This window comes from Anabrus simplex, chromosome 8, assembly GCF_040414725.1.
Source record: "Anabrus simplex isolate iqAnaSimp1 chromosome 8, ASM4041472v1, whole genome shotgun sequence".
Taxonomy (NCBI): Eukaryota; Metazoa; Arthropoda; class Insecta; order Orthoptera; family Tettigoniidae; genus Anabrus; species Anabrus simplex.
The window spans coordinates 232,491,160-232,563,248 of record NC_090272.1 but is presented as its reverse complement, the minus strand read 5'-3'; the positions used below and the strand labels follow the sequence as shown (position 1 = coordinate 232,563,248).

General features: G+C 42.5%; 1 protein-coding gene across 1 annotated transcript; it reads left to right on the top strand.

Moving 5' to 3' along the window:
* Positions 1 to 18,500: 18,500 nt before the first annotated feature.
* On the top strand, positions 18,501 to 62,954 carry LOC136879041 (glutathione S-transferase). Its single transcript, XM_067152773.2, has 4 exons — positions 18,501 to 18,694; positions 54,527 to 54,694; positions 62,133 to 62,275; positions 62,675 to 62,954. The coding sequence occupies exons 1-4, from the start codon at positions 18,559 to 18,561 to the stop codon at positions 62,840 to 62,842; spliced, it is 615 nt and encodes a 204-aa protein (XP_067008874.2). The 5' UTR covers positions 18,501 to 18,558; the 3' UTR covers positions 62,843 to 62,954.
* The last annotated feature ends 9,135 nt before the right edge of the window (positions 62,955 to 72,089 follow it).

Below are 72,089 nucleotides of genomic sequence, written 5' to 3'. Positions count from 1 at the left end.
GTTCCTGCAATATATTCGCAAATGTTATCGGATGAATACTTTCCATATCGACACTTCGTAAAATGAAGATATCAGCCAAAGGAAGACAAGGGCCACGAAAGGCGTGAAAATGGAAGACCCCCTAGCCCTCGGGAACCTAATAGCGTCGGGGTCAGAAAAGAACAAAAGTTGACTAAGAGAGATCGGATAGGATAGATGAAAGTGAGCAGCCTGGCACAAGTAATTGGAAGCAATGCCAGGACTCAGCTAAGGGCCACGTGGTCGCAACCCACTATCCAAAGTTCAGAGTCCCTGGGGCCCCTTTTAGTCGCGTCTTACGAGAGGCAGGGGATACCGTGGGTGTTATTCTACCGCCCCCATCCACAGGGCGATGAAATTTTTGTCACATTCCGCATACTCTGGTGAACGAACTTCACGCCTTATTTCCTCTATGGACTAGAATCATTGTATTTGATTATCAAGACTGAAATCAGACCTAATGAAGAATGAATTAGGTCTTTGCCCATTGTCTTTTCCTTCAATCATTTGCTGTGGATACTACCTGCTTAGAATCCATCCTAGCTGAGTTTTCTGCAGTGTTGGATTTCTTGCGCGAAATTTCCTCCCCTCCTTCATGAGATGCAAAATAAACTGAGCTCCGATTAGTAAGTGAGTACCGGTACTCTGAGGAAGGTGGAAATCTGGATCAGCGAGGATGACATTGTGGCGGCATCAGGAAGAATGAACTCGCCCCACATACAGAACACACCCTTGTGGACGATGCAACATTGCATCAGGGTATAGCTTGCTAAACTAGCGTGATTCGGCTGCGTGGAGTGAGCATGAGCATCACCCCTGTTTGTGTCTTGTTGGTGTAATCAGTGTAACCTATCTCACATGCAAAGGTGTACTAAAACTGTGTGTGGTGTAAATAAATCTTATTATCCATGAGGACTGGTTTATTTATGAACGATGTGCAGCTGCCTACAACCAAGACTCCATAAATGGTGACCCCGAGTATGGAGAACACGCTCATACCATAACCTATCTTGGACCACGTGCTTCACCACAGATCACGGTATGTTACCACACTTTATTTCAAAGAGGCATTAGACTGTTTACTTCATTGGAACTACCACCTCTTCCGAGTATGAAACCAATTCGACAAACGACAAAAACAGTCGCCAGAATCCTAACGGCCGTCGGTGATACGCATCGCTTCAGTCCGCACGCGGCAACTTTACGCCACTTCTCTTTGTTACGCCGCATCTGCTACTCTTCAAGAGCGCAACATATCATCTAAAAACTTGTATGTATATAACCTACGTTTTACTTGTTCCGGAATATTGCAAATTATTCACAACATAAATTCGTTGTGAAGTTTTACGGACATCACAAAGAAATGTATAGGCCTACAATGGACAGTACCTAGTTTTCTAACCATAGTTACATTCTTGGTGTTAAATTGATGTACGTAATCCAGCAATCTTCGGTGCAATTTTCTTTCTCTTTTTGCTAATTAAGGCCTAAGATACAGACTACTCCACAACATAGGCCTACCTTATTTGCTGTTCAAACAAGTAAAATTACTTTAAAATAACCTACTTCTCATGGATTACTACTGCTTGAATTGTTGTACTATATATATATAAAAATCGTAATCGTGCCTTTTTAGTGGTTTCTAAGTTGTTACATTACAGGTATAACATACAGTTGCATTATATGGACATTCCTCAAGACTTAAAATGGACATTGGAACCCACGGTTTATGCTTAATATTTTCATTTATAACCAAAATCAGTGTGTAACATCTGCAAGATTATTTTGTTAACTTATAGTTTATATGTTTGTGAATCTCTTATCATATGCTAGGCCTACCTGCATAATATTTCTTTTCCAGCTAACCTATAAGATTGTTTCAAACCATTTGTAAATTTGTGCTTGTGTTGCTCATCCTCACATCTTCATTCACTTACACACACAACTACACATCGTACCTCTGACTACTTCTTTGTCACCTTGTCCGGTATTTTCAGAATTCTTTTTCTCCTTGCCCTTGTGTTGTGTACCCATCTTGATTATGGCGGAGGATCGATTAAAAGCTTTGGAGGAACAAAATAACAACTTGCAGAACCAACTCCAACAACTTATTGCTTTGACGAAGCCTTTGCAAGAGCAGAACGAAGCATTACTAGCCCGGCTCCAGGAGCATGAGTCTACTGGTACCGATGCTACATCTAGCAATGTTGGCCAAGTTGCCAAAATCTCTGCAAAGCTACCACCGTTTTGGTATGACAGACCAACTGTTTGGTTCGCCCAGGTTGAGACTCAATTCAGGCTCGCAGGCATCACGGCCGACCAGACTAAATTTGATAATGTAATTTCACAGCTTGACACCAAGGTCATAGCCGAGGTAGAAGACATTGTCATTAACCCTCCTACCACAGGACGTTACGAAAAACTAAAATCTGAACTAGTCCGTCGTCTTTCCGTATCCGAAGAGCAACGAGTTCGCCAACTTCTTGGCGACGAAGAACTCGGTGATAGGAAACCATCACAATTTTTACGTCACTTAAAGTCATTAGCCGGTAGCTCACTTCATGACGAAAGTATATTAAAACAACTTTTCATGCGTCGACTACCCCAGCACTTGTAGGCTATATTAGCGGCCCAGTTAATGCCTCTAGCTGATGTAGCAGAGCTTGCAGACAAGATCTTGGAACTTTCACCTACTGTCACACCACCATATAGCCACTTGGCCGTACATGCTACAGCTGCGCCGAATACTTTAGCTGCCCAGATGGAGGAATTGACACGTAAAGTCGATGCCCTGGCCCGTAACCAGCCCCGAGGCAGGAGTCACAGTAAAAGGAGATCTAAAAGCCGTGACCGTTCCCTTACTCCACAGAGCCGGCTTTGTTGGTACCACAAAAAGTTCCAAGATAAAGCTGTAAAATGTACTAGTCCCTGTTCCTGGCAGGCGGAAAACGGAACGAACAGCCAGTGAAGACGGCAACTGTCTGTTCTACATCGGGCCGCCGTCTATTTATTTTTGATCAGAATACCAAAGCAAAATTTCTGATTGACACCGGATCTGACCTTTGCTGTTTCCCGCGTAAGCTTCTGGGAAGCACTTGCAAAGCTTCTGGGTATGAGCTGAGCGCTGCAAACGGTAGTACAATCAGGGCATACGGTAGCCTTTCCATGAACCTCAACCTTGGTTTACGTCGTGACTTTCGTTGGCAATTTGTCATTGCTGATGTTAGCACAGCCATCATTGGTTCTGATTTTCTGGCTTACTATAACTTACTCCCTGACTGCCGTAACAGATGCCTCCTCGACGGCACCACCGGCCTACACGTTAAGGCATCTGTAGCCTCTATCGAACAGGCCAGCGTAAAGACTGCTGCAGTATCCACCGACTCACCTTTCAGCATGTTGCTCGCTGAGTTTCAGTCCATTACTCGCCCACCTGGGATCCAACGTGATATTAAACACAATACTGTACATCACATTAGGACAACCGAAGGCCCACCAGTCTCTTGTCGACCTCGTCGTCTAGGACCCCAAAAATTGCAGATAGCGAAGAAAGAATTCTAGGACATGGTAAGGTGTGGTACAGTGAGACCTTCTAATAGTCCCTGGTCCTCACCCTTGCACCTTGCACCTAAGCGGGACAACTCATGGCGTCCATGTGGCGATTACCGGGCATTGAACGCAAGAACAATACCCGACCGCTACCCGGTACGACACATAGGAGATTTTTGCCATAACATTGCTGGGTCAACCATTTTCAGTACATTTGACCTTATCAAGGCCTACCAACAGATTCCAATTCACCCCAGTGACATTTGCAAAACAGCCATAACAACCCCTTTTGGGCTGTTTGAATTTCCCTATATGTCGTTTGGGTTACGAAATGCTGGACAAACTTTCCAGCGTTTTATGGATGAGGTCACTAGAGATTTAAACTTCTGTTTCCCGTATATCGACGATATCCTGGTGTTCTCACGGGATGCTGAAGAGCATATGCACCATCTCCGCATACTTTTCCAGAGATTAGCTGATTACGGTGTAGTCATAAATCCATCCAAGTGCGTATTAGGTGCAAGTGAGGTGACCTTCTTGGGCTATCGGCTCTCAAAGGACGGTACAAAACCTCAACCAGAGAGAATCCAGTCTCTCTTGGAATACCCTCTACCGAAGACTGTCCAGGGCCTCCGCCGGTTCCTGGGCATGGTCAACTTCTACAGACGTTTCCTACCACATGCGGCTGAATTGCAGGCGCCGTTGGTGAACGTCCTAGCCAATTCTAAGCTTAAGGGTTCTAAACCTGTCCCCTGGACTCCAGAATTGCAACGTGCTTTCCACGAATGCAAAGAAAGCCTAGCGCAAACCACTCAACTCGCTCATCCATTGCCAGATGCGCCTCTAGGTCTCTTTACCGATGCATCAAATACTCAAGTTGGAGCGTGTTTGCAACAGAAAGTTGGACGCCATTGGCAGCCCCTAGCGTTTTTCAGTAAGAAGCTTTCAGCGCGTCAAACAACGTGGCCAGCCTATTACAGGGAACTGTTGGCTGTGTACGAGGCTGTCCAGCATTTCCGCTATATACTGGAAGCACAACACTGCACCATATATACGGACCACAAGCCTCTGCTTTATGCATTTTCTCAACGCAGAGAAAAACTACCCCCAGCCCAACTAAATCAGCTGTCCTTCATATCCCAGTTCACAACTGATATTCAGCATATAAAGGGAGCAGATAACGTTGTCGCCGATACAATGTCTCGTGTTGAAGCCATCTCACTAGAAGATGACTACGCTGCGCTAGCTCGATCCCAAGCGGACGATGACGAACTCAAAGCCTTATTGCATGGTGGTACGTCGCTGACATTAGAAAAAGTAACCCTTCCGGGCACCACGACTACCATTGTATGCGATACATCAACAGGAAAACCTCGTCCGTTCCTGACACTTCCTTTTCGACGCAAGTTCTTTGACAAGCTCCATAACTTAAGCCACCCAGGTATTCGAGCCACCTCTCGTCTAGTCTCAGATAGATTTGTTTGGCCATCTATTCAGAAAGACACTCGTGCCTGGACTCGTGCTTGTTTGTCCTGTCAACGCAATAAAGTGACGAGGCATAATATATCTCCTTTGGGGAATTTCGGAGCACCCACAGGCCGTTTCAGCCACATTCACTTGGATATTGTTGGTCCACTGCCTGTCTGCGAAGGCTATAATTATATCCTCACTGCTGTTGACAGATTTACTCGCTGGCCAGAGGCATGGCCGATGCGCAGCATCACTGCCGAAGAAACAGCCGATACGCTAATAAGTGGTTGGATCTCCCGATTCGGTCTCCCAACTCGTATAACTACTGACCAAGGAAGACAATTCGAGTCTACACTCTTTCGCAGACTTATGACACAATTTGGTACAACAAAAATCCGTACAACCAGCTACCACCCATCCGCTAACGGTATGGTGGAGCGTCTTCATAGACAGCTAAAAGCTTCTCTGATGTGTCATAGTGCAACGTGGATAAAAGCCTTACCCCTAGTGTTACTTGGCATGCGTGCGGTTCTAAAGGAAGATCTGAAAGCTTCCCCCGCCGAACTAGTTTTTGGGGAGCCTCTACGCCTCCCTGGGGAAATGGTTACTTCTTCGCCCAGTCCCCCTATTCCACTTGACCCTGCGGATTTTGTAAATCACCTAAGGAAGGTAATGGCCGAACTAAGACCTTTCCTGCCTCCCGCCATAGTCAAGAGAAAATATTCGTCTTCAAAGACTTGGCAACTGCCTCCCATGTTTTCCTGAGAGTTGATCATGTGAAGCCTCCCTTGCAACCCCCATACTCTGGTCCTTACCCTGTAGTCAGCCGTAATGAGAAGACTTTGACGCTAATGATCGGAAACAAGGAAGTAGTAGTGAGTGCAGACCGTGTGAAACCTGCATACATAGAAACAAACCTTGCTGTTCCTACCCGCACCAACACACCTGACACATCTGCTACCCCCATTTCATCCAGTCAACCTAGCACTTCTTTCACACCTGACTTACTTGATGCGTCATCACCACCCAGAAAGTACACAACACGATCAGGACGCAGAGTTCGCTTTGCCCGTCCATTCGATTTGTGAACTTTCCTTCTCCGTGGGGGGGTGATGTGGCGGCATCAGGAAGAATGAACTCGCCCCACATACAGAACACACCCTTGTGCACGATGCAACATTGCATCAGGGTATAGCTTGCTAAACTAGCGTGATTCGGCTGCGTGGAGTGAGCATGAGCATCACCCCTGTTTGTGTCTTGTTGGTGTAATCAGTGTAACCTATCTCACATGCAAAGGTGTACTAAAACTGTGTGTGGTGTAAATAAATCTTATTATCCATGAGGACTGGTTTATTTATGAACGATGTGGAGCTGCCTACAACCAAGACTCCATGACATCCTTTGGGATATTCCATTCCTTGAGGTCGATGTTTGATGCAGGGATATTGCCAGTTATCCTAGATAGTACTATACATTCCATACTGAAATGAAAGTCACTGACTGTCGAGTGCACTTCTACGTTTACCGATGAATCAGCTTCGGATGTCAGTTCACCGAATGCTTTCAGGGATATAACGATCGTTCTTTTCTTCTTAAGTTTAAGTTGTTGTACCGCCTGCTCGGATATGAAGTTGCTTTGGGAGCCGCTATCTAATATACCTCGCATGCGATGGTATCCTCCGTCTGAGTCCTTGATGTTAACCATGACTGTGCTTAGAAGAACTTGAGTGTTTGGAGTACCGTACTTCTGAGATAGTGGTACGACGATTGGAGTGTGTCATTACCCTGTGGGTTTTGGGCCATAGTGTTGTTTATGTTAGTTTTTTCCTCATTCTGATCGTTTTGATGTAACAACGTGTGGTGGTATTTCTTGCATACCTTACATTATAGGGTTGCCAGATTTCCGGATGGCAAATAAGGAACAGTCGCTCGATTCCAGATGGCAAATAAGGAACACTTCAATTTCCTTGCCATATAGCGCTAAATTAAGACACCATAGCGATAATTAAGAGAAAATACCAGGGATATATTAACAAGTAAATACCGTTAATAATATAACAGCGTCAGCTTGAAATATGTAGGGACTTAACTTATTAAAAACTAATAGTGTGTTAGTCTTTACATTGAAATTAACATTTCACAAGTACTTGTCGTTTGAAGAAGCAATTTGTAACAGTTTCTTATTCAACAAAACTTTCTTGAGAAATTCCTTACAATTGTCATCATAGTTGAAGTACACAAGAAGTTCATTTTTATTGTATCTGCCTGAGCATCTGTTTCTGTCATCTCTCCATTTTATTGCCATTACTGAAAATACTCTTTCAGTATATGCATTCGATGGAGATTTACTTTAGACAAACGAAAGTGCCATCAAAATGTTCTTCAGTTTTTCTAGACCAATTAAACCACTGATATATATAATGGAGGAGACTACATGCCCGCTAGTACCGCTAGAACACTGCCAGAAGCGCTGTTCTCAACTGTGATGGCTGATCATTGGTCAGGTCAGAATACATAATATTTTGACCATAACCGCGCACTTTTTTGATACTACACTATTGTCTAAACCATGATATTTAAAAAAACGGAACATTGGGCGTACGGTTTAAATAGTGCACCGTACGCGGAACAAAATGAGAAAAAACCGTATTGTTCCGGGCAAAACCGTACATCTGGCAACCCTACGTTACATACGGTACCCGGTACTGGATCTACATGCTTTCCAAGTGTGTGATGGACTAAGGCAGTTACTGCAGTGCTTGCTATCTTTGATCAATTTGAATATTTCATCAGAACTCAAATCGAGGAAATCAGGGCATTTATACAGTCTGTGCTCTTCTGAGCAGATGTAACATCTCTCTGCTGTCGAAATGTATGATTGTTGTTGTGTTATCAAGCGTGGCGCTTATTTGGGATAATTGTTAAGACTGACTGCAGGTGGTTGGGTATAAGAGCAGAGTTGTAGTGTCTGACAGCGTCTCTCCAAGAAGCTAATGAGCTCCTCGAATTTAACTGCATCGGAATGAGAATGCTCCTTTTCAAATTCTAACCTTAGTTTTTTGTCTAGTCGAGAGAGTAGGAGTTCATTAAGAAGTAAATCTAGGATACTTGTTTGTAGTGATGTGCGCGAGTGATGCCTGGAATCGCGGTACTCGATTCTTTCGAGTCCAGGCTCGGACTCGCTTCGCTTGCGAAGGCTCGATGATAGCATGACGTCACACGTTCGCTCACTCGCCGGCTCGTAGATGGATGAAGCATGCGTACAAGCGGTCGCCGAGGGTTTATGGGATTGCGACAGCGCGGTACGATATGAAAAAACTGAATGAATGCGCAAAAGGAATAATCTAAATTTGATAATTACTTGAGAACGATAATAATGCCACTTAATACGCATAATAAGATATGAAAATATCCGTTTACGGCGTCTCGCACACACTTCACTGAATATGCCATCTATTCTAATATTGATAATATAGCTTATCTGGCCTTCATAGCCCAACTTGGCCGGTTCGATACTGGTTTATTCCGCTAGTATTTGAAGGTGCTCAAATACGTCAACCTAGTGTCGGTAGAATTATTGGGACGTAAAAAATCTCCCGGGGGACTAAATGCGGTACCTCGGCATCCCCGAAAACCATACAAATGTACGTACTTGGACGTAAAAGTTATATTATTATTATTATTATTATTATTATTATTATTATTATTATTATTATTATTATTATTATTATTATTATTATTATTATTATTATTTCAAATCCCTGTCACGGTATGTATGTTGTAATTAGTGTATTTTAAACATGTGTTATTTGTAGACTATAGACGGTATTTCTGCACACACTGTATTGCTTCGCTACTGGTAAATTATATCTCATGTAGCCATTATGCATATACACGGGCGTAGATGTGCTAATATGATCGGTAGTATGACAGATTTATTGTAACCATAGCCTATTGCTAACCGCGCCAAAGCCTACAATCGTCCGGGGGAACAGGTGAATTACAGCAGTTTATATGTACATCATACTTTCGGCAGATATAATGTCGGTTATTAAGATGAGGCGTCCAGAATGTGACGCACGTTCACGCAGCAAATCAGCGGACAGAACGTCATTCTGTTCTAGCTAAACAGCTGACAGTTTGTTAGTAAGTCACAACCTTTAGTGCCTATGATGATGATGATAATAATAATAATCATAACAATCGAATTATTGACGACCGATGACTGAACAACATCAATCATCAGCAGCAAACATTGCACTCCACACCACAAAAATATTCTGTGGGTGACCCTGAATGCCGTGCACTCCAGTACAGTAGATTTTAGTTCTAAGGCATGTCCACAGATAGCGACACCAGTATGCTTGGACTCGAGTCTGGAGTCGAGTAATGCCGATTCTAAGAGCACATTACTCGATTCTACTCGATTCCGTCGCTAGCCCATCACTACTTGTTTGAGCGTTTAGGGCATTAAGAGCATCTATACTGCCCTTGAATACATTGATCAGCTTGCATATTTCACTCTCCGTTGAGCCTGTTTTATGTGAAGTTTCCGTAATTTGCCTAATGTGTTCAGCTGCAATTAATTTGGGTGAATGATAACGATTGACCAGAATGTTGTAGGCTACGGTACTTGAAAGTTGGCGTCAGAAATGCTGATACTTCTTATAGTACGCGCACTTTTTAGTGATAGCTTTTTGTACTCGGTTAAGGAGTAAGAAGGGAGCACTGCCGGTTCCAGTAATACTGCCAACGGAATGAAAATTAAATCTGAATTGAATCGATAATATGATCGATCGATATGAATTTTCTAAACCTTTATTATCTTATGCCAACAACTACTGTGTCACACACAATATATACATTTCCCGATGCGAAACGTGCTCCTAGCATGAATTGTATAGTTTGGCTTTGCTGTGTAAACAACAACAGTACGAGTACGTAAAGTGTACGCCAGATGTCGCACAGTGATGATAAGCGATTCTTAGTTTATGTTTGAAAGGTTGCCAATACCAATCTCGAAGATAACCGAAGTCGACCGATTCAGTACAAGGGTGTAAATCTATTGCTAAAAAGTGAGCAGATAATATGCTGTCCTTGGCTTCGCCTTTCAGAGAGGAGAGCAAATAGTGGAATTTCTCTATGTTTAATAGGTCATTATTGTTGACCACCAGGCCTTCAAACATGTCTTTGAAATGCAGCCAGGTAAGTATAGTCCCACTAAAGGTAGGGAGATTTATTTTCGGTAATTTGATATTTCTAGGCATGTCATGTAGTGACTGAGTGAACACTTAAACATTACCTGACATATTTTGTAGATTGGTGGCCTTCCTTAATTTAGTCTCCAGCAAGTCGATTGTGTCTTCGAATTCTTCTCGGTAGATCGTGTTAGATGCCTCATTTTTGTCAGCATAAGACTGGTGCTATAAAATGAGTTTTGGGCTCCGAGGTGGAGCCACTCAGTTCAAGAGTGTGTGTTATAGTTAGCGACATGGGCGCCCGCAGGATCTTTTCCAGGGGGGGGGGGCACATTAACAATTTTCTTGAATATAAAAACCAATATAACGTCAGCAACATTAAATTGTTTACAGAAATTTCCGGTTATAACAGATTACTAGATGACTGTCAGTAAATTCAGTTTATGAAATAATCTGGTATGATATTAAACAATTGAGCATCGACCTTTTTAGAATTCCAGGGGGGGGGGGGCAAGCGCCTCCATTGCTCCGTACTCCGTTATGAAGTGGTGTGTCACTTGCTATTGTGTGTTGTGACAATAAAGCAGTTTACACAAGGAAGTGAACGTGTTCTTGTTTGATATTTATTTACGTCATATAAAATCTCATTGAGAGCGATAACATGCGGTAGTTGCGACCCGCTGCGTTCCACAGCACCTCACTGACGTACAGAAGCGGCTATCATCCATCTGGACATACCGAGACGAAGGAGACATATTTCTGCAGTGTATTGGGCACAAGCCTGCGAGGCTGAATTAAAATATCAACCGAATGAATGGCGTCACGTCCATAGAAATGTCGACAGGAACACAGTCGGGTGAAGCTTATGCTGACTGTGACGTACGACTACGAGCATGTTGCTACTGAGGGACACACCGTCAACAGTGCCAACTTGCCGAACACTCGTTTCAAACTGCGTGGCCATTTGCTCACTTACGACCTGATTTAAAGAGGAAATCAGGCAACTTTTTCGGCCTTTTCCAAATTCCAAAATATTTTCTTATTAATAAACCTGGAAATTAAAACCGGAAAGGGACCACTTATTAAGAAAGGAGGTCTTGTCTCCAACCCCCATCCAATACTCCACTTCAAAATGTTTAAAAGAAAATTAAACAATGACGGAGAGGGTTTCTTCTCTGATGGGAGGCGAAATGCTGCCTCTCAGCCAGAACGATTTTCCCCCGCCAGTGCAGTAAATTTTTCCGGTCATCGGGTAATTCTCGGAAACAGATGAAGAAACAGGCGTAGTTTTCGCCCTGTGACTCCCATTTACTTACATTATGCAACAAACCTTTAATGGCAATAATTAAGACACGATTATGCACATTAAACAAGCGAAGCGAGTTTTATAATTTTCATACGAGTGTCTTAATTACCATTATAGGCGACGATGCACGACGATAATTATAACAATATATTTTAAATATTCATGAATTTCTGTTGAGATGCCACTTAAAAGTTGAGTTTACTGAACAGAGCGCATGCGCTGGGTTATTGATTTTCCCGTTGCCTATGCTGTAATACAAGGCCTTGAAATGCACTAATGGAAACGGGTGGCATCTTAGTTCAACATTCAGCCACTATGATCGCGTTCTTGCCCCCTCGTGTTCGCATGGCCGTGTATGTCGATAAATAATTTATATCCTAAACAAAAAGAGCTGGAAATTGTTTTGAGTATTTACAGTACCTTATTTATAGAGCTCTGCATCACTGGAATGGATAGGTCTCTAAAGTTTTAAAACTTTCCTACTCAGGGGCAATCAATCAATCAATCAATCAATCAATCAATCAATCAATCAATCAATCAATCAATCAATCAATCAATCAATCAATCAATCAATCAATCAATCAATCAATCAATCAATCAATCAATCAATCAATCAATCAATCAATCAATCAATCAATCCTGATTTGCATTTAGGGCAGTCGCCCAGGTGGCAGATACCCTATCTGTTGTTTTCCTAACCTTTTCTTAAATGATTTCAAAGAAACGGAAATTTATTGAACATCTCCCTTGGCAAGTTATTCCAATCCCTAACTCCCCTTCCAATAAATGAATATTTGCCCCAATTTGTCCTCTTCAGTTCCAACTTTATCTTCACATTGTGATCTTTCCTACTTTTAATGACGCCACTCAAACTTATTCGTCTACTGATGTCATTCCACGCCATCTCTCCGTTGACATCTCGGAACATACCACTTAGTCGAGCAGCTCGTCTTCTTTCTCTCAGTTCTTCCCAGCCCAAACTTTGCAACATTGTTGTAACGCTAGTCTTTTTTCGGAAATCACCCAGAACAAATCGAGCTGCTTTTCTTTGGATTTTTCCAATTCTTGAATCAAGTAATCCTGGTGAGGGTTCCATACACTGGAACCATACTCTAGTTGGGGTCTTACCAGAGACTTATATGCTCTCTCCTTTACAGCCTTACTACAACCCCTAAAAACCCTTATAACCATGTGCAGAGATTTGTACCCTTTATTTACAACGCCAATTATGTGATTACCCCAAGGAATATATCAATCAATACTGATCTGCATATAGGGCAGTCGCCCAGGTGGTAGATTCCCTATCTGTTGTTTTCCTAGCCTTTTCCTAAATGATTTCAAAGAAATTGGAAATTTATTGAACATCTCCCTTGGCAAGTTATTCCAATCCCTATCTCCCCTTCCTATAAATGAATATTTGCCGCAGTTTGTCCTCTTGAATTCCAACTTTATCTTCATATTGTGATCTTTCCTACTTTTATAAACGCCACTCGAGCTTATTCATCTACTAATGTCATTCCATGCCATCTCTCCGCTGACAGCTCGGAACATACCACTTAGTCGAGCAGCTCTTCTTTCTCCCAATTTTTCCCAGCCGAAACTTATATTAACAACTAATTACTTACAATGATCCCCAAATGGAACTTTCACCCCATCAACGCAGTAATTAAAACTGAGAGGACTTTTCCTATTTGTGAAACCCACAACCTGACTTTTGACCCCGTTTATCATCACACCATTGCCTACTGTCCATCTCACAACATTATTGAGGTCATGTTGCAGTTGCTCACAATCTTGTAACTTATTTATTACTTATAAGTTCTGCTTCCAAGTCACGATTTTTTTTTTGCGATACTTCTTCTTCTTCTTCTTCTTCTTCTTCTTCTAACAACTTCCCGCATGCTGAGGCTGCCACAAGGACAAAGTATGTTGACTGCACAGTATTTTGTCTTATATGTTACTGTTGACTTTGCTAGTGTGCCAGGTAGAAAAATCACCACAAGGCTCAGGAATAAATTTGCAGTACAGCTCTTCAGATGTTGTATAGATGATTGCGGAGTATGGTCACTGAACCTCGTATTGCGGCGATAGCGATGTCGTGAAGTCGTGTCCGGCTGAGACCGAGAGAATCCCATAGCTGTACAAGAAATTTAGGGATTGTGCCTCGAGCTCCGATCATGAGTCCATGGACGAAAATATTGTCTAGGTGATATTTATCTTTATAGTAGTTTACAGTTGGCTGATAAATTGACTTCTTTTGGGCGTCCACCTCTTCGGCCTGGCCAACATGCGACTCGAAGCATATTGTGGGATCTAAGATTAGTCCTTGCTTGCTAGCTGGTTGAAAGGCTATCATGTCAATACGCCTGTTACTCCCGTCGGTAGCTAGGCCAGAGACCTCTTCGTGCACCGTGAAACCGTGATCCCTCAGCGAGGTCGCAATCATGTGTCGTATTGTATAATGGCGGGAATTTCTCAATACCTTCCGGTGAGGGCAGGCTCCCAGGACATGGGCAAGAGTTTCGTGCTCTCTGTGGCAGAGGGTGTTGTCCTGGGACCTTCCTGGCACGGAGCGAACGGCGCACACATTCGCTGTCATCTTGATGGCCTCTCTCCATTTCGCACAGGATAAGCCTCGATGACCTCTTATCCATTTGTTCCCTGGCGTGTATTCCTGGAAGAGTCCAACGCCCTTTCCTTTGTGCGGCAACTTCGTCCATGACTGAACTTCTCTGTCTCGTAGTATCTGTCGGACCTTCCTTACATTGGGAAGATGGTTATTTTTGGACATAACTCGATCATTCATTTCTATGCCCAGATCTTGCAAACAAATTGTACGTTCTTGTTCCAAGTTCCTTGTTGCATTATATTTATTTTTTGCTTTATATTTCTTCTGATGGAGCCTCCGTGGCTCAGACAGCAGCGCGTCGGCCTCTCACCGTGGTTCAAATCCCGGTCACTCCTTGTGAGATTTGTGCTGGACAAAGCGGAGGCGGGACAGGTTTTTCTCCGGGTACTCCGGTTTTCCCTGTCATCTTTCATTCCAGCAACACTCTCCATTCCCATTTCATAGCATCTATCACTCATTAATATAAATCACTTTGGGAGTGGCGACCCCATCGTAATAACAGGCTATATCTGATTCATTCATTACATCCCTGACCCGGTCAAAGACTGGAAAACAGGTTGTAGGTTTTCATTTTCATTTCTTCTGATCTCCTTCCTCAATTTCCTAGTGATGTATTTTGGTACTGTTGTTTTTAGGTCGAGAGAAAACTGTGTACCTACTGTTGCGGTGCCTACATTTATCAGGTCAGATTCCCTAGTATTATCAAGCACGGGAGACTCCGATTGTTCCGCACAGTTTCTATTATTTCTTATATACGCATTTCACTTTTCGGTTTTTCAACCTGTCTTTTCTTGGGAGCTTTCCTACATTTTAAGATGACTCGCCTGTGTTTGGGAAACTGTGTAGAAACTGAAGGGAATTTATTAGGCAGGGGTGTCTTTTTAGAAGTACTTATACTAAAGTCTTCTTCTCTGAAGTGTTTACTGCACGCCCTCGATTTTTCTGTAGGAACCCAGACAGATCCCGGTCTGCCTCCTCCGCGAGATATAGCAACAAGGCATCGTTCTTTTAAACCACGATTCACTGGAAACTTGTGAAATGAAATTTCACTACCTTTAATTTATCGTGAGTGACAACAAGGAACACAGCAATAAATCATGATTGGAAACGAGAGTGATTATTATCACAAGAATACACACATTCACAACCAACTCACGTTTAAAGGCGTGAACCTGGTAAACAGGGGGCAAGGAAGCGATCCTAGCGGCCCGGCATTGAACTGCAGAGTGACCACTTCGATAGCGTTATACGAGCTCCTTGCATTATAACGTAGGCAACGGATTTTCCGTGAGCGGGCAGAGATCTTGACAATGCCATATGTTTTGAAGGCTTTAATATAAGGTTATCATAACCCAGCTTTTATTTCAAATACAAATTGTTTACTCTACAGTTGGTGAAGTGAATTTGCGGGAATGTGTCGTGTGGTTGTGGAATATTGAAAGTAGAAAGTGCATTGATGTAAATATGTGTGTCCGACATGCTTGATTTTGGAAACAAGTGCGAAGCTAGTGCGTTGAGCGCAGGTGCGATGCTATCCTTACCTAATTGCTCAAACAGTTGTATCATAATGAAAATCTGAACTCTGATTGGTGAAAAACCTGCATAGCGCAGAGTTCGTAGGAAGATTACCGCAAGCGGCGAAATACTTTTTTAATGTCTGTACATTCTCGACTTTCCAACTAGTCTGCCTCTGTGGTGTAGTGGGTTTGTGTGAATAGCTGCCACCCTCAGAGGCCCGGGTTCTATTCCCGACTCTGCCACGAAATTTGAAAGGTGGTACGAGGGCTGGAACGGGTCCACTCAGATTCGTGAGGTTAACGGAGTAGAGGGGGACGGGTTCGATTCCCACCTCAGCCATTCTAGAAGTGGTTTTCCGTGGTTTACCACTTCTCCTCCAGGCAAATGCCGGGATGGTACCTAAACTTAAGGCCACTGCCATTTCCTTCCCTCTTCCTTGTCTATTCGTTCCGATCTCCCCCTACCCCCACAAGGCCCCTGTTCAGCATGACAAGTGGGGCCGCCTGGTCGAGGTATTGGTCATCCTCCCCAGTTGTATCCCCGACCCAAAGTCTCACGCTCCAGGACACTGCCCCTGAGGCGGTACAGGTGGGATTCCTCGCTGAGTCTGAGGGAAAACCAACCCTGGAGAGTAAACGAATTAAAAAATAAATAAGTAAAGAAAGAAAGAAAGAAAGAAAGAAAGAAAGAAAGAAAGAAAGAAAGAACACTTGCAACTACTGAGACTTTCCTAAGTCGCTGACTAATTTTACAAAGATTATAAAATTGCATTTATATTGAAAAATCTGAATATCTGCATTTCAAATGGAAATTATGAAAATTAACATTCATTAAATAAAATACACAATCGTCGAACCCTGGACTCACACTTACTTCTTACCTGCTTACTTACACATACGTTATTTGAAGGGCGCCAGCTACCACTCAGTGCAGCAATAATAGAATGAGAATCTTGACTATCTCTAGGGTGTGGGGGTAATAAGCTTACTTTTGACAACATACCATATAAGTTCTGGGAAAAGGAGATTGGCGTTCGGTTTCCCCATTAATTTTGAGGTTAAGATATTTTACTGTCATTGAAATAAAACTATGAATTCGTTTGATAGAACAAAATATATTCTTTAAATAATATATAAAAAATAGTGTGTCTTGTTGTGATAAAACAGATGAGAATATGAAATTATGACATTGCAACTGAAAGAAACTAGGCATGAATTTGAATTCGTCTTGACCGGACATTTAACAATTTATACAAAATATATCCCTCACTGATTCACTTGACTGTACCTTCAACACTTTGAGTGTAATTATGACGTATTCCTTTGATATGGTGTTTACTGTAGATGTGTCACGCCTAACTTGGTGATACATCCTTGTGACTGCTTCTTCTCTATATCATCTGACTTCTTTGTAAGTCAATATGGTATTACCTCATGGCAGGTGGTATCCCTCTCTGACTCCATGGTAAGCCCTTGCGCCCGTGTCTTCAACTAAGTAACCGACCAACTTTGGCCTCACTCTCTCAATGACCAATGATTAATAGCTCACTGAGTCTTCTCCATCTCTCGTTCACACTCGTTGATTGACCGACTGAGGCCTCTTCATCTAGTAGACTTCTTCACTGTTCAGCTTCCGTTTAACTAATGACTGTTCACTTATCCATTTTGGCTTCTTCACTGTACTGCTTCCGTTTAAATAATGACTGACGCTACAATATGCATCCACCTTTTATAGACGTTGGTTGACACAGCTACGCAATCTCCAGAAATAACAATGACATACTCCCCCAACGCCGCAAATATTACATACAGTTGTGAAAGCGCCGCCGGCTCGCTGGGTTTCTCAAAGAAATTGAGCTCAGTGCTAACTAAATACGATGACGTACCCATGACGTAGCGATGACTTGGCAGAAATGTGAGCAGTATAGCACAATATAACAACGTCACATCCACATCTGATACATCGAAACTCTCACTGTACAGATACTTAATGTTAATCTACGTCTACGTATATATGCATACACTCAATTACAAATACGCAAGCGACAAGCATTGCATAATGGATTGAATAATAATTATAACAAAATAATAGTAATCTCACAGATAAAATAATAATAATACGGACATAATAATAATAATAATAATAATAATAATAATAATAATAATAATAATAATAATAATAATAATAATATAATACAATAATAATACTAATAATATCACAGATTCAATAATAATAATAATAAAATACAGATATTACCTTGTAACGGGATTTGAACCGTTACACTACATATAACCACGGTAGGCGCTGAAGAATTGAATTAGTGCTGAATAAGGACCTAACTACCCTGAGCAACAATCTCATTAAATTAACAGTCAACAATATTTATAGGTCACCGAAGGACCCCTGCTTTTCACAGGATACATAAATCCGTATTGGTATTCACAAGAGAGTATCAAGTCAGTGTCAACTGTTACAAGAACAGCGAGTGTAAGTTGAATGTGAGTTATTCCTGCAAGGATATGGAAGATAAACGCCTTCAAAACTAGCAGTTGTAGTTGCAGTAAAAAACATACCGTTGTAATATAAAAGTAAATATTATGTCAAATGAATAAGTCAGATCTCAGAATATGGCATATAATATTTAACTTACTATATAAACGATGATGAATTAATTCTAGAATGACGTTACGTGACATTGCGGGAAGTGTCCTTGTATAAAGCTTGAAAAAAAAAAGTTGTAAGCTTGTTGTTACGCAACGTTCAGCCAGAGGGCGTGATGAATAAAATAACATAGCCTAGAGGTCATCTGACGCTGTGTTGTGGCGGCCAGCCGGCGTTCAGTTGTGTGTCTGGTAGCTGGAAGGAGAACAATGGCTCCCAAGTACAAGCTCACATACTTCAATCTCAGAGGGCTCGGCGAACCTATTCGATTCCTGTTTCTTTATGGAGGAATTGAGTTTGAAGACATTCGCATCGAAATTGAAGACTGGCCTAAGGTGAAGGAATGTAAGTACCGAACAGTCTATATACGTACTTACTGTGTCTTATAAATAACGGTACAGTGTCACTTTACTCTTTTGGGGTTTCAGATCAGTCATGTGCGAATATTGCTCGATAGGCTAACAAGCAATGTCTTGCCTCTATCGTAAGTAAGATTTGGACAAGAACCCTTTGTTTAAAGCCACGTTACCGGACGTAGTTACTTGGGAAACACGACACTAAGTTGGGTGTACGAGATGTTTACGAGTACGCAACATGCTGTAGAAAGCACGACGGAAAAATACTGTGTACAGATAAATCAGCATGCGTCTCGGTGTTGTAGATAGGATGATACCTACTTGCAAGACGTTTCATATTTGTGCACGAGTAGGTACTAGGGATTAAAGGAGGGGAAGCCATTGGAAGGATCATATATTTCAGATAAAATCTGCTTATCTTAGAAATCGCTAGCCGATACAGAGATCGAGAGATTCGAAGCTGTCTCCTGCAGCGAAGCATCGCAGCACCACATCGAGCTTCACTTGTTCTGTTAATTCTGGTCTGACCGGGCGAGTTAGTCTTGCGGTTAGGGGCGCGCAGCTGTGAGCTCGCATCCCGAAGATAGTGGGTTCTAACCCCGCTGTCGGCAGACCTGAAGATGGTTTTCCGTGGTTTCCCATTTTCACACCAGGCAAATTAATTACAGTATAACCAACGGTCGCTTCCTTCCCATTTCTAGGCCTTTCCTATCCCATCGTCGCCATAACACCTGTCTGTGTCGGGGCGAAGTAAAGCAACTCGTGTAAAAGGATATTTAAAAAAAGGAAGAACTACGTATTGCGTGGCAATGAAAGCGCCCTTAGCTCGCATACTTAAACGAAAGTGATCAGTCTGGTAACATCAGACTGAGTTTGGTGCCCCGTGGTCGCTAACCAACGCTCCCAAGTTAAGATCACCTCGTTTAATCGCTTCTTACGACAGACGGAATATAATAATAATAATAATAATAATAATAATAATAATAATAATAATAATAATAATAATAATTGTTACCGAGTTTTTGTGGTAGTTAAGCATGAAAGAAGGTGCTGGGTGGTGAATAGGTCTCAAGCTACTAAAGAGAAATTAAATTTTAAAATTTAACAAGGTTATATTTTCTTTTCAAAATTAGGTAACAACAAATAGAACAGGTACTTAGTAGCCGAAATACAACTTGAAATGTACAATTACAGGGATTAAAGAATTTGGGCTTCGAGCCCTGAAAACACAATTCTTGAGCAACTAGCTCAACTTTACGATATACCAATTTCAACAAAAGGGGCAGAAGACCCCACTCAAACCCTGGAGCCCTTGCTCCAAATTACACAGCAAAGCCTCCCCGAGGCATACAACTCTCAGTTTTAGAAAAGAGCCACTCGCTCTTAAAGTTAAGCCTCTCCCGGGCCACACCAAACTCAACTTTCAAGTTGTCCTCAAAGGACATATACACAGGGGTAAAATACCCAACCTACTGAGGTCTATTAGGTGAGAAAAGATTAATACATGACCTCTAAAATACAACTTGAGAGGAGGCGAACTTGCACTCCTAATACACTTTGCTTTTAAAACCTAATCTGGCTCTGGGCCACTAACGCAAGGGATAATCCCATACTACAGAGGTGACTTAGAGAAGAACACTTTACATTACATAAACGAAGAAAAGTTTGAGAAAATAAGTTCACCTCAAAACAAATGTGAGTGGGAGCTCGAGAGGGTTAGCACTCTCTATCCCAATATGTAACTTTACAAGAAAAAGAAGAAAAGAGTAGTTACATTTTAGGAAAAGGTTACATGATGGAAAACGCTTCGAACCCGCCGCGAGAGTTAAACTGCCGACCTAGCAAGAAAAGAAGATATTAATAGGCCATTACCTGGTAGTAGATCGCTGCCGAGGAAAGAGGCGCTTCCCGCCTCCTGCTATGTACTTAATACACTGAAAGATGGAACAGAAGTGGCCCGGAGACCCCAAAATCAGCAGTTTATATCCTCTCGCGGAAGATTCTAGGCGTTAGGGGAAATAAAACACCCTCCCACAAAATCTTTATTGGTTCGGGAAAAGAAACCCCTACATAGAGGAAAAAGAAACACATTATTGGTGGAAAATTAATTAAAGAAATTCGGGATTGGCTAGATCCAAACTAAGGGGAAAAAGAGGGGTATACAGCCAACTTAAACAATAACAGAAAGAAATTTAACAAGAGACAAACTTTTGAAATAAAAATTTCTCCAACAAAATAGTTCTTTGATTTCGCACTAGGTTGCACTATTGTAATTCTTCAGTAGTGTCCTCTAGAAGAGAAAGTTCACACTTCTTACTTCAAGCGAAACAAAAACACATCAAAAGTGACACAGTTCAAAAACTCAAAATTTTCCACGTGGTGACATCTTCTGAGAAAGTAGAGAATTAATAGAATAGATAAAGTTCAACCTTCCTCCAGAAGAGGAGTTTCAACTGGCGCAACTTTTAAATAAACAGAGTAGAGGTGTACCGCCCGGTACAGACCTCCCCCCCCAAAAGTTCCTCCAAGGGGTAACACAGAAGAACATAAGCTTTGTTTCCAAAATAAGGTCCAAGTTTTGATGTTGATATTAAGATTAATTGCGGAAGCATTTACAAGATTTCTTAATTCAGTTTCAAAATATTGTTGTTGCAGGTGAATGAAAGTCTTTCTGTTGTAGTAGTTGAATTTCTGAAGATAAACCTTTAATGCTTAAAAGTGAAGAAAAGTTTTGCAATGTCCACCAAATGTTGTTGTTAAATTCCCAAATGTAATTATTGCTTATGGTGACTGTCCATGTAGTTGATGTAGATTGAGTCGGATGGCCAGACCGGCCGTTGCAGCTTGCGTCCAACGGAGGCCGCTCGGACCCCTCAAGTACCCTGAGATACCGCTCGCCCGCACTATGAGGGGAGCAGAGGTGTTGAAGTACGCCGCGCCCGCGGTGGACAGATACAGGCTGCGGGCATGTAGCAGGTCGTGCGCCGCACATCAGCCTTGGCCGGGAGGTGAGCTCCGGCTCGCCGTGCACATGTCGTCCTCGCTGGAGAGGAGGGGGCCCATCCCCCTCCCCAGTCGCTGCACGGCGCTGCGCGGCTGCGGGGGCGCTGAAACATTAAAGCTAGGCGGCAGAATTGTGTTGGACAATTATTTTCTTTGAGGGTACAGGCTTGTAGAGAGAGTGAGGGGCCAGCGGCGTGCAGATATTCATGGTATTCATTAAGCCACTGTGTAGAGTGGAGCAGGAGACGGGAGCGTGGTAATGGCCGTGGCAAGAACAGGATGGCAGCTTAACGGGTCGGGGCAGGTTTTACATAAGGCTTACATCTAAAACCAAAATATTACAGAAGGGGCAGAATGCCTTAAAAGTGAAACTCAAAAAAAATATAACCCTCATATCCTTTCAAAATAATATGGAGCAAGTTAACACAGAAATTACACCGGTTTCACCTGGGACAGGTGAACTCTAAATATCCTCTCGGTGGCTGGATTACTTAGCAATAAGGTAACCGGCGTAAGAAAATCGAGAATGATACAAGGCCCATGAAATCTGGGGGCAAGCTTGCCCGCGGGAACAAAATTTTTGACCATAACCTGGTCACCTACCTTCAAAGTGGTGGGTCTCCGTCCACGATCATACCTTTCCCTAACCTTTTCATGAGACACTTTAAGATTAGCTTTAGCCTTCTTCCAAAGGTCTTTAATGTTGTCCGGATCTATTGTCTCGGGCAGAATGTCATTCAGAGACCAGAGGTTAGAGAGCGGCGTGTTGGGAACGAACTTAAACATCAAAGAAGCTGGAGTAAATTTGTGAGATTCATGAACCGCCGAATTCAAAGCAAAAGCTAACCAATGCAGGGACGTGTCCCACCTAGAATGATCTTCATGATGATAGGCAATACGTGCGGACCTGAGATTGCGGTTAACCCGTTCAGCCAGAGATGGTTGAGGGTAATAAGCAGATGTAGTTACATGAGAGATGGACAAGTCAAAACAGAATTTACGAAACAGATTTGATGTAAAAGCTTTAGCATTATCAGATACAATGTATTGGCACGGACCAAAAGAAGCAAAAATAGAATTTAGGCAAGTAATGGTGGACTGAGCGGTAGCCAGCTTAGTCGGAAATAACCAGGAAAATCTTGTAAAACCATCTACACACACAAAGATGAACTTGTTGGCATTACCCTTTGACTGGGGGAAGGGTCCCACATAATCGATATACAGGCGTTCCATGGGGCGCGACGCTTGATGAGAAGACAAAAGGCCTACTTTAGTGGACATGGTGGGTTTACTGATCAAACAAGATTTACAAGCTTTTACAAGTTCCCGAATTTCACCGTCCATACCTTTCCATATGAACATTTCACGAATCTTTTCACGAGTTTTAAAGATTCCAAGATGCCCCCCCAATGGGGTCTCATGATAGTATTTGAAGATCATAGGTACAAGAACCGCTGGAACAACAACTTTCATCAACTTATCATGCCTCGAAGGGCAACATAGAACACCATTCCTCAGAACATAAGGGACAACATGTTCCCCAGAAGAAAGGGTTTCCATTATAGGAGCCAGCGTCGGATCTTCACGTTGGTATTTCTCAATATCCCTAAAAAGCATGGGAGCACCTGTTAAGATGGCATTAACACCAGATAGTATGGACTCGGAAGGTGATGAACTATCGACCGGTTCGTGGGTCTCGACGTCGTTATGAAACATACGGCTGAGTCCATCAGCAACAACATTTTCGGTACCTCTGATATGTCGTACATCAAATTGGAAAGCAGAAATACGGATGGCCCAACGGGCTATACGACCAGTACGACGCGGCCTACCTAAGACCCAGCTTAAGGCTTGATTATCTGTCTCCAGGTCGAATTTGACATGTTCCAGATAGAGACGGAACTTTTCTAAGGCGAATAAGACTGCCAAACCTTCAAGCTCATAGATGGAATACTTGGCTTCTTGAACCGATAGAGTCCTAGATGCATAGGCGATGGGACGCCTCCCTAGTTCAGTCTCTTGAAGAAGGACTGCAGCTACAGCTGATGACGACGCGTCCGTTTGGACGATGAATTTCTTCGAGAAATCAGGCATAGCAAGTACAGGGGCATTACAGAGAGCTAATTTAAGATCTTCGAAAGCGGCTTGTTGAGAAGGTCCCCACTCGAATTTGATGCCTTTCCTACGAAGAAGGTTTAAGGGCGCCGCTCTATTAGCGAAGTTAGGAATAAACTTCCTGAAGAAATTCACCATACCAATGAATCTAGCGATACCTTTGATGTCCTTAGGAGGTTTAAAATCACGGATGGCCTGTGTTCTAGAATGATCGACTGCTACACCATCAGGTGACACAATATGCCCTAGGAATGACATAGAGGGCTTAGCAAAGGCAACCTTGGACAACTTAACAGTTAACCCAGCCTTACGAAGGCGATTGAGAACTTCTCGCAAATGATCTAGATGTTCTTCAAAGGTTTCGGAAAATACGACGACATCATCCAAGTAGTGATATAAGTACTCAAATTTGATGTCGGAAAAGACCCTATCTAGTAGCCTAGTGAGCACAGCTGCCCCCGTGGGGAGCCCGAAAGGCACGCGGTTGTATTCATATAAATTCCAGTCCGTGGCAAACGCTGTAAGATGTTTAGACTCTTCGGCTAGGGGAATTTGATTATAGGCCTGATTTAAGTCCAAGATGGTGAAGAACTTGGCCTTACGAAACCATGAAAAACAAGAATGAAGGTCGGGAAGGGGCACAGATTGCAACACCACCTTCCGATTGAGAGCCCTGTAATCAATGACAGGCCTGAAGCCTCCTTGGGGTTTCGGGACTAGAAAAATAGGCGAAGAATACGCTGACTTAGAGGGCCTAATAATACCATCCTTCAACATCTGATCGATGATTTCTTTCAGAGCCTTCATTTTAGGTGGAGATAGCCTATACGGTGGAAAACGGACAGGAATCGAATCCGTGACCTCGATTTTGTATTCAATAAGGTCAGTAACACCAAGAGTATCAGAGAACACCTCGGGAAACGACTGACACAGTTTCCGAATACTATCAGCCTGCTCCTCAGGTAGATGTCTAAGGTCTAACAACATCTCATCCTGGGTAGGCGAAATAGATGAACATGATACAGAATTACACTTTAACAAGGGAATTCTACAATTGGACGCAAATTTGAATGTGCACGACCTACTCTGGAGATCGAGCACAAGACCAGTGTGAGAAATGAAGTCCGCTCCCAATATGATGGGGCAAGACAAACGCTTGGCCACAAACAATTTGATCTTCCATGTAAATTTAAAAACCCGAATTTTGACATGTAAGGAACCTAGAATTTCTAATGGAGATGAATTAGCCGAAACATATTTAACAGGAGATGAGTCATAGTCAGGGAGTTTACAAACCGATTTCAATTTAGAATACCAATCAGCCGAAATAATGGAACAAACACTGCCTGAATCTAAGAGAGCTGTTATAGGCTCGTTATTTAACTCAATCTTAAGAAAAGGAACAGGTGCGGGGGTATCCGCCGCAATCCTAAGACACTCTTTAGGGCATTCAAAAGATGAATTTGAAGGCTGGTCGTTCCCTGCATTTACAACCTGTTTACTAGGGGCTGAGTCTCGGGAATATGGATTAGTCGGCTCAGCCGACGCCACTAGTCACTTTTTATTATTGGCATAGCTGGAATTTGCACCAGAAGTTGAGCAGGAGGGGGTGCTATTTGAGTTTGGGCAATTCTTGGCGATATGTGAGAAGGCCCCACACTTAAAACAGCCTTGTGATGACCCTACTCCATTCCTTGTCCCACTTGACTTGATCAGAGGACACTTATTCCGCAGATGGTCAGGCGACCCACAAGCATAACATTTACGGGGATTGACTGGTCGGCGAGGTGGAGGCCGAGTGTTACTAAAGGAAGGCGGGGGTTCTTTCGCCACACGCAAGGAATCGGCATACCTAACTCCTTCCGCAGAGACGGCTAATGCTTCCAGTTCAGAGAAGGTTTGCGGGCACGCCGCGAAACACAAATATGACCTGTAGGGTGGTGAAATCCCTTCAACAATAGCTTGCACGATCTGATCCTCAGGGAAGTGGAGAGCAAACACCCTAGTATAAAACTTAATATCTTGGATGAAGTCTGCCAGGTTTTCATCCAAGCGCTGTACCCGATAATAGTATTTCTGAATAAGGGAGGACCTGGCCCTAGCCGGGATGAAGTTAGCTAGCAAATGGGCGTGGAAATCCTCAATAGAAGATTGCTCGGCAATGGCTCTAACTGTTTTGTCAGATAGAACACCAATAGCATAAGGATAGATAATTTGCAAAATTTGACATGGGGAAAGAGAAAACACAAGGGCATGATCCTGAAATTCCACTAGAAATCTTAAAAATGAAATTACGTCACTGGTGGTGTTGACGGAAAACTTAGAGATACCTCTAAGCAACATTGCCAACGGATGAGGCAAGCTGCTGAACCCAGGTGACATAGTCGTTAAAGGTTTCAATGGCAAAGAAGTTAATTCAGAGCGGATGTTACTCAATGACGCACGGCGTTCAGATTCGTTGTTCGATGGGGCAGAGCTAGTTTGAGCAGCAACGGTTATCCTATTGACTTCTCCCTGAGGAGGCTCTTCCTCGTTACCTACATTCACCGTGGCGGGTTGATCAGTTTTGGGAGGAACTTCGCCGGTTAGCAATTGAGTGACCTTATTAGACAATTCAGAAATAGTTTCAAGGAGCGTATTAGCTTGCTTCCTCTGAACGTCATTCACCTTTAGAGACAATAGATCATTAACTCTATTTGCAAAGTGATACAGCCTGCCTTGCACACGCTTAATTTGATTAGGAGATGGATCGTTTTCATCAAAAAAGCTGACTACCGATGCTAGCCCAGTAATATTCTCGACAATCGTGGAAAGAGAGTCGTCAATTTCTTTCTCTCCCAAATTGGGGATGGAAATGGGCAAATCAAGGGACTCTCTAAGCTTGTTAGTGTCTATTGCAACCGTGCCTCCAGATTGAACGTTTCTGATAGTTAACTCATATATCAACTCCTCTTTGCGCAAGTAGTTAAGGAGGAGAACATCGCGAGGGCCGGGCATGATGACAGAACAATTTTGAAAAACTCAAAAAATTCCAGCAACTGAGAAAATTGTTAGAGTTCGAATCAAAGCAATGTTTAGCCGTCAAAAGGGGCTAAATTGAGACCCATTCAACCACGCTCTGCTACCACTTGTTACCGAGTTTTTGTGGTAGTTAAGCATGAAAGAAGGTGCTGGGTGGTGAATAGGTCTCAAGCTACTAAAGAGAAATTAAATTTTAAAATTTAACAAGGTTATATTTTCTTTTCAAAATTAGGTAACAACAAATAGAACAGGTACTTAGTAGCCGAAATACAACTTGAAATGTACAATTACAGGGATTAAAGAATTTGGGCTTCGAGCCCTGAAAACACAATTCTTGAGCAACTAGCTCAACTTTACGATATACCAATTTCAACAAAAGGGGCAGAAGACCCCACTCAAACCCTGGAGCCCTTGCTCCAAATTACACAGCAAAGCCTCCCCGAGGCATACAACTCTCAGTTTTAGAAAAGAGCCACTCGCTCTTAAAGTTAAGCCTCTCCCGGGCCACACCAAACTCAACTTTCAAGTTGTCCTCAAAGGACATATACACAGGGGTAAAATACCCAACCTACTGAGGTCTATTAGGTGAGAAAAGATTAATACATGACCTCTAAAATACAACTTGAGAGGAGGCGAACTTGCACTCCTAATACACTTTGCTTTTAAAACCTAATCTGGCTCTGGGCCACTAACGCAAGGGATAATCCCATACTACAGAGGTGACTTAGAGAAGAACACTTTACATTACATAAACGAAGAAAAGTTTGAGAAAATAAGTTCACCTCAAAACAAATGTGAGTGGGAGCTCGAGAGGGTTAGCACTCTCTATCCCAATATGTAACTTTACAAGAAAAAGAAGAAAAGAGTAGTTACATTTTAGGAAAAGGTTACATGATGGAAAACGCTTCGAACCCGCCGCGAGAGTTAAACTGCCGACCTAGCAAGAAAAGAAGATATTAATAGGCCATTACCTGGTAGTAGATCGCTGCCGAGGAAAGAGGCGCTTCCCGCCTCCTGCTATGTACTTAATACACTGAAAGATGGAACAGAAGTGGCCCGGAGACCCCAAAATCAGCAGTTTATATCCTCTCGCGGAAGATTCTAGGCGTTAGGGGAAATAAAACACCCTCCCACAAAATCTTTATTGGTTCGGGAAAAGAAACCCCTACATAGAGGAAAAAGAAACACATTATTGGTGGAAAATTAATTAAAGAAATTCGGGATTGGCTAGATCCAAACTAAGGGGAAAAAGAGGGGTATACAGCCAACTTAAACAATAACAGAAAGAAATTTAACAAGAGACAAACTTTTGAAATAAAAATTTCTCCAACAAAATAGTTCTTTGATTTCGCACTAGGTTGCACTATTGTAATTCTTCAGTAGTGTCCTCTAGAAGAGAAAGTTCACACTTCTTACTTCAAGCGAAACAAAAACACATCAAAAGTGACACAGTTCAAAAACTCAAAATTTTCCACGTGGTGACATCTTCTGAGAAAGTAGAGAATTAATAGAATAGATAAAGTTCAACCTTCCTCCAGAAGAGGAGTTTCAACTGGCGCAACTTTTAAATAAACAGAGTAGAGGTGTACCGCCCGGTACAATAATAATAATAATAATAATAATAATAATAATAATAATAATTTTGTGTGACTATTGCTAGACTGGTGCAGACTCTGTAAGACAGACCTTCAGAAAAGATTGGTGGTGTCTCCCATGTTATTATGGTGGTGGAAAGTGCTGTGTGTTGTGGTATACATGTTATGAGCTGCAGGAATGCTGGGGTCTAAACAAACAACTTCCGAGTGTAGGGAAGTAACTTTTTACGAATAATATGTACTCACCAGAATTTGTACCCGTTCTTCGCACGGGAATTTGCAGAGGATTACATGTTTTGTTCAGGAATGTATGCGAAGTAACGTGGCTCTGCTCACACGTTTAATGCGACATATTAAAATGATATTTCTCTACGAAAATGCACGGCAGTAACGTAAAGTATGATGAAGCTGAACAAATTCGAGAGAGAATGAGGACGTATGGTACAGTCCAAAGTTGAGCGAAATTCTCCGTGGTTCTCAGGTTGCGTGGCGCTCTGACGTTGATGATACCTCTCTTAATATCTGCCCTACCGAAAAGAATAAAATGGCTCTTTAGTTGAAGTGACATGCACGACATGCCCCACGGGCCTTGGACTAAAAATCCTATTTTTCGCAACCATCTGCGATATTATCCCTCGTACGATAAATAAATACATGGTATAAAGGAACGGAAAAATGGAATGGCTTTTAGTGCCGGGAGTGTCCGAGGAGATGTTTGGCTCGCCAGGAGCAGGTCTTTTGATTTGACTCCTGTAGGCGACCTGCGCGTCGTGATGAGGATGAAGACGACACATACACCCAGCCCCCGTGCCAACAAAATTAACCAATGATGGTTAAAATTCCCGACCCTGCCGGGAATCGGACCCGGGACCCCTGTGACCAAAGGCCAGCACGCTAACCATTTAGCCATGGAGCCGGATGAGGAACGGAAATAACATATTCTTAAGCGTTTGTTTTATACAGTCTTTTGATAGACCTAATGTCAACGAAAATATTTGAGTTTAATCTATATATAGGCCTGTATAAAATTAGAGTTTTGTCTGTACATTGCTCAAAATTTAAAAATAGTTGTTTTTCTGTATTTGTCGTGTCCACAGTGGCAAGGATATACAAGTTCTCTTTCTTTCTTTCTTTCTTTCTTTCTTTCTTTCTTTCTTTCTTTATCTGTTTACCCTCCAGGATTGGTTTTTCCTCTGACGCAGAGAGGGTTCCCACCTCTACCATCTCAAGGGCAGTGTTCTGGAGCGTGAGACTTTGGGTCCGGGGATACAACTGGGAAGGAAGACCAGTTATGCACTTTTTACTTTTCCTTAATGTCTGTCTGTCTGTCTGTCTGTCTATCTGTCTGTCTGTCTGTCTGTCTGTCTGTCTGTCTGTCTGTCTGTATGTGCATAACGAGAAAACGGCTGAAGTGAATTTAATGAAAATCCGGATGTAAAGTCGGGATATGGTGCACTACAATCTCGGCTGTAAATCATTTTATTCATGCTGAGTGAAATGGTAGTTTAGGGGAATATCTAAAATGTAATTCTCAAATATTTATGTTATTATTTGCTGGAGGAGTTCCTTGGCCTACCAAGTAACCATAGCGTTGGTGGTGGTTTTACAAAACACACACACACACACATTATTGGATACTGTAGGTGCTTAAGGGCTCATAGATGCAAACTCCTTGCGAACAAGCAAGCCCAGCGAGGAAGGAAGTGATGCGTCTAATCTTACTGAAGTCAGCGTGATGTTGTACACACATCGTTAGAGACATATAGGCAGTAATGTTTTATCATTTTAATACAACATAGCGCAACCCAAGTTCGATTCTCCCAGTAAAGATAGGGATATTTTATCAAAGGGCTGGTTTGAGTAGGCCTACAAATTGAGCAGCAAGCGCGATGCCTGCCACTTTACCGTGTGACCCGGGTTCGATTCACTCGGTAAGGATATATATATATTTTACCTAAGCGCTAGTTCGTGCAGGCCTTCGGGCTGAGCAGTGATCACTTGGTAGGCCAAGGCCGTTCCTCGGCAAAGGGGTGGTTCGTGCAGGCCTCCGGGCTGAGCAGTGGTCACTTGATAGGCCAAGGCCCGTCCCCGGCAAAGGGGTGGCTCGTGCAGGCCTTCGGGCTGAGCAGTGGTTACTTGGTAGGCCAAGGCCCTTCCCCGGCAAAGCGGTGGTTCGTGCAGGCCTTTGGGCTGAGCAGTGGTCACTTGGTAGGCCAAGGCCCTTCCCCGGCAAAGTGGTGGTTCGTGCAGCCTGGTCCGTCAAGTCAAGGATTTTTTCCCTGAACCTAAAAGCTGGTTCAAGGTCTACTCAGCCTACGCGATTAGAATTCGCCCTGTAGGTAGAGAGGCTGTAGAATAACACCGAAGGTATTCCCTGCCTGACGTAAGAGGCCACTAAAAGGGGCCACAGGGCTCTGAACTGGAGAGCGTGAGTTGGCGGCCACAGGGCCCTTAGCTGAGTCCTGCCTTGGTCAACTCTTGTTTCGACTCCGACGATATTCGGTTGCGAAACCTAGGGAGTCCTTCATTTTCACGCCCTTCGTAGCCCTTGTCTTCCTTTAGCCGATACCTTCATTTTTCGAAGTGACTGATCCCTTCTATTTTTTCCTCTGACTAATGTTATATATGTATATAGAGGATGGTTGCCTAGTTGTACTTCCTCTTAAAGCAATAATCACCACCACCATCACCAATGTGCTATGCAATCACCATGTATCAGGAAAATAAATAATTACTGTAAATAATGCTGTAACCAATGCAGCACAAAATGAAAAGCATGTATTAGAGTCTTAATAAAGATCCTTCTATCGGTAGGGGCGTTAGAATAACACCCACGGTATCCCCTGCCTGCCGTAAGAGGCGACTATTTTTTTTTTGCTATGGGCTTTACGTCGCACCGACACAGATAGGTCTTATGGCGACGATGGGATAGGAAAGGCCTAGGAGTTGGAAGGAAGCGGCCGTGGCCTTAATTAAGGTACAGCCCCAGCATTTGCCTGGTGTGAAAATGGGAAACCACGGAAAACCATTTTCAGGGCTGCCGATAGTGGGATTCGAACCTACTATCTCCCGGATGCAAGCTCACAGCCGCGCGCCTCTACGCGCACGGCCAACTCGAAGAGGCGTTTAAGAGGGCCCCAGGGGCTCTTAACTTGGGAGCGTAAGTTGGCAACCCTAGGGCCCTGAGCTGGGCACACATGTGGATTTGGTCCTGTAGAATCAAATCGGCGCTTTCGAGTAAGAGGCATTAACAGACGTGTGTATATAATATAGTAGTTGAATAACAAACATAGTGTGCCCTGTTTGTTGTATGAGCTTTTAGTTCCCATGTCAGAATCAAAGATACTGTTTTACCGCCGGATGGCCTGCCTGCTAAGATGTAATTACTAGAAACTAGGTCTATCAAGTAACAGAGAACAGAAACAACACAAGAATCTGTCTTACGGCCGGATGCCCTTCCTAACGCCAATGCTTAATTTTTTAATTTCATGTGGCTAATTCTAGCCGGGTGCAGCCCTTGTAAGGCAGACCCTCCGATGAGGGTGGGCAGCATCTGCCATGTGTAAGTAACTGCGTGTTATTGTGGTGGAGGATAGTGTTATGTGTGGTGTGTGAGTTGCAGGGATGTTGGGGACAGCACAAACACCCAGCCCCCGGGCCATTGGAATTAACCAATTAAGGTTAAAATCACCGACCCGGCCGGGAATCGAACCTGGGACCCTCTGAACCGAAGGCCAGTACGCTGACCATTCAGCTAACGAGTCGGACACGCCAATGCTAAGATGTAATTACTAGGTCTATCAAGTAACAGGACATTAAGTCACCGGGATTTGAACGGCAGTATCCATCATTTTATTTCAGACTAAATGTGTGTGTCTTACTTGTCTATGCCCGAACAAGGTGATGTGTATTTTGCTGCGTTGTCAAGTTACTTCCGTTCACGTTTTTGCAAGCAGTAGCAGAATCTCACAGTATTGTTCTCATTTGCTCTTATGACTTGGCACAGATTGCATACATACTGAACCATACAGTTCATGGACCAATAGTATGGATTTTAGTATTAGATATTGGGATTACCTGAGGCCACCAAGGAAGTCATTGTCTTATAGTTTATTTCATAAAAGATTCCAGAAGAAGCGTTCTCGTGGGAAGAGAGCTAGAGCATCATTATGAAAATTTCCAGAGACTCATTAAAGGGATTTATGGCCCAAGCGAAGCCTCTTAATGGAGATCGGGGACGCTCCCCGGATCGCGGCAAACAAACCTTCGGAGGGAAGAAGGAATTAATTTAATATCTCTGGTTACGAAAGAGATGCATTGGATCTGATACAAGAATTACAACCTGCATAATTTATGCTAAATTTTGATATGCAACATGGCTGTAATCATAAATGCATTCGTTAAGTAGGGTACTTGACTTGCTTTGTGCGGGAGAACTTCGAGTCGCGGGCGCGCGTATCCTACACGCGATCAAGCGGCGTGGCTACGCCAACCTGATTATAAATGCAGGTCCGCCTGGCACGTCAGCCTCATTCTCTGACCGTAAGGCTGCTTGAACGAAGTCGTCACGCTGCGAGTCGGCACCGAGAACAACGTTTTATCTTCGAGCTGCACATACAACTAGCACTACTGAATCTGGAAGAAATTACCCCTGCATCAAGCCAGTACGAGCTTCTACATAATCATTGCGAGGAAGCCACAACGGGAACTGAAGCCGGCACGACATCGGGAATCGATCCAGGAAAGTTGGGCGTACCTGATCAGCGCGACGTCGAAGGGGACATCTTCCAACCATCTAAGGAGCTGCAAGAAGGATTCACGCCAGATAGAATGTCTCCAGTCGTCCGCCGGTATCTGCTGCAAGCGTGGCAGTTTGTCATGATGTGGTAAATTCAGTGGTCCACAGGAAGGGCCGCTCCGTCATGTCATCAATCATATAAGGTCAGAGCTTTCCAATTCTGTTTCAAGCATGTCATTTAAATTTAGATAGGAACAGGGTGGGCCGTCAGCCAACAGGTTAGTTTATGGTAGGAAAATTCTTGGTAATAAATAGCTATGCCTCAAGCTCGAACCCAGTACATTAGTGTAGGTAGTAGGTTGTACATTCCTTGTCGGTGTGGTTATATTTCATTTCGATAGTATTATATTAGTGTACGTGTAATCTTCATGGAGCAGGTAGAACTCCCTTGGTCATGTTAGGTAAGTCTGACAGACAGGCACTGTTTATAGTGTAGCGTTAAGGCATATGTCTCTGCAGACGTAGGTTGTGTATTTGAGATCAGGATTTACCCCGTAACTCACCTAGCTTATCCGACAGGGTGGGCGTGTCCGTATGTTTGAGAGATTTGGGCATTATGCATGTAGCTGATTGCATGAATTGATATGAGAGAGCCCCAGCACAGATTAAGAGTGTATTAGATGCATATGAGATGCCTTATTATGGCTGTGTGATGATAGCAGACTGGATTGTACCTTTGTATTATTAAGGATGAGCCCATTGGAGGCGGAAATGAGATTTGTTGTATTGCTTGTGGCATTGAGATGAGGGCGTGTAGCCCATGTGTATTTAAGAGAGCGCTTTAGCAGCCAGATTATGTGAGATACATTGAGTAGCGAAGTTTCCTTGCACTCAGCCTACAAGTCAGTCAGCTGAGCTCATAAATTGTGTGGGCAGCCGCCTGTCTAGTGAACCGCTGGTGAGAGTTGTTGTGTCTGACGTCACAGTCTTGAAACTCGGTTATATTGCTGTCTGCAGCTTGTCGAGTGTGTAGAGGGGAAGGACGACCTTGATGTTTTGACGCAGGGAGAGATTTTAGTTCTGTTTGTTCTGCTTTATTTTAACGCTTTGCCCGTTTTATGTTGACCCTTAGACAAGATGGTTGCGTTCCTTTTTAAATTGTTTTTTTTGTATATGATTATTCAACGCCTTGCTCTTCATTGGACCAGGGATCGATACCGGGTCAGGGCACTGTACATTATGTGTTTATATTTGTTTGCACCGGGGTTCGATGTTCCGAGGCATAGTAAAATTTTATGATGTGGAGATTACTATTAGATGTGTATTTCAGCAGATATCCATTTTCTCTTTATTTCATTACTTACGCCATTGTACCATGCTTGTTACAGCAAAGCTGTTTCGTGAAGGCAGTGAACTGGTAATCATCGGCTCAACATTATCGTTACCCCAGTCACATTTGAAAGCTCTTGTATTTGTAAATAGTATTTTTATGTAATAAATCCCTGATTGTAAAACTTTGAATGCAGCGATGTTTTCTGCTAGATATTTTTTTGGTAGGATTTTTCTCTTACCTTGCATCATTTCGTATCCACCTAAGTTATCTTATATGCCCTCATTTCTACCCAGATACCCTGATTCATGTTCTACTGAGCTGCAGATTGTGGATACGCCCCGCAAGGTAAGACGTGTGCCGTACATACATCTTTCCTTGGATGTATTGGTCACCATAATGTTCTTAGTTCGAATTCGGCATTTGCCTGACTGGAATCAAAAGCATTATAGGGCACAATACATACATACAAAAATTACGATTTGATCTTTTTCCTCTTTTTACATGTAAGTATCTTAGGTAATTCATATATCTGTGTGTAGAGTAAATTAAAAATCGTGTGTAAGTGGTATAAAGTGTGTGTAAGAGGTATGTCGCAACATTCTTGTCTGTGTGTTCCGTTTTTCGAAAAAGGAGTGATGTGTGCGTATATTAGTGTTCTGCTCGATAACCCGTGTTGTGCTGTATTCATATTTTGTAAATTTGCAATCACCGAGTGTGTTAGCTGCGCGGTTAAAGCAATATGTGTTTCCACGGTTTCAACGTTTACCGAACGAGATAGCTACGCGGTTTGTGCAATATGTGTTTCCGCGGTTTCTGATTTTCGCACTAGGCAAATGGTGGAAGATGTACGTTAGCTGTATTCGTATTTTATACATTAGCGTTTACCGAGCGAGATAGCTACGCGGTTTGTGCAATGTGTGTTTCCGCAGTTTCTGATTTTCGCACCAGGCAAAGATGGAAGATGTACGTTAGCTGTATTCATATTTTGTAAATTTGCTGTCTCTCGGTGACTGAAGAAAAAATTCTCACTTATATTATCTATAAAGCCTTCAGTTAGTAAGAAACATTCATAACGATCAAATCTAAACATGCATAACTATGATGACGTCATCGCTGCAGGTTATAAACAGAATAATAGCACGTGCTCACTGATATCTTAAGCATAAGATCGCGTCGTTATAGTAATGCATGTTTAAACTTAGTTGATAGAGATATAAAGCTATACCTTGACAGAGTGGGGTGAGGAGGAGGAGGAGGAGGAGAAAGAGGTCACAACAGCCTATGTATAGCCGTTATCTTGCGCAAGCTGTTCAGGATTCTAGTCTTGTTACCATGGCAGTAAGCGATATTTTTTTCTCTGTTCGAATCCATCTTCTTAGAACAAAGGTATCCCCTCCTAAGCAGTAAACATGTTTTAGTCAGTTATTTTGTGTTCTGAACACAACAATCACTGTTCTGAACACCTGTTGTACGTAACGCCATCAACTATAGAGTTCGATTCTAGTCTTGTTAACGTTGCAGCAAACAGTAGCAGCAATAAGGTTAGAATCTGTCAAAATAGCAGCACTAAATATAGCTATGTTTAAAAATCTCGCCAACATAGCAGCAGTAAGTTTTTCTACCGCTAGAGTGTGTACACATCGCCTATCGATTATGCATGCATCGACTATCATACTAATCTTCTTCCGCCAGAGCGTGCAACGATCGCATGTGCACGCGCACCTCCCTCTATCTACTGCTCATCGATCTGCGCACCTCCCAACCCGCTTACCGATGTAATAAAAAGGCAGTGCACAGTTTTTATTTTGACAAGGACGAGATGACTGCCGAAGTGAAAGGACGTACGTGCCTCTCGCTGCGCTCTCTCTCTCCTTGCCAGGCGCTCAGTACTTCTAGTGCTAACCAGGCAGCTGTACTTATTAGTACGACTTCGGAAGAGCATTTGTCTGAGCTGAGCACTTCTCAGTGCTCGCTCGTTCTCTTTCAGAGTTTGTTACAGGGGGACCAGGATGGACAACCAGGAGGACACGATGACAACCCAAGAACGGGCGGTGGCGATCGGGCACTTGCTCCGAGATCTCTTCACCGGCATGACACCGACACCGGAGAGCAACACGGAGTCGCAGACGCTGGAACCTGTGACGGAGACCCCGGCACCCGAGCCGGAGCTGCCGCAGGAGGAGCCGGAGATCGAGGTGGAGACGGAGCCTTACAGGGACGGGTGTGACCCCCCTAACGGCTTCTTCATCTCCGATGGCTACACCGACCCGGCGCACGAAGCGCTGCTCGTGTACTACAGGCCGGGGCGCCCTGTAACTTCTGAACGGGGCCTCGTCCTGGACAGAATGCGGCGCCCTCGCCGAGGAGGCAGGATCATCTCGACAACCATGGCCGTCGAGAGCTTCCTACCAGGAGGCCTCATCATCAGGCATCACTACCAGGAGCGGATGCGCGACGCAGAGAGGGAGCTTTCTTCTCTGTTCCAGGTCATCCGTCTACCAGGGGGGGACGGAGTGCCAGGGATGAACACCGGCGCAGTCAGGGCCGCGACGGAGACCAGGGAGACGCCGAGGAGGCTAAGGAATAGGGCGGTTAACACCGACCTAGTCCTGGCCACCCAGCCGGCGACCAGCGACGCCACCACGGAGGTGGGGCATGACGCCCTCTGGCGCCGCGATTGTGCGACTTCAGTGGAGGAGGACGCCCCCTGGCGTTCTGAGGCTGCTGTCCAGGCCCAGCCTGCCAGCACGTCTATCGAGCTGCAGACCTCGATATGCGCCCCACAGGACAGGGAACGCAGTCAAGCGTTAGCACCGACCGACGCCGCCGCCGCCAGCCAGGAGAAGGAAGAAGACGGCGACGCAGCGGAGCCATCAGCTACCCTGGGGTCACCAGGCCGGGAGGAGCGTCACCAGGACGAGGCCTCTTCCCCTGCCGAGAAGACACGCCCGGGTAGAAGAAGACGGCGACGCCGGACCACGAAGCAGAAGGCGACGCCGGCCCATCAGGAGAGGGCCGCCCAGCCGCAACCCAAGACTGCTCCCAGGACAGCAGTCAACCGAGGAGCCAATCAGGAGAGGACCTCAGCGGGTAGCGGCAGTCAGGTGAGAGTAAAACGTCCCCCTCAGCAGCTCTTGCAGTGTTTCCGCTGTCTGAGGTGGGGCCACCGTCAAGTTAGCTGTGGACTCCAAGTGAAGTGCAACCGCTGTGGTGGTGATCACCACTACACGGCCTGCGCAACACTTAAGGAGGCACCAGTGTGCGCCAATTGCGCGGGGGGCCACCCGGCCTCCCACCACAGTTGCCCAGTCTACAGGGCCATGGCGCGGGCAGAGAGGAGGGAGGCCCGGCGCCATGACCCACCCCATTCCAGGAGGCCCCCGCCTCGGCGGGCTTGGCCTCATTCTCCGGGATCGGAGACTGGGTACGAGGTACCCCAAGGAGGTGGAGCCGTGCGACAGGCCCTAGTGGTACTCGACGCATGGCTCCGCAGCCGGCAAGGATCGCGCTAGTCCCAGCAGTGCCCAGACGGACTGATCCCCAGGCGATGGAATGGCGAGGAATTGGTTTATGTTTTGTGCATGTTACCTGTTCCTAACTAACACAACCTCTGGTCTTTTTCCAGCCCACATCCTTGCATGTGCTATCAAAAGATGTCAGGTTTTACATGTAGGCTCTTTCTTCTTTCTGTCTATGTGGTTTTTCCCTGACCCTTCAATACCATACCTTAACACTATCCAACCAACACAAACTTTGCCGTGGTAGCGAGTCTCACTCGGAAACCGGCAGATACTTCTTGTATCACTTCCCACTCCTCCCTGCTATCTCTTTCTTCTTCTTAGAAATAATAGCATGTCGGAGGCCATGTAGATTGAGTCGTTGGTCACGCGGGGGGAGCGGGCTTCGGGGCCCCCCCGAAAAAAAAAAAGCTACTATTTTCGTTGGTAGATGCAGAGTGGGTTTCGGCCCTTGGGTTTCGTCCCTTAAATGACTTGTTATCGGAAGGATATTTATCCAAGACTGCTGCAGGTAATTTATTCCAATCCCTTATTGTCCTGTTACAAAGGAAAAATTGCCCACGCCCGTATGTTAGTTTCTGGCCCTAATTTTATGCTTATTATCATTATCGATAAGTATGTTTTTTTTTTTGCTAGGGGCTTTACGTCGCACCGACACAGATATGTCTTATGGCGACGATGGGATAGGAAAGGCCTGGGAGTTGGAAGGAAGCGGCCGTGGCCTTAATTAAGGTACAGCCCCAGCATTTGCCTGGTGTGAAAATGGGAAACCACGGAAAACCATTTTCAGGGCTGCCGATAGTGGGATTCGAACCTACTATCTCCCGGATGCAAGCCCACAGCCGCGCGCCTCTACGCGCTCTGCCAACTCACCCGGTCGATAAGTATGAGGGAGGTTCCAACCTATTCCTAATACTACTCCAGGCAGCCCTTCCCGTATAGCTCTTATAAAGACCGCACAGGCGAGCTCTAGTTCTTCTAGATTTAAGACTTTACCAAATGGTATTTCTCCTATTCCCGGTTACGAAACGCATCGCTCTTCTTCGAACTTTTTCTAGGGAATTTGCGAAACCTACCCTGTATGTATCCCAGCACGCAGTTCCATATTCCAGAATCGGTCTTACGAAGCATTTATAAGCATTACTTTTGGCACCAGAATTAGTTTCCTTGAGATTCCACATAATAAAATATAACGATCTCCAGAATTTCTTAACTACATTTTCCACTTGTTCTGACCAGTTTAAGTCTTTTCTAATAGTAAAACCTAAGTACATACAACTATAATCCGCCTCTGTGGTGTAGTGGTTAGCGTGATTAGCTGCCACCTCCGGAGGCCCGGGTTCGATTCCCGGCTCTGCCACGAAATTTGAAAAGTGGTACGAGGGCTGGAACGGGGTCCACTCAGCCTTGGGAGGTCAACTGAGTAGAGGTGGGTTCGATTCCCACCTCAGCCATCCTGGAAGTGGTTTTCCGTGGTTTCCCACTTCTCCTCCAGGTGAATGCCGGGATGGTACCTATCTTCAGGCCACGGCCGCTTCCTTCCCTCTTCATTGCCTGTCCCATCCAATCTTCCCATCCATCCACAAGGCCCCTGTTCAGCATAGCAGGTGAGGCCGCCTGGGTGAGGTACTGGTCATTCTCCCCAGTTGTATCTCCGACCACGAGTCTGAAGCTCCAGGACACTGCCCTCGAGGCGGTAGAGGTGGGATCCCTCGCTGAGTCCGAGGGAAAAGCCGAACCTGGAGGGTAAACAGATGATGATGATGATGACATACAACTAAAAATTTTAACAAGACTTTCCTCTCCAATTTCGTAATCCCTCCTTCTTGTCATTTTCTTTTTAATGAAACACGATTTCTTGCTTTTCCCGCTGTGGATTTTCATTTGACTTCCACGTGCCCATTTTTCAATCATATCTAAATCCTGCTGAAGCAATAGTTCCTCCTCTTCTGCCTTTATCTCCCGGCATATGACGCAATCATGGGCAAAGGGCGCACTTCCGATTTTGTCGAATCAGGCATATCATTCATGAAAAGTATGAAAAGAATTGGCCCAATAACGCTAACCTGAGCCACACCAGACGTAACACTTATTGGAGAGGATAACGTTTCTTCCACACGCACCCTCTGAGTTCTTCCATTGAGGAATTCTCGTATCCATTTCACAACTCTGATGTCAATGCCCGAACGCGCTAACTTGTTAAGGAGGATGTCATGTGACACAAGATCGAATGACTTAGCAAAATCAATTACTATTGTATCAATCCTTGACCCACTGTCGAGCTTATCCTATATATCTTGACATAAGGAACAGAGCTGACTTTCGCAGGAGAAGCCTTCCCTAAAAACCATGCTACCAAGCTCGATAGCTGCAGTCGCTTAAGTGCGGCCAGTATCCAGTATTCGGGAGATAATAGGTTCGAACCCCACCATCGGCAGCCCTGAAAATGGTTTTCCGTGGTTTCCCATTTTCACACCAGGCAAATGCTGGGGCTGTACCTTAATTAAGGCCATGGCCGCTTCCTTCCCACTCCTAGCCCTTTCCTGTCCCATCGTCGCCGTAAGATCTATGTGTGTCGGTGCGACGTAAAACAACTAGCAAAAAAACATGCTGCCCCTTAAATATCATTCCAGAAAGGAAAGTCCCATTTTAACCTCATATGTCCTGATTACCTTAAAATGCTTGTGGAGGAGGGGCGTGCTAGAATCTCACTATTCCGCCCCCAGAAGAAACTTACCTTTATAAAGAAACGCGGATAAATTTTACGCCATTACCCACAACCTTCCGCCTCACACTCGTAAAACATTGGATGAATTTAAGGTTGGACGTAATTGCCAACTTCTTCTCACTAATGGGTCGTAACCAAAGAGTGACACAAAACAAACTCCCTTCGAGAGGCTTTCTGCTAAACACCCCTGACGTGTTAGAACAATGGTTTTTTGTACAAGAATCGTCCTCCTGAGGGAGCAATAGTTTCGTGTTTCGCCGCATAGGGCTGTAGGAAAATAAAAGGAGCAATTCGGAAAACTTCGGTGAGTCTGCCGCCACGTAGTACTGTAAGAAAATAATCGGAGCAATTCGGAAAACTTCGGTGAGTTTGCCGCCACGTAGCATTGTAAGAAAATAATCGGAGCAATTCGGAAAACTTCGGTGAGTTAGCCGCCAAGTAGCACCGTAAGAAAATAAATGTAATTCGGGTGACAGATAAAATGTTGTTTTCGTTCTGGTTTCGGTCTCCATTTATCTGCACTCGTGTTTGAGCGAGGGATTAGCCAGCATACTAACACGTAAATGTGCGTTCCAATTTAACAAGTACATATAATGTGTATAATTTTAAGTGTAATTTTTACACATAGAGTTAGTAAATAACACACTAGAGGTAGCATTGGCGCCACCGTCTACGAGAGAATCACTGTAGCGAGCGGAGCATGTTGAAATCGCAGCTGTTTGGCAAAAGGCTCACTCCGCCGTACTCATCAATGTAAATTGGGACCTTTTAAAACTCTGTGGATGTAGATACGATTTACATTTCTAACATGTAAACATTCTCAGATACTACAGTATACTTGCGATGCTTCTCTCTAGTAAAAACGAGAGCCCTAAAAGCAAAAATACAGGAGAAATGAGTGATAAAAGAGGACGGTGTTCAGGTGCAGTTAAGTAACACAAAATCAATTTGCTGTTCATATTAAGTCTTCTAACAAAATACGTTTAGAAGGAGGGCACGTATATTTTGCTATCTTTTGTGTAAATGGCCAGGAATTTGCTATAATTCTGCCCAATGACCGAAAATGTCCTCTCTCGTACGAAGCGAATGAGAGAGTTTTTAGGCCTAAAAACGTTGGCGAGATTTTGGGGTAAACTAGACCAAATATTGTCATCGCCGGTTTAGACGCTGGCTTTCTGAGCCCAAGTTGGCAGGTTCGAGCCTAACTCAGTACGGTTATACTTGAAGATGCTCAAATATGTCAACCTCTTGTAGATAAATTTACCGGCACATGAAAAATCTCCCGTAGGAAAAAATTCCGACACCTCAGCGTCTCTGAAAACCGCATAAGTAGTTAGTGGGACGTAAATCCATTATTATTATTATTATTATTATTATCGATGTTTTCTAAATGCAATTACAAGTGGAAATATGACACTCGCTTATGGTTTTAGCCTATTATGGAGTTTTTATTTAGCTTGTCGTGAAATGTATGATTTGCTTTAAGATTTTAACTTGTAAAATGGAAAGGGAAAGTGGTAAATTATATGATTGAAGAGAACTGAAAAATTACAATAATTTTTACAATTTGCTTTACATCGCACCGACACAGATGGGTCTTACGGCGACGATGAGATAGGAAAGGACTAGGAGTGGGAAAGAAGCGCACATGGGCTTAAATGAGGTTCATCCCTAGCATTTGCCTGGTGAGAAAATAGGAAACCACGGAAAACCATCTTCAGTGCTGCCGACAGTGGGGTTTTAACCCACTATTTCTCGAAAGCAAACTTACAGCTGCGTGGCTCTAACCGCATTGCCAACTGGCTCGGTCATTAATTTACGTATTTTGCTTGTATAGGCCTGTAGTGCTATCGCCATTTAAGGGAATAATATTCACGAAAGTAAAGGACTCAGATGTTCACACGGTGTTGCACATTTAGGCTCTAAGTTTTAAAGTTTGGTAAGGTATGAACGGGGACTGTTACAGTACACGTACTATACGAAGAGAAAGCAACAAACTGTATACACAGAAAATATATCCATTAGCTTTTAATACTATAAATACACACAGAAACTGAAAAACGGAGCACAGTTCCAGGCTATCATGCACAACTTTTCTTATTTTCTTTTTTGTACCAATTTGCTTTACGTTACACCGACACACATAGGTCTTACGGCGATTATGGAACAGGAAAGGGCTAAGAGTGGGAAGGAAACGACTGTGGTCTTAATTAAGGTGTAAAAATTGCAAACCATCTTCAGTGCTGCCGACAGTGGGGTTCAAGCTGACAGCTACGTGACCTAAAGCCTGCAGCCACTCGCTCGGTATCATGCACATGATTTTTCTGCATATTTGCTTTCAAAAGCATGGCCATTCAGTGAAAGGAAAATGTCATCCCTTATATTTCCTAAAACTTTATTTTCAGTCTTCAAGGAAAGATCCAAAGAAACTCATTCGCGCCGACAGGGGAATCAGTCGCGAAGTCAGCCCAAGTAGGCCAAAGTATTATTGTATACGCACGGAAATGAATTTCAAGGAAACATACCTGTGAAATGATACGCCACTGCCCTTTATGAACCTCTCTATGCAGCCATAAATTGCACAGGAGACTGGCATTTTCCTTCACAGAAGTATATACTTCAATTTATCGGGAAGCTCCAGTAGTGACAGTGCCAAACAATACAGCTTTTGCCAAACAGCGCGCTCGTTCAACTTCGCACGCGACTGCAGCGCCAATGCTACCTCTAGTGTATAATATACTAACTCTATGTTTTTACATCGGGCGATAGATTATCTGTTTGTCCGCGCTCGTGTTTGAACGTTTGTTGCGGTGATTAGCCAGCGCGATAACATGTAAATAAATGGATGGTACTATTTTATAAGCGTATATATTTATGTGGATAATTTCAAGTGTATTTTTACAATGTTCAAGTGTACTTTTACAATGTTCAGATGGAGCAACTCTGGTTTATTGTACAGGCATAGCCAATGTTTAAATAGACACATTAATAGTACATGTACCGGTGGTACCCATCCTCCGGCCAGTTAAACTGCGCGCCTTCTATAAGGCCATCTATGAAATCTATCTTGAACTGATGTTATGCCAGATATTTCGTTTTTAACCGTTCGATATCTCTGTCATCGGTTTTGTTGCTCCCCCTAGTGAGTCGATCTATAATTAATTTATTAAGAAATGTGTATTGTGACAGGTGGCACACTTTAAGCTTTGAAGTTTGTTTTGTTAATGTGTAAAAGTTGTCAACACTCCTGCTGGTTCCTTCTTCGATAGCTATCATCCAATCAAACATTTGTAAATATTTTCGCTAGTCAATTAAAATTGGGGGTGCGTACAGGTATCCAGCCTATCTGTAAAGAGTTCTGGAAACTTCCCCTGGAAATACTATAAAAGGTGGGCGGTTTAAGGCCGTATTGTCATCTTCATCGCTCCAGTTTATTGTGTGCGACGTGTAATAAGGGAGCAGGGCCGCAGTCGGCGTTCGGAAGGCCCAGCAACTCAACGTAATGGCAGAATTTTCATAACGTGATAGCTCCGGTAGACAGCTTGGTGGGAAGGTTTCAAAACTATTTTCTTTTACGTAAATTTCTAAACCTGGTGGTTTAAATGTAGACTTTTCGGCCAGTCTGAGGACTCTGTTCTATTCCCTTCTGAGAAATATGTAATGTAAGGGAACAACGAGTGATTGATTCACATTCAACTTGGTACGGGATGACTAAAGTTTATAATCATCTAAACTTCGTAACACTCTTTTGGAATTTAATATTTGTCATTTAGTCACCTCGGCGTAGAATAGGCTTAGCCTCTGTATCTTTGGACCATAAGCCCATTTAGGGCTTTTAAATATTCTAGAACGGGTGGAATGATTCCGCCTCCTAGCGTTTTGTTCATGGCCAATCATGTTAAACCTTTTCTTTTTACATCAAGGCCATTTAGTTTGTTCGGTAATTGTTTATGGACCGTGTGTAACAAACTGTTGAGCGATAAATAAGCCCACATCAGGGCAACGATGTGTAAATACTTTAATCAAGATCAACCTACTGGTTGTAAGTGCTCTATTAAAAACGGATGCCTCTGTGAGGCTGGACTATGATATTGTCGGAGCCCAGGCTCCCTTGTAGTGTGAAGGATAGGAGCAAATAGTGCTCTTCTAAGTTTTGTACCTGCCAAGAGAAATCCAGTTCTTTTCTGTGGAAATTAGTATTTGTAATTCTCTTAAGTTATACTTGACTTTTTTTTTTGGACTTCAAGTCATTGTTGTTGGAGTGACGATCTCATTATAACCTTATGGTTTATTCAGATCTTCTATTCGTCCGATTTTAATTTAAAAAGAGGTAAAACAATTTCTAATTTTGTTGTATTAAGTTCAGTTCTTGTTAATTCCTTGTCCACCCACTCACCCCAGCAGCTTCTTTCACCTCTGTAACAGTACACATACGTCAAACGGTCCTAATGTTACTAGTGCCAGTAATTTTACATGAAGTGTATGTTCATTTCCGCAATATTCATGGCATTGTTGTGATAAGTGAAAACAAGACATTTCATTCGTTTGAATAGTTTAAGAAATGGGAAATAAATTATGAAGCACAAAATCTTGTAAAATATGTTTTAATATTCGTTTCTGAGGACATTACAAAAAGTCGAACAGTATATTACAATTTTCAGTTCAAAAGATGCCATTTCCACTTCAAAATATTTTTTAGTATTTCGTCCACATGCATTACAGTAGCTGAATGGCATCGAACGCCATGAGCAACCCGGACCAGAAGAATGTAGTACCATACGCGATCATCGGTACGTTCCGTGTTACATTGCGTTTTGCCACAACTTTCTTAAGGTGGAAACAGCACTTTGAACAGACACACTCCTTAACTGTCATCGTTCAGGACAGTTTAAATCGAAAGGATTTGGTCCCCGTCATTTAAAGAGCCAAGGCACCAACAAATCTTTATGGTTTCTGCCCTTCGACAACAAAAGTTTCTTTAGTTGAAGACGGTACGTGTGAGACTGTGTTTTCACCTATTCATGTGGGGCGTCAAAATGATTTAAAGCATTTATTTTTAACTCAAGCTGAAAAGAGTTCTTTGGCAGCTAATTATTACCGTTATTGTGCTTTTACAGTCGCATTGGACCACTGTAGTCAATTTCTGTCCGGTCTTCTATGATGTTTTATGATTTTTTTCTTTCCTGTTCTTCCAGTATTTCTTCATTCTGTCTGATCGTCGTTGTCGCCCTTCTTCTGAAAATACCCTTTCAGTTGTTTCTGTTTTATCACATTTTGGTAGGAATCTAATTTTACTATTCTTCAGTTTATTTACTTTGTTTGATTTATTCTTTAAATCCTCCAGTGTTGTGTCTAATTCTTTTATTTCTTTCATCCAGACAGGTTCTTGTTTTTGTTTCCAAAGCTTTCCAAAATTCTGCGTATTAACCTGTCTTGAGGTCTTCTCAACAGATGACCAAAGAATGATATTCTCTTCTTTCTTACGAAATCCGTTATAGGTTCTATCTCTTGATGTACTGCTGCATTTGGGATGATTCGCCATTCTCCTTCTTTTGGTACTTCGTATTAATGCATGCTCTTTATTTTTTTTTTTTGCTAGTTTCTTTACGTCGCACCGGCGCAGATAGGTCTTATGGCGACGATGGGACAGGAAAGGCCTAGGAGTTGAAAGGAAGCGGCCTTGACCTTAATTAAGGTACAGCCCCAGCATTTTCTTGGTGTGAAAATGGGAAACCACGGAAAACCATCTTGAGGACTGCCGACAGTGGAATTCGAACCCACTATCTCCCGGATGCAAGCTCACAGCCGCGTGCCCCTGATCACACGGCCAACTCGCCCGTTAATGCATGTTATTACTATTCTTCTTTCTATTTCTAAAATTTTGTCTATGTTATTCTTTTGCTTTATTTTATATAATGTTTCAGTTTTGTATTTATTGACAAACATTTTTTGTTGTATGTATTTCTGGTTACTTTTTGGGCTCTGGATAATTCATTCATTCTCTCTGTCCAAGAAATATTTTTTCATTTAAATTGTATGTTATAGTTTCTCCAAGGTATTTAAATTGTTTTACAATTTCTATTTCTTTCCCACATATCAGAACACTGCTTATTGAAAGGGGATCTATTGCCATTATTTTAGAGTTTTCAAATGAAATTGTTAATACTATTTTTCCAGCAATAGTTTGGAGATTTGTGATTTGATTCCGAGTTTCATTAAGGTTATTAGCTAGTAGTGCCAGATCATCTGCAAATCCTAAGCAATTTAGGTAAATTTCATCTTTAGTGTATCCAATTATATTTTTGTTATTCTCTTTATACCCTTCACATATCAAGTATTCCAGCGTACAATTAATATAGTATAATATAGTATTGAAAATTCCTTTTGGCGTTATATTAACTGATATCCGAAGCAGTCTGAAAACTCCAGAAGAGCTGCAAAGAATTCATTTCCTCATAAGAAAGGGCTTGCATAACTTTGCAAATTTGAGCTCATAATCTGTGAAGCATTCTAATGATGCAACGAGTGTTGATGCTGGGTGAATCAGTTAAAACGGGAAGTAGGGACTGTGTGTTATTGTACACTAACTGACAGAGCAAATGCAACACAAAGAAGGAGTGGTTCGAAAGGGATGAAAGTTGGGGAAAAAACAGAGACGGCACGGACGAATAATTGATGTTTATTTCAAACCGATATGCAGGTTACACAATGCGCACGGCATCGACTCAGTAGGATGTAGGACCACCGCGAGCGGCGATGCACGCAGAAACACGTCGAGGTACAGAGTCAATAAGAGTGCGGATGGTGTCCTGAGGAATGGTTCTCTGTCAACCATTTGCCACAGTTGGTCGTCCGTACGAGGCTGGGGCAGAGTTTGCAAACGGCGTCCAATGAGATCCCACACGTGTTCGATTGGTGAGAGATCCGGAGAGTACGCTGGCCACGGAAGCATCTGTACACCTCGTAGAGCCTGTTGGGAGATGCGAGCAGTGTGTGGGCGGGCATTATCCTGCTGAAACAGAGCATTGGGCAGCCCCTGAAGGTACGGGAGTGCCACCGGCCGCAGCACATGCTGCACGTAGCGGTGGGCATTTAACGTGCCTTGAATACGCACTAGAGGTGACGTGGAATCATACGCAATAGCGCCCCAAACCATGATGCCGCGTTGTCTAGCGGTAGGGCGCTCCACAGTTACTGCCGGATTTGACCTTTCTCCACGCCGACGCCACACTCGTCTGCGGTGACTATCACTGACAGAACAGAAGCGTGACTCATCGGAGAACACGACGTTCCGCCATTCCCTCATCCAAGTCGCTCTAGCCCGGCACCATGCCAGGCGTGCACGTCTATGCTGTGGAGTCAATGGTAGTCTTCTGAGCGGACGCCGGGAGTGCAGGCCTCCCTCAACCAATCGACGGGAAATTGTTCTGGTCGATATTGGAACAGCCAGGGTGTCTTGCACATGCTGAAGAATGGCGGTTGACGTGGCGTGCGGGGCTACCACCGCTTGGCGGCGGATGCGCCGATCCTCGCGTGCTGACGTCACTCGGGCTGCGCCTGGACCCCTCGCACGTGCCACATGTCCCTGCGCCAACCATCTTCGTCACAGGCGCTGCACCGTGGACACATCCCTATGGGTATCGGCTGCGATTTGACGAAGCGACCAACCTGCCCTTCTCAGCCCGATCACCATACCCCTCGTAAAGTTATCTGTCTGCTGGAAATGCCTCCGTTGACGGCGGCCTGGCATTCTTAGGTATACACGTGTCCTGTGGCACACGACAACACGTTCTACAATGACTGTCGGCTGAGAAATCACGGTACGAAGTGGGCCATTCGCCAACGCCGTGTCCCATTTATCGTTCGCTACGTGCGCAGCACAGCGGCGCATTTCACATCATGAGCATACCTCAGTGACGTCAGTCTACCCTGCAATTGGCATAAAGTTCTGACCACTCCTTCTTGGTGTTGCATTTGCTCTGTCAGTCAGTGTATAATCCCCAGGGCGAGGTTTTTGAAGAGTACCCTTTCTTGGCCAAGAATGACTTTGTGTTATCAGTAATGAATGATGCACAAGCTTCAATGCTGTAGAAATATGGAGGGGGTGCTGTATGCATTGATGGAACCCATGGACACAATGCGTATGATTTTGAGTTGATAACTCTTATAATTAGTGATGACATGCGTGAGGGTTTCCCGTGTTCATTTTTATTTACAAACAGAACTGATAAAGAAATCTTAAAGATTCTATTTTCAAAAATCAAATACCAGCGTCGCAATTTGCCTCCAAATATTTTTATGACAGATATGACAGATGTTTTTAACGCTTGGATCGAAGTTATGGGGGAACCAAATCAAACGGTATATTGCTTCTGTTTATGATTTTGGTAAATATTTGTTTAGAAAGTTATGCTGCTATAGCCAGGCAGTGGGCATATAGCTATCGGATGCATTGTGGTTTGAACACAAATACGCACATTGAAAACCTGCATAAGTGCATAAATCATACATACTTGCACGGAAAGAAAACGAAGCGCCAGGACAAATCCATTTGTGCAATGATAAGATTCCTCAAAGTTAAAATGTAAAGGTAAAGAAAGTGACAATTAAGCTAAGGGAACTTAGGCAAGACTCAAAATTAGCCTGACTTTAAGAAAAGACTTAGTTATAAAGGAAGGTAACATATGGAAAATTCCATCATTATCCAGTTCTGATGTATACACAGCTGTGACTGCCAGTTAGAATGTAATGACTGTAAGTCATGTATTCACAGCTACTCTTGTACGTGTATCGATTCTGCCATACGACTCAACATGTGCAAACACAATCATCTTGTTGGCCAGATTATTTCAGCCTAAAGAATACCAAGAACAGATTCAAATATGTTCTGAAAAAGAGTTAGAAGTTGCTGAAAAAGACGCATTATTGAAACAAATCTCTACCAATGCCTTTCCAAGTACCTGTAATTCAGAATCGAACAATCAACACAGGCGGTTAGATATCAAGAAACAGAACTTATTATCCCAGTTAAAGGAAATCAATGAATTGGTGCAAAATTTTACAACCCCTGAAAAAGCAGAAGTTATTGCTACCGATGAAGGCGACATTAGCAACAGTTCGAAGTTTCAAAATGCCACATAATCAGACAGACACACATCAGAAAAGAAAAATTGAACCTTAAAGGGGACTCGTCTTGAGATCTAATAAAAAGATACGAACCGAACTTCGTATTCCGCTTATTGGATCTCAGATAAACAGAATAGTCAAGATGGCCAAGTCTAGAATCCTCCTTAGTCAATTCTACTCTTAAAACAGCTCATGAGAACCAAGAAGCCGAACACTCGTTTCAAACATCGCGGCCATTGGCTAACTTACGACCTGTTTTAACTGATTACATCGCCATTTTTGGCCTATTCTAAATTAAATCACTAAATTACTAAAATCTTAATTAAATTCCTCCTGAAAAGGCCCAGTTGTTAAGAAGTGAAGCTTTATTTCCTCCCTAAATTCTACTTATTCTAAATTTACTCCGACCCCAAAAATGACATTTTCTAACACCTTAGCGAAGAGGGGGGTTTCATCTCTGACGTGGGGGTAAATTTCCTCCATGACAGATCGCTTCCCCCCTTCCCCCTTCCAGTGTACGTGATGGAGATTTTCCGACTCATCGCCACGTCGCGGAAACAGATGAGTAGAAGTGTACAGTTTTCACTCTGGGAATCTCATGTAGTCGCTCTCAACAACAACAATAACAACAACAACAACAATAACAACAACAACAACAACAAAACAACCAAGAAGAAAAGACCCGCAAAAGGCAATCCAGTGACAAAACCATCTCCAGCGGAGCAGCATAACCAGGACATTCTGCATGGAACCAGTAAATGTCCTATGCGCAATATCTACTGTTTCTGAACGCTCATGTTATCTAGGTTAAGACTGACTGGGACATACTGTCCCCATATCGCCACCAAAATCTGGTGATGCCCCAAGTAGCCACTCACTCAGGCGTGTCCGCTCCTAACTCTCTAAGCAAAGTCTAAAATTTTACCGCTAATACATATTTTGGGGAACACATACTTCGACAGACGAACATTGTATAACGGGTGAAGCTATGTACTAAATAATGGGCAACAGTTAGTGGAAACAAATTTCTAATTTATTAAAAATATCGACAAACAATAGGAAGGCAAAGAAATCAATACAAATTTAGATTAAAAACCATCAGTCCACTGCGTTTGTAAACGTCCAGATATCTTTACTTCATTCATCATAAAAATTACCTCTAATTTCTTGGCTTTATCGTACGTAGTGCTGACTTTTAATCGAAGTCACCGGGCGAGTTAGCCGTGCGGTTAGGAGCGCGCAACTGTGAGCTTGTATCCGGGAGAAGTGTGTTCGTATCCCACTGTCGACAGCCCTGAAGGTGGTTTTCCGTGGTTTCCCATTTTCACACCAGGAAAATGCTGGGGCGGTACCTTAATTAAAGCCATGGCCGCTTCCTTTCAACTCCTAGGTCTTTCCTATCCCATTGTCGACATAAGACCTATCTGTGTCTATGCGACGTAAAGCTACTAGGATAATCGAAGTAGAAAAAGGTGGCCCTTAACAGCAGTTTTCATAGCATCAACACTCCTGTTGTTTTCTCTAATTGCCTTTCCATAATAAACCTGAAAATAGTCTATTTCCTTGTGGGTAAGTCTCCCTCTCCCACCAAGCGGTTTCCCATCTTCTAATTTTTGACCTTTACTTTCCTTCAGTAAACAACGCAGCCTGGATCCAACAAGTTTCTGGACATGACCCACACATTCTAACCTGGTCACCTAACAGTCATATGGTTTACTGTCAACTACAGATTTAGAAGATTTAGAATCACCATCACCTACGTAGTAAGTATATCTAACACCATACATATTTAGTGAGCGACAGAACATTTTCACTACAGACGCTGGCTCCATACCAACACTTGATCCACTGTAATTTTTGTAACAAGCATGTGAGTGTTTTTCTTGCCATTCATTCTCCAATTCAGTATTTTCTAGTTTCTTCCTAACAGAACACTCATGACAATATTTAGACATTGTCTCAACATCTATAACTTTCCCTGAGTCAATGCTGTTTATGGATGATACTCCATAGAGAGAAGTGTGCTCATGAACCATCGACTGAAGCACAGAGATCTGTTGGAACCTCCAACACCTGTCGTTCAATTTCTCTGTCTTTTACAATTTGCTTCACAGCCACATCACTCACATCTTTCAAAATATGTTTCTTTATTTTATCAAACCTTGCAATGGGTGGTGGCATATTCATCACACCACAAAATATATTACAAGCTTCCCTACCTTCCCCTATACATCTCATACCGGTACCATAAGTAAATCTGTAATTACTGTCATAAATGTCTCAAATGATGACCTGTTATTGCACAATTCACAAAAAATTGTCAGTTCACAAGCTAAACCTACTCTCTTCTCTGCTACAACTTTGAGACACATTGAATTCTTACAATTCACACATACACACAAATGAAACACTATTAGCCTGTGACAACAATTTCAGATCAACCAGTCTATATCCAGAGGTAGAAAACTGTTCACTTTCAACTTGTACCTCGCCACGAAAGTTAGAGCGAAGTTGATAAGTTATGTTCTTGAGCTGATAGTTCTGATGGCTGAATTAGGTACCTTCCTGGTATGAACATTGAATTTCTGTTTCTTGAAACAGGATTTGACTCTTGGCATGTTTAATAATTATTTCACAAGTGCAGAACACAGATCACAGTTCAACAAAACCTCATGTAGGCCTAAATATCAACACATCTGTATCATGGAAGATTCCAAAACAAAACACACTGCTACCTAGTGCCAAAACTACACATCATATTCTAAAGAGAACCCATCTATGGAGATGTTCCATAGAGAAAAATAATTTTATGACCAGTGAGTAGAATATAAAAAATATAAGATTATTGAATGACATAAAATGGGGTGTGGCTATTTGTATGCAACATCATATATAAATTATTTTAAAAAATACTTCTAGTTGAGTTATGAGCTTGAAACTTTCACACAATATATATATAAGACCATACATACGGAAAACATATATTTCAAAATTTCGATTTTTTTGACCCCTCGTCGGTTACATTCCCCCTTAACAAGACCATTAGTGCTAGCGTAAAGTGAAAAGTAAAAGTTTTAAATTACGGACACTGAATTTGTAATTTTCTGCTTATTTTAGATTGTGAAACTAGTAGTTTTTCTTGTGGTATTATCTTTCCAGGGAATTGCTTGTTGTACTCATGTTGTTGTAGTAGTTGTTGTTGTTGGGTAATTAATAATGTATTCAACTTAACTTTTGTTAAGCTATTAGTAAGTTCAACCTATAGTAATGTAAGCTGTAGTGTTAAGCACTGGGAAATACTGTAAGTTGTGTGTGAATTTGTATATGATGATGCTAGATTTAGAATTTTAAACTTAAACTAGTAGTATTTCTTGTCATATTTTCTTTCCAGGTATTTACTTGTTGCACTGTTGTTGTTCTTGGAGGGTAATTCATTTTTATACTTTATTATCATTGTAATGTTATATAGTAGTAAGCTCAGCCTATAGTTTTGTAAGCCATACTGTCAAGTACTGAAATAATCAAGTTTCGTATGAAACTGTGTATGATGATGCTGGATTTAGAACATTAAACTAGTACTTTTTCTTGTAATATTTTTTTCCTCATGAAATTGCTTTTTGTACTCGTGATGTTGTAGTGGGTAGTTGTGTTTTAAAATTTACTTTAGTACCGTATCACTTGTAGTGTTAAGCACTGGAAATATTCAAGTTGTGTGTGAATTTGTGTATGATGATGCTGGATTGAGAATGTTAACCTAGTAATAATTCTTGTAATGTATTCCTTCCAGGGAATTGCTTGTTGTTTGTTTGTTTGTTTGTTTGTTTAAAGGGCCTAACACCTAGGTCATCGGTCCTGTTCTATTGTTTGTTTGTTGTTAGGTAATTACGGTAACTTTACTTTATTATTACACTACTGTAAGTAACCATTGCCACCGGGATATTTCCCATTTGCGATGTATTTGTTAATAATAATAATAATAATAATAATAATAATAATAATAATAATAATAATAATAATAAGACGCTGTTGATGGTAATTCGTCGATCGGATGCGGAATTTGAGCGTTAAGCAGACCTCTTTGTGGTATTGGACAGGACAGGCTATGTCCCGTTACCGGGTTTCACCCTCTCCCTTCCTACCATCATTTATTTCATCTCGTTAACTCATCTCGTGAGGTTGGCGTCAAGAAGGGCATCCTGTCGTAAAAACTCGCTACGAAGATTCATTTCACTACATACTCAACCCCCTAGGGAAACGGGACAATGGTTGGACATTCATAAATTCATATATTTTGTCTCCCCGAGTAATGGGTTATATGCTCGCGTCCCCCGCCCTAGGACGCTACCTTTTCACGGCTAAAAGGTGGCAACCCAGACCGCGGGACCAACCAGCAGTAAGCCTAAACATATTATTGTAATGATCGACAGATGACGACATAAGGTCATGATATGAGAACTGTGCTGGCGATTCGCTTGTTTTTAACGTATTTTTGTATTCTTGTTAATATAAAAGAAGGTATTAATTTTGATTGAACTTTGTGAAACATATACCTGCTGTTGACTTGTGCATTATTTCATGTAAGCTTCTCTTTAAAATGTCACCCGAAATAAATGCTATCACTTACGAACTCTTTTCTTTCCGCAGCTACACCGTATGGAAAGCTTCCCTACATTGACGTTGATGGAAAACGAATCACTCAAGCAACTGCTATTGCTCGTTACGTGGCAAAACTAGTTGGTCTTGTTGGGAAAGACGATTTGGAGGACTTGGAGATTGATTCTGTTGTTGACACAATCGTTGATCTGAAAAATGGTAAGATATATTTCTTATTAAAATTAATTTATTCCTATGAGAACTTCTCTTTCCTAGAGCTGAATTCTCCGTTGGTCTTTATTTGTACATCTTGTCCGACTCAAGGCCAAACGGTTTGCATGCTGGCCTTTGGTCAGAGGGATCTCAGGTTCCATTCCCCATTCATGTATGACCTTGCTAACACGTGCAGGTATTTTTATGGGATGGAGTTCAGGCAGCCTGCGTGTCAATCTTGACAATGTGTTTTACTGCCCAGACACGGCAGAAAATCTAAACTATGAATGGCCCACCTATTGGCAAGTTTTAGTTATCTTTGTCTGGTAAACACGAAATGTGTCAAGCAGAGATCTTTTTACATGCCGAAATTTACGACATGGGGCGCCAAATGGAAGTTTCTGTCGCCTTTAAAAGATCTGATCATTTCTGTTGGGTTTGAACCTGTGATCGTCACATCCAGAGACTCACACTGTACAAGTGTGAAGGATTTACGGTGGATGGGAAAGATTTACGCCCTTCTGCTCATAATTTATTATACGTAATAAGCTTAGCGCACTTTCTTGGCTACCAAGGGAAAGTCACAGGACTGGGACTACAGTATTTTATCATTCAAATGAACTACTTTTTAAAAAGTGTTCTGTAACATATAAAATAGCTTTTGACCTCCGGAGAGGGCCGTAGGCGATCTGCTTGTCTGTAAAGACGGGGCCCTACCTATGGTGAATTCTAATCTCTCTCTCTCTCTCTCTCTCTCTCTCTCTCTCACACACACACACACACCGAGCCGGAGATATTACCCAATTAAAATCGAAGTACGGGTGGTTGTCGGGGGGGATGAATGAACCTTGCAACCAAGCTGTCGCCGGCATAAAAGTCGCTCGGTGTTCCTAAGCAATAGAAACTCCTTCCAGATAAAAATCCTGCCTCTGCAGCTCCATACTGCTAACTACCACTAAAACATCCGATAGTCTGCACATCCATCCATTTCGTCGCCATAAGACTTATCTGTGTCGGTGCGACGTAGAGCAAAAAAAAAAAAATCCCTCCATCTGAGGTAAACGTCAGGACGGACATCGAGTCCTAAACCTGATCAAATCCCCATGAACTGCCGAGCTCAATAAATTGGGAATACTGTAAAGAGAAAAGTAAAGAACAGTCCTTGTAATATGCTCACATGTGTTAAACTATCTAAACTAAATACTCGTCATCAAAGGAAGCTGGGAAGGAGTAAAGGAACATACACAAAGATAATCACAACCATATGTGCGGAAAGAGTAAGAGGAAGGGGAGATAAGGAAAACACTTAAAAGGCAACAAGATCAAGCTCCACATCATTACACAAAGCTGTATCTTCCGTCTGGCCCTCTGATGTCCACAATAACTGTGACTGATGAGAAGAAAGCAGTGGATTAACATGTGGTGATTGTCCAAGTTTTTCTATTGTTCCCTCATCTCAAGTTAAACTGTCATTGCAAAGTCATTCACCGAGGGACAGGAACTCAATAAGGAACACGTAGCAGGATACTGGTTTTTTTTTTTTCTTTACAATTTGTCTTACCCAGGTAGGTCTTACGGCGACGATGGGACAGGAAAGGGCTAGTAGTGGGAAGGAAGCGGCCGTGCAGTACAGCCCCAGTATTTCCCTAGTGTGAAAATGGGAAAACACGGAATACAATCTTCAGGGCTGACGACAGTGGGATTCGAACCCACTATCTCCCGAATACTGGATACTGACCGCACTTAAGAGACTGCAGCTATCGAGCTCGAAGCAGCATAAACAAAATGACAGGTGAGTATCGGACGGCAACAGGAAATAAGGATAACCATGAAAACACCCAAGGACAAATGAACTCCGCACATCTTCATAAACTGGCTTCTTCTCTTCGACTAGCCCCTAGTTCTTCTTGTAAGCCCCATTATTATTATTATTATTATTATTATTATTATTATTATTATTATTATTATTATTATTCCTAGCTTTTCCAAGAGTTCGGCGTTCAGCACTCTACGAGGGGACATTTTGAAAATTCTTCAGCCAATGTGGTAGGAGGAAAGCTAGATAAACACAAGAAAAGCTGCTAAAACAATAAAATAATGACGTATGGCCTCCGGGGAAGTCTATTGTAGTTGACGCACATGGATGACCTGCGTGTTTGTGAACATGGGAATCTATCCAGGATGAAATGTAGTGCTGAACACGGCATCTTGGTATCACTACCCCAGTGTATGGGACACACTGCACATTCCTTCATGTAGGCACCCGTTATATTTTCAACAGGGTGAAAACTGCCTGTCGCTATCTTTAACTAGTTGAGTTGAAAATCTTCGATGGGCCTGCCTGTGCAGAAAGTTAGTAGCTTTGACAAGAACACACTGCCAGGTCACTGAGGGAAGGAGGAGCAATTAAAAGCACCTATAAAGTTAAACATGAACATACAAGAGGAGAAATTTAGTTTCCACGTCTTTACACTGCTGTTTTCAAATAAATGGGCTCACTCCTCATTCATCTCAGTTCTACATAGATTTCTTCTTAGCTCCCGGTAACCTTGTTTTTCTTCCCAGGTTCATGGGGAGAGCTTCAACACTCCTTGCTGGGTCGTCTTCACACATCTTTGTTCTTATTACGGTACGAATATTCATCTTTATCTTTATGTAGCTTCACTTTCCGTCTCTTCTCTTTTCCTGCCTGTAACCGGCTTTCGTATTACAATTTCCGTATTAGCAAGACTGAAGATGTGTCAAGATTGCCCATCAATGAGGGTTGAAGATCGCTCTCCTGAGGAAGACGGGAAGAATGAGCTAAGAAGAAATGGATGCAGAAGCAGTAGCGGTGATTGGGAATTAAAAGTGGTGGTGGTGGTTGCGGGGGAAAAATTTACTGAACCCTTTAAGGTCGATAAAGAATACCTACCTTCCTTACCTATTAGCAATTGGCATGAGATCTTTCTCTTGTGTCCTTTAGGGTTCTTCGTCACTTGCTTAGGTAAGAGGTGGGTTTCGGTAACTTAATATACTTATCTACTAAATGAGAGGAATTGAGTCTAAGAAACCGATGTTTATTCAAGTAATTTAAACGAAGTTGAAAGGACACATATGATTTTTAAGAACGAACTGAGTCTTGTCCGTTAAACAAAATAAACAATGAAAATCATAACGCTGATGAAAAATAATGGCTTTGGAGACTTTAACTCAACTGCCTGAGCGGCATCCTTACTCAAAACCACTGTCTTAAGTTACGAGTGAAATAAAGAAAGTAATGAAATCCCTAAAATCGGCTTCTATATGAGACTGCATGAACCATCATAATGATTTGTGATGATTCAGCCCCGTAGCACGAGATCTGGACTCATGGTATAATTAAGGCAGTCCAATCTGTATGTGCCACACTGGTTGTACGTCATGGATCCTTAATTGAATCGATGTGATCTGCGACTACGTCCTGGACCGACATCTAACTTTGTAATTTACGTTAAAGTCATTGTGGATGATGACCGCAAGAAAAATGATGCCATAATGGCAGATGGCCCTAATCTAAGTCACTGAGGTTGATGACCCCATGACCATCAAAATTTCTAAGCTGAAGGCTGAACACAATTAAGCTACATTAGTTGATGGCCAATGTTTCCACTTAATGAATCCCCAGTACATCTAAAGCTCAACAAATCAGATCAAAAATGATAACAACAAAAACAAACGCTCACAACACTTGTGGCAGTAAAGTCCCTTGTTATCGGACATGTCCCCATAATCGTTACGTTAACAAGTTGAAATTTTTCTAGCAAAATAAACTAAGATTTCCAGAATACATTTTCAAGTTAGTCACTTGGTTTTAAGTTAATTCTCAAATGCAATTTTACTGAATGTAATAATTTAATAAATTGAACTAATTTCATAATCCTAATTAACAACAAATTATATCTGCCAGGATGAATGGTATCTTTAAAAGTCCCTAATGATTTCAATGACATAATTCGACTTGTTTATTTATTGCTCACTTTCTTCGTTGATGTTGGAAACGCGATACATTTATTGTTTCCAGTTCTACTTATTTATTTCATGATGTCACTCAACAAGCTTACATTAACCTAATACTTATTAATAAACTAGCTTGGATAATCCTAACGTTAAATACTACAATCTGCACAAATTAACACACAACGTAAAAATAACCAACCCCATGTCAGGTCGCTTCGTGACATTTAAAATAAGGCTTTGTGCACCCCTCGCATAATGTCAAACAATATTACTACCAATTTACTAATTTTTACATCCCTTGAAAAGGTTACATCCAACATCAGTACCATTTCCGTCGCTTCAATAATAAATTCAAATCTCTCTTAAACGAGTCTATTCTAAAGAAATGCAATCTGATCCCAAACATTTACTATCAATGAAAAATACAGTTAGTTTCTTTCTAGTAGCGATCTGGCTCGACTGCATAGCAGCTGAGTGAATAACAGGACACCAAATCTCCCCTAGTATTTGTTATCGCTCGAGGACACCCACGTGGCTACATGTTACGTTTTAACTGGCATTTAATGCAACAACAGATCTCCTTCTCGCTCCCAATGCACAAAGATATTGTATAATTCTTAACCCACATAGATTATGCGAAGAGATTTACTTTAAGACGTCACTCAAACATTCATATCCATTACGGTCCTACGGTTTCACGTGGAATCCTAATTATGGTCTAACCCTATTCCCATCTCAATGAATTACACAAAAATATCTCCTCAGGTTTCTACACTGAACATCCCGGCATCAACACTAAAGGCTTTCAACAACCTGATTCATAATCTTACATTACCTTCCATTTCGCAATACTTAGGCACTTGCTAACACAACAAATCTCGACACAACATTAATATGGAATCTCTCTCTCGGGTGACCCTCAACGCTGTTACTCAAACTCTCTGTGACAATTAAGCATCTCTCCCCACATACCTTGATCTAATATTTCCAAAACCGGAATTCACAACTTGACTTACAAAAATTTTTACTATTATTTTCTTCTCATCAATTCTATACAGTTTTAACGTACATTGGAATAGCAATCACCTGTAAACAAATTTTTACGTTCTCGCCTCGTAACTTTCCTTCAATAAAATTTTACATCGCTTCAATATGACGGTGTGCCTTCACGTCAGTATTAAATGAATAACCACGGATTTCTCTTACATAAAATTCGTCATTACGCCGAACAGAAATGTACGATAAATTAATATCTTAACTTTGAAAAACCACAAATCCAGAAAATAAACGTACGGAAATGACACTCTACTTGTAGACATCAAATTGTTTCTCAACCATCATATCTACTATTCTACAACACTTCACACGCTAGTTCCGCGATTTTCATGAATATCCAAAAATCTAAAACAAATGACCTTTTGTCATATTTCTCTGACATTTTCACGAAATAAAAATGGGTGACCAAAATGCGTCACAGATACACAAATAAATCGGTGACATCATGAAACAAAATAAAAGCATGTTATAACGGTGATAATTCACCTACCATCGAGTTGTACGTACCCTGCATTCGGACAGATTCACCAGCTTTCTCAAATCGTTTTATTTAGCCATCTCAACGTCTAGAGTCTTTAGAAACAGTTTTCCTTTTATTCATCTGAAAATGATATAAACAAAAAATACCCTTCACACGCTTTCTTCTTTGCGTGGACTGAACACGTCTGTCGATTACCGACCGCACACGCAATCATTTACAACACGACAAATATTATTTATGACTTCAATTACAGGATTGCGGTATTAGAATGACCGTCTATTACCTGTTCCTGAAGAAATGATGTGATAATTACAACCTATCTCCACTTGGAGATGATATTTACAGCCACCTCGGCCAAAACGTATTTTACCTATGGATTTAGTCTTACAAGCGCTAGTTTATAGAGTTACTCAGAAATGCGTAGTCTCTCCTCGAATTCAATTGAAACAATGGATAATTTCAAGATGGCGCACGTGCTTTTATAGTTTTTCTCTCCCACTCTCATGCCGTTTTAATTTGCCGCCAAGAATTTTACATACATTTTCCTACCCCATAAAAATGTACTGAAGGCAGGTTTCACTCTAACACATAATTGCTAATTTAGTAGTAATATTATTGATGAGCATTTAAGAATTTCCTTCAGCGAACTGAATTGTTAAATTACCTCATAAGATAGGCACTATATTTTGTTGATGTAACAAAGGTTAAACGAACAGGCGCGTCTTTTGATAAATTTTATTCTGGGGCTATTTGGGGATCTAAAATCTGTATCATTAATGACCAAATTGTTTCACTTATAATTTCCTGACATTTATTACGGTAGTTTCGTTGCCAATTATTTTTTAAATGTACCTTTTATTAGAACCAATAATCCGCTGTATCCATGCTCCTTTTCCACATGCGGGTGACGTAATTTCGTTAGCGTGAGAATGAGGACTAAACACCTGGCCCTCCACGTGCCATCTCTGGTCATAGATAAAAAATGTAGGTCGAACTCCTGACTCGTAATTTATATGGGACCTCATGTAATGACTTCAGGACTCTGATTCCTTATTACACAAAGGCCATGGGTTCAGTACAGACAACAGAATGTATTCGGGTTTGTGGGATATAGCGGACGGCGGGTGGAGATGACGGGGTGTACGCATACAAACTGAAAAAACTACGAAGTGGTTTTGATGTTCTCTGAGCGAATTTCCACAGAGAGGTGAAGGTTTTACTAACTTAAGTGAGGTAATAATTTGAGATTTTGATTCAGTACTGGACTATAGAATAAAACTTTCACCAAAGGAACACTATACACATCTACTACAATTAAATAGATGTACGGCGTGATTATACAATGAAAAATAATTTAATACTTGACTAGGTCTATACACTAAGAAACTAGGACAATAAAGGGACTGCCAGACGGACGAATGCGCGCGGAAAGTCGGTGCGTATTTCCGCTAATAATTAAAGAAAATAAAGTAAAGTATTAGCAAATAAGACTACAGGGCTTGTATTATTGTTTTGAAAGTAATTCCGATATTCCTAGTTTCAGCCGCGAAAATGGAATAAAATATGATTTTTCCACAATGTGGGGTGGGGGGGTGACTGCCCTCCTCGCCCCCTCAATCGCCACTACTGTGTAGAACTGTTATTAATGCGCAAATGGCCCACGTATTTCACGACGACAGTGTATGAAGAAGTGAATATCGTCCTTGTTCTTTTCATATTTAGTCCTGTATCTTCTTTCTTTTGCTCCCTCTGTCATTGTGTTCGTCTTACTATGAGTTGCTTTCAATGTTCCTTTTCTTGTCTACATATTACAACATATGTAGGAACTTAGATAGACTTCTGGGCTGAAGTATAATCCTGTGTTTTGATCTTGTTTACTTGCTTAAGACAGTAAGTACAGGTAACAGCAGTGTTGATTCTCTCTTCCAGTTCTCGTTGAGTATTACTTCGAGAAGGATGAGGCAATCAAGCAGAAGAAAAAGGAGATTGCTGTAAAGGAGACAGTACCACAATTCCTCAGCAAACTTGATGCGAGGCTCAAAGAAAATGGAGGATACTTTGTTGGTGGCAAGGTAAGTATCTTTTTAGTATTGTTTTGATAGTCACGCTTTCATTCAATATGTGAGGAGTTCACCGTCATACTGGAGCAAGTCCAGTATAGCTGGAGCAAAAGTTGCACGAACTCTTCAATTCAGTGCTATAGTGAACCGAACATTAGATCATTTGCCGTCCCATAGGTCTATAGTAAAGAATAATTAACTGAGGATAATTTTTGTTTCCTTCACATCAATACTGAACCAAGTAATGGTATATTACAATAATTGCAACCATTTAATTAATTAGCTAAAACACTCTAATGATTTTGAATCTTCTGGTGAAAGTAAAACTCCTCTTCCCTCATTTGTGTTCTTTGACTATTTTGAGCATTGGCATACACTTTCAATGCGTTTCTTGTATTAATTTGATTGCAGCTCACCTGGGCAGATGTTTACTTCGCTGCCGGCCATGAAACTATTAACGACATTGTGGGCGATAATGTGGTTGAGAAATATCCGCACCTCCAAGCTCTCGCCGACAAGGTGCAGGCATTTCCTGCCATCAAAGCTTGGATTGCTAAAAGGCCTATTACATGCCGTTAATTCTTCTTTATATACAGTATTTATATATGAGCGCATGTAATCCACATCATTTATGAAAGATTTGCACTTCGTCCCTTTTCAGTGAAATGAAATAAAATTACCATTTAGTGCGTTTTTTCTTATTCATCTTCCCGCCTGATTTCCCTGTCAAGGTGCAGAGACTTTCTTTCTACATCTTCTACTCCACTCCACCCGTCTGGGCTCGGTAGGATGAACGCCTACACTTTTGCACTTGTGCATAGCTCTAGCCTCGTGTCCATACAACACAAGCGCTGCCTCGCCCCTCTCATCTCTTCTGGTTATCGGAGGAACTTCAAGGGTGTTCCGAACGTCTTCGATTCGTATATGGTGCATCCTTGTGACTCCCAGAGACTACAAAGACGTCTTCATTTCCATTGTGTGGAGCATCTGCTCGTGCTGTTCTCTTGTAGGTTAACTTGGCGGCAGAGTAAGAGTGGTGTGATGATTGGCTCCTGAACATTGTGTAATATCGTGCGTAACATAAAGATATATATCCTGTGCAAGCGGTGTAAATGTGAAATACTGCAAGAGTGAACGTATAAACGTAACTAGAACTAGTTAAGAACGGCAGTTTCATTTATTATTAATAATTTCTTCGCCCTAAATGTAGTGAAATGAGCAATGGCAAGTGTTGTGGGGAAAGTACGAGTCAAGAGCAGTGCTATTCCATTGAGGACGTGGTAAAGTTGCTACTGGAGCTGCGAAGTGAAATAAGGGAACTCAAATCTGAGCAAATGGAGAGAGAGTGTGAGCTAGGGAAGTCTATAGATCTCTGCCATGAAAAGACAGACAGCAACACTAAGTCTACTGCTGAGCAAGACGACCTTATAAGAAAAATTAGTGAACAGGTGGAAGCAATCCGGGTCGAGAATTCTAATCTCAGAGCTCAGTTGAAAAGTGTCGGCACTCGATTAACGGAGTCTGAACAATATTCTCGCAGGAACACACTTGAAGTATTTGGTGTTCCAGAGAAAGCCAACGAAGACGTCCTGGAGACTCTACAGGGCATAGGGAGAGCTCTGGACCTTCAAATAGAAGAACATATGATTGATGTACCCGGCCAGTCTCACAGTGGGATCATCGTGAAGTTTGTTCGACGTTCCGACAAGGAGAACTTCATGCAGAGAAGGCGAGTTAAACACAACTTTTCTCCACGGCACCTAGGACTTCCGGACGACAGCATCAGCATCATTTATGTGAACGAAAGCCTGGCGCCGGAGAAGATTCAAGACGGAGCACAACTACAGGTATCTATGGGTAAGAAATGGAATCATACGACTAAGAAAGAGTGAAGATTCAAAGATCAATGTAACTAATGAAACTGAAGACTTGAATAAGTTGAATTAAAAATGCCAGCTTTGACTTATGTTTCATGTCCTTTGTATTGCCTGTAGTATTAGGAAAGTGAGTATTCTCCGAGTCAGGTATGTTCAGAGAGCAGCGGGCCTAATCTTCTTTGCTTTCACTTTGCAAGGGCTTCTATTCATAGTTACCGGCATTCTTCCCTGCATTACTTGAAGAGTTCTCTCAAGTAAGTCATTAAAGGCGTATTACCAGAACTGTAGAGGTCTAAGGACCAACCTTGATTTATTTTATACAAGCTTATTAGGTGAGAACTTCGATCTGTTGGCTTTGACGGAGAGCTGGCTAAATTCTTGTATTAGCAATTATGAGCTCTTTGATCAGAGATATAACGTATTTCGATGCGATCGTAATAAAATATCAACAGGAAAAAAAACTTGGCGGAGGTGTTGTACTGGCTGTCAGCAACAAATATAAGGCCTCACAGGTTGACATAGATGTTTCAGCTGAGCATGTATGTGTTAAACTTTTGAGGGAAAATCTTGATAGTATCTTTATTTGTGTGGTATACTTTCCGCCCAGTACTAAACTGTCTGCATATAATGAATTTTACGAAGGTATTGAAGCCAGTCCTATTTTAAATAGTAGGTAAGGGTTATTCTGCCCGAAGGCAGGTCCGAATCCCCGCAGAGGTGTTCCTGAGCCGGAGTTTACGTACGGTTGGGTGGCCAGTTCCTTTCCGCTCCTACATTCCCTTACCCCCCACTAACAGCGCGTGGCAACCCATCCAAATACTGACCACACCCAATGTTGCTTAACCTCGGAGATCTCACGCGATCCGGTGTTTCAACAATGCTACCGCCGTTGGCTTTTAAATAGTAAACGGTTGGTAATATTAGGAGACTTTAATTTTCCACAAATTATTGGAGAAAACGATATAACGTGTACATCCGTACGCATAAATAATTTCTTGCAATTCATGGGATTAAGAAGTGTTAACGGCGTTGTTAATAACAATGGCAGAATGCTTGACCTAGTATTGTCAAATATCACTCCCATTACCGTCCACAAAAACATTTGGTAGGCTTACAAATAAAAAAAGTCTGCCTCTGTGGTGTAGTGGTTAGTGTGATTAGCTGCCACCCCCGGAGGCCCGGGTTCGATTCCCGGCTCTGCCACGAAATTTGAAAAGTGGTACGAGGGCTGGAACGGGGTTCACTCAGCCTCGGGAGGTCAACTGAGTAGAGGTGGGTTCGATTCCCACCTCAGCCATCCTCGAAGTGGTTTTCCGTGGTTTTCCATTTCTCCTCCAGGCGAATGCCGGGATGGTACCTAACTTAAGGCCACGGCCGCTTCCTTCCCTCTTCCTTGCCTATCCCTTCCAATCTTCCCATCCCTTCACAAGGCCCCTGTTCAGCATAGCAGGTGAGGCCGCCTGGGCGAGGTACTGGTCATACTCCCCAGTTGTATCCCCGACCAAGAGTCTGAAGCTCCAGGACACTGCCCTTGAGGCGGTAGAGGTGGGATCCCTCGCTAAGTCCGAGGGAAAAACCGAACCTGGAGGGTAAACAGATGATGATGATGATGATGACAAATAAAAAAAAACAACTACCACGTGTTATTAAGAACACTAGTTGCAAATATGAAAGTTTAAAAATTAAGTTGTGTAAACACTACTTACGATAGACTATTTATGAGATCATATTGTGATGAGTGTCTCTTCAAAAGGTCTTAAAAAGCAAATGTAGTGAGAAACTGAGAAGTCCTAAAAATTTCCCTGTTCCACTGCTGCCACTTATCTCTGCTAAATGACAGAACAGTTGAAATTCCGCAATTTCGGTTTCCTACTTCAATTTTAGCACGAATCGCTACTGGTGTTAAGACTACAGTATTTTCAAAATGTATCGTATCTGAGAAATAGCATTCGGCTTATCAAGTAGCTCCTATTACATGAAGTCCTCTCATTCTGTTACGCGAGTTTCACGTACAGGTGTACATCAAGTTCACAGCTGTCTGGTAGCTGTATACAATGTCACAAGTGTCGGCGAATCTAGTCATTATGGAGGAACTGAGTTTGAGGACAATCATGTCGACCCTGCAGACTGGCCTAAAGTGAAAGTGTACAGTACCTGACCATCTGTATACTTTTGAGGTTTCAGATCAGTCATGTGCGAATACTGTCTGATAGGCCTTGCCTGTCTTACAGTGGCGGCCGGTGTACTGTCGGTCGGGGCGGCGGTCACAGTACTTTGCCCCACACCTCTTTCTTGACAACTTAGACAGAAAAGGGAAGCGGAAATTGAGATCTTAAGGCTGCTGTTTTCGCCAGTTGGAGATACAATGATGATTGCATTAAACGGATACCGTCACCGAGGATCTGATGTTATACGGAATTAGTCAAGCTTTATGTGCCCAGCTAGATAAACTGGAGGTAAATAAGTCCCCTGGAAAAGTAACAGCTCAGAGCTATGCAGGTTCGATTGCGATAAGCGGGCAATACACAGGTGTACAGGCAAGGATGAAGGCCGTGTACAAAAATTCGCACTTTCTTAATTGTTGCACCCATCAACTGAGTTTGAATATCGAGTGCTGTGCAACGCGAAACAAGCAAATGACAGTTTAAAAAAATAGTAATTTGGGATTTTCCACGTTTTTCTCCAAATATCCCAAACGGACGACCGAGGGACAATTTTCAATTGTGCATGGTCTATTCTATCAGAAGCACGGGAAGCATCAAGAAAGGCTACGACGCAATCACCGTTTTTTGATTTAGTATATTGTAGACAGCCGGAAACTAATCTAGAATTTATATGACATGCTGCTAATTTGAAGACAAATCCACGTTGGTCATTATTTATATCTTTCTGTGATCTTACTCTTTCAGCAATTGTTCTCACGACTGAATAAATAGTTATTGGACGTCACGAAGACATCTCCTTTTCCCTTGTACAGCAGTACAGCATTGTTCGGTCTCCTCCAATTTCTTTTGGCACATAATCGATACAAAGCATGATAGTTATACGGCTAGGATTTCAGAAATGTCTAGCTGTTCAAGAGTTCTCAATAGAACATGATCTGGTCCGACTGATGTATCTCAAGACATACCGTTGATTGCAGCGCTGCCAACAGTGCGATCTGGATCGTGCTTGTACGATAATTCCATGTTGTGTACTATCGTACGATCCAACCTGTGGATCCTAGATGAGGTCGTTTAGAAACGCGTCCCGAAAAAATTTAGGACAGGATGCATTATAACTGTTTTCCTCTAGAAAAATGAACTACTAAAGGAAAATACAATTCAAGTACAAACAGAAACATAGGTGTTCGATGTGGAGTGCGCAAGGTGGGCCATTGTCCCCGACTTTATTTTGTCTTGCTATTAACTTCATCTATGACGAGGATTGTGATCCGAGTTTTGCTGAAAAAACACGGTTATTTCCTAAGTGACGACCTAGATCCTGTCTGCTTAACAGGATTTGACGACGATCACACTGTGGCCGTATGTGGCATCAGTTCAGCTATTCGTTTGAGTTGACATGGCTCAAAAGCTCTCGTCATCTATAGACCTTAACATTCATGCTAGTAAAAGTTCGGCAATTGTAATAAATCATGACAGACTGTCGCAATCCACTCTACACCTAGGATTATGTGAAATGACCTAATCCTTATCGAGCAGCGTAAGTATCAAATATCTCTTCAATGAAGACGCTCTCGTTCCTTTCCATACAAATCTAGAGAAATGAGTTAAATCACCTCTGCTAAAGACCCATCAGAAACTCAATATAATCAACCAATTTACATTTCCTACTCTTATTTACCCTCTACAGATAGCGCCACCGACAAAAACTCATGATTTATCGTTGATGACCTAGATTCCATGATTAGACGTACTGTAAAGGAAATTAATGGCCTGCCTGACAGAGCTACTTACAATATGTTGTAAGCAACTAGAAAATTTTGGGTCTTAAGTTGATCAATTGCAAATGGGAAACCCCATTAAAGCATCTCTAAGTTATAAATACATTATCCGAATGTAAAGTTCCTCGTGTAATGAACAGTTGTAATTATCTTAGCGAACTCGAGGAATACCTGCCGTTAGGTATCACAGATATAGCTTCGCAGACAGATACGCAAACTAGTACGTGTAGGCCTACATTCATCTGACAACCGGTCGTTAATGCCATGGCAAGGAATAGGGGTTGTATATAAAGAAGTGGCAACATAGTCCAGGCACTCTCAGGAGATCAGGCATGGGAGCGGTCGATGTGTAGTGAACATTTGACGGGCATCCAGTTGGCAGCGCTGTTGCTGTGTGGCGTTGAAGTGAAGAGTGTCGATTTCGCCGCTCTGAAGCATGTTTTTAAAAGGTGATCAGCGTTCGTGGATTAAAATCGAGGTTGCCCGTGACAAAAATGCATCAGGATGCTGTTGAGGATTACGTGAAGCTTGTGGCGAGAATGCATTACCATAGAGGACGGTTGCACGATAGGTCACGGCGTTTCGCGCGGGTCGAAAGGAGACTGCGGATTTTCACCGCACAAGTCAGCCGTCCATTCCTCAAGATCAAATTGACATCGTGTGTGGTCTCGTTTTTGTAGACCATGGTGGACTGTCCGGGAATTATCCGTACAAGTTGGTCTCAGTCATCAAACGGTGTGGCACAGGCTGACGAAATGTCTTAACGTGAGGGTTCCACAGCACCTCACTGACGTACAGAAGTGGCACCGGTATGCACAGGCTGGCATCCACCTGGACATACCGCGACGAAGGAGATATTTCTGCAGTGTATTGGGCACGAGCCTGAATTAAAGTGTTAATCGAGTGGCGTCACCCAGGTTCGCCACGTCCACAGAAATTTCGACAGGTAGACAGTCGGGTGAAGCTTGTGCTGACTGTGGCATATGACCACGAGGGTGTTATTCTTACGCACGCTGCGCCTGAGAGACAAGCCGTCAACAGTGACTACTATGCCGATTCCTGGAGCGACATCTGCTTCCGGGGCGCAAACGTCCGCGTTTATTGCGAGACGATCGCTCTATCATGTCGCAAACAATGTCAAGCTCTTATTGCAACGATGGCATTGGGAGGTCTTGGAACACCCTCCGTATTCATCAGATATGAGTCCTTGTGACTTCGACCTGTTTCTGAAGTTGAAGGAACCCCTCCGACACTTGGCAAAAGGTAACAAACTTTGCGGATGACTATATTGAAGGAATGCAATGCAATTGTACTTGCTAGTTCATTAAATATTACATTCTATACTTTATTTACAGCCCTCGTATAACAGGCATTACAGCGAGCTCGAGCACGGGTGGCAGCTCTGAGACCTCTGCTAGGGAATACATGTACATCTTCACAAATAATACGAGAAACATTTACCTAGCATGTGCGAGACATATCCTGCTGTATGGCTGCGAAGCCTGGGGCTATATTCCCAAAACTCTACTTTTACAATTATACTTATGCGTATTGTTTTAAGGGGCCTAACATCGAAGGTCATCGGCCCTTTACAATTATAAGTTTTCCAAAATAAAACCCTAAGAATGCTGATTAGAGCCCCGAGACTGAAATCTAATAAGTTACGAACCGACCTTCGTATTCCGCTTATTAGATCTCAAATTAATCAAATACCTAGTGAAGATGCCCAAATCTAGAATCCTCCTTAGCCAAGAAGCTCATTTACAACCTCTTTTAAACAGGAAAACAACAACTTTTTCGGCATTTTCCAAATTCTAAAACATTTTCTTATTAATAAACCTAGAAATTAACCCTAGAACTGCCACTCGAATCCCGACGTCCTCATAGTACAAGCATTCGCTTAATCACATATAACATAATTTATCTTTCACTTACACTATTGTGTCAAGTAAGACATTGAAGACAAAGTTCCAAGTCTTTCATCACACATTCCTCACTAGCCATAAATGAGGCCCGGCAGGAAAAGAAAACTCTCCGAGTGTTCGGCTGCTGACGGAACTCTGTGCCACTCCGAACTTCGAATTCTTTTTTGTTTTTGTTTCTGTGTTTACCTTTAAGAACTTAATATTTCTAAAAACTAGAATAATTTTTGGGTGTTTTGTACACAGTGATTCTCAAAACTGAGTGTTTTTTAATTATTAATAGTGAAGTTGAAAAAATGAAATACAAAAACTTATTTAGTTTTTCAAAATGTTGATCGCGTTATAATTATCAGATAAGAAAATTATCTAATACTTATATGATCATGTTAAATAAAGTTTTCTGACCAATATGATGTGCTGCATGCCTACCTTTCCTCTAGCTAAGAGTAATTCAATTTCTTTAAAAGTAAATGTGCAATGCTTAAGTAAATGGCTGACATTTAGGGAAAAACACTCGGCACTTCTAAGGTTAAACCCGGAAAGGGGCCCTTTGTTAAGAAGTGAAGTTTTCCCTCCAACCCCCCCTCCCCCACCTCCAATACACCACTTCAAAATGTTTAAAAGAAAATGAAACGATCGAGGAGGGGGTTTCTTCTCTGATGGGAGGCGAAATGTCGCCTCTCAGCCAGAACGACTTTCCCCCGCCAGTGCAGTAAACTTTTCCGACTCATCGAGTTTTCTCGAAAACAGATGAGTAAAAGAGCGTAGTTTTCACCCTGTGACTCCCATTTACTTGTCCTAAAAAAAAAACGCACTACAAACAGCATAGCGCAGAGTTCGTAGTCAGATTACCGCAAGCGACGAAATACGAAGTTTTTATTTATTACAGTATAACGTTTGTTAATCACGACTTTCCAACTAGTCCGCCTCTGAGGTGTTGTGGTTTGTGTAATTAGTTCCCACCCCCGGAGGCCCGGGTACGAATCCCAGCTCTGCTACGAACTTTGAAAGGTGGTACAAGGGCTGGAACGGGGTCTACTCAGCCTCGGGAGGTTAACTGAGTAGAGGGGTGTTCGATTCCCACTTCAGCCATACTCGAAGTGGTTTTCCGTGGTTTTCCACTTCTCCTCCACCGGACGAGTTGGCCGGGCGGTTAGGAGCACGCAGCTGTGAGCTCGCATCCGGGAGATAGTGGGTTCGAACCCCACTGTCCGCAGCCCTGAAGATGGGTTTCCGTGGTTTCCCATGTTCACACACCTGGCAAATCCTGGGGCTGTACCTTAATTAAGGCCACGGCCGCTTCCTTCCCATTCCTAGGCCTTTCCTCTCCCATCGTCGCCATAAAACCTATCTGTGTCAGTGCGACGTAAAACAAATAGCATAAAAACTTCTCCTCCGGGCAAATGCCAGGATGGTACCTAACTTAAGGCCACGGGCACTTCCTTCCCTTTTCCTTGTCTATCCGTTCCAATCTTCCAAACCCCCCACAAGGCCCCTGTTCAGCATAGCAGTGAAGCCGCCTGAGCGAGGTACTGGTCCTCCTCTCCAGTTGTATACCCCGACCCAAAGCATCACGCTCCAGGACACTGACCTTGAGCTGGTAGAGGTAAGATTCCTTGCTGAGTGTAAGGGAAAAACCAATCCTGGAGGGTAAACGGATTAAGAAAGAAAGAAAGAAAGAAAGAAAGAAAGAAAGAAAGAAAGAAAGAAAGAAATAACACTTTCCAACTGCATATAACCACGCCGGGCGGGCTTAGTGGCTCAGACGGTTAAGGCGCTGGCCTTCTAACCCCAACTTGGCAGCTTCGATCCTGGCTGAGTCCGGTAGTATTTGAAGGTGCTCAAATACGACAGCCCCGTGTCGGTAGATTTACTGGCACGTAAAATAACTCCTGCGGGACTAAATTCCGGCACCTCGGCGTCTCCGAAAACCGTAAAAGTAGTTAATGGGACGTAAAGCAAATAACATTATTATTATTATTAACATATAACCGCGCTAGGCGTTGAAGAATTGAATTAGTGTTGAATAAGGGCCTAAATGCTCTGAGCAACAGTCCCATTAAATTAACACTCACCAATATTTA

Excerpts from the sequence above, each read along its gene's own strand:
- LOC136879041 (XM_067152773.2), top strand. The coding sequence starts at position 18,559 with ATGGCTCCCAAGTACAAGCTCACATACTTCAATCTCAGAGGGCTCGGC. Across the intron at positions 54,695-62,132 it reads AATCGTTGATCTGAAAAATG|TTCTCGTTGAGTATTACTTC; the intron begins GTAAGATATATT and ends TCTCTCTTCCAG. Across the intron at positions 62,276-62,674 it reads GATACTTTGTTGGTGGCAAG|CTCACCTGGGCAGATGTTTA; the intron begins GTAAGTATCTTT and ends ATTTGATTGCAG.